This window comes from Diadema setosum, chromosome 2 (genome assembly GCF_964275005.1).
Source record: "Diadema setosum chromosome 2, eeDiaSeto1, whole genome shotgun sequence".
In the NCBI taxonomy this organism is placed as follows: Eukaryota; Metazoa; Echinodermata; class Echinoidea; order Diadematoida; family Diadematidae; genus Diadema; species Diadema setosum.
The window spans coordinates 34,551,287-34,623,375 of record NC_092686.1 but is presented as its reverse complement, the minus strand read 5'-3'; the positions used below and the strand labels follow the sequence as shown (position 1 = coordinate 34,623,375).

At 38.7% G+C, this 72,089-nt stretch overlaps 1 protein-coding gene across 1 annotated transcript; it reads right to left on the bottom strand.

Moving 5' to 3' along the window:
* Nucleotides 1–22,412: 22,412 nt before the first annotated feature.
* On the bottom strand, nt 22,413–42,967 carry LOC140242120 (uncharacterized). The gene is made up of 3 exons (XM_072321889.1): nt 42,885–42,967; nt 26,609–26,882; nt 22,413–24,080 (listed from the first exon to the last, which is right to left on the bottom strand). Exons 2-3 carry the CDS (start codon nt 26,759–26,761, stop codon nt 22,413–22,415), a joined length of 1,821 nt encoding a protein of 606 aa, XP_072177990.1. The 5' UTR covers nt 26,762–26,882; nt 42,885–42,967.
* Between the last annotated feature and the right edge of the window lie 29,122 nt (nt 42,968–72,089).

Here is a 72,089-nt window from a genome sequence, read left to right as displayed (position 1 = left end):
AGCGAAAAATATAGCTACAAACGGCAGTTTTTGGAGTGTAAAATGTCAAAATTTTAAAGCCCCCCCCCCCTTAATTTCCAAAGCGAAAAAATACAGCCACAAACGGCAGTCTTTGGACTGTAAAATGTCAAAAATTTTCAAGCTCCAGCTTCATAGCTACAAACGGCAGTTTTTGGAGTGTAAAATGTCAAAATTTTAAAGCCCCCCCCCCCTTAATTTCCAAAGCGAAAAAATACAGCCACAAACGGCAGTCTTTGGACTGTAAAATGTCAAAAATTTTCAAGCTCGCTCGCTCCGCTCGCTCGCATTTAACCGCTATGCCATTCTCCTGATGTTGCTGCCAGTGACTGACAGCAGTTGCGCCCGGTGCGCCCGGTGCGCCCCCCTTAATTGCCAAAGCGAAAAATATAGCTACAAACGGCAGTTTTGGGACTGTAAAATGTCAAAATTTTGAAGCTCTCTCGCTTCGCTCGCTCGCATTACTAATCATTATTCCATTCTCCTTGTGTTGCTGCCAGTAATTGCCAGCAGTTTTCGCCCGGTGCGCCCCCCCCCCCTTAATTTCCAAAGCGAAAAATATAACTACAAGCGGCTGTTTTGGGACTGCAAAATAGTCAAAATTTTGAAGCTCGATCGCTTCGCTCGCTCGCATTTAACCACTATGCCATCCTCCTAAAGCTGCTGCCAGTACAGTAATTGCCAGTAGTTTTCGCCCGGCGCGCCCCCTTAATTTCCAAAGCGAAAAAATACAGCCACAAACGACAGTTTTTTAGACTGTAAAATGTCAAAATTTTCAAGCTTACTCGCTTCGCTCCCTCACATCTAATCATTATGCCATTCTCATGATGTTGCTGCCAGTAATTGCCAGCAGTTTGCGCCCGGTGCCCCCCCTTAATTTCCAACCAAAAAAATACAGCCACAAAGGACAGTTTTTTAGACTGTAAAATATCAAAATTTTCAAGCTCACTCGCTTCGCTCGCTCGCATTTAATCGTTATGCCATTCTCCTGATGTTGCTGCCAGTACTTGCCAGGAGTTGCGCCCGGTGTGCCCCCCCCCCCCCTTGATCTCCAAAGCGAAAAAATACAGCCACAAACGGCAGTCTTTGGACTGTAAAATGTCAAAAATGTTCAAGCTCGCTCGCTCCGCTCGCTCGCATTTAACCACTATGTCATTCTCCTGATGTTGCTGCCAGTGATTGACAGCAGTTGCGCCCGGTGCGGCCCCCCTTAATTTCCAGAGCGAAAAATATAGCTACAAACGGCAGTTTTTAGACTGTAAAATGTCAAAAATTTCAAGCTCGCTCGCTCCGCTTGCTCGCATTTCATTGCTATGCCATTCTCCTGATGTTGCTGCCAGTGATTGACAGCAGTTGCGCCCGTTGCGGCCCTCCTTAGTTTCCAAAGCGAAAAATATAGCTACAAACGGCAGTTTGGGGACTGTAAAATGTCTAAATTATTAATGCAAAAAGATTTCATCGTGGGAGGGGAAACCTCCCTATACCATACCCTCCCCCCCCCCCCCTCGCTTGCTTCGCTCCCTCCGTGGCACATAACCGCTCCTCCTAAGATCAAATCCTGTCTACGCCGGTGATAGGCCCCATTATTTAGTAGGCCTTCACAGTGATGTCGCACAGGCGGAGCAAGAGTTGAAATACCACGATTTAGTCATTCAATAATATATTGTGAATATTTCATTTTCTCATTGTTTTTTAAAGAAAAGAAAACAAAATTTCACCAAAAGTGTGCACCAGATCGCTGAATTTCAGGTCTGAAAATGCAAAATCTTCCTCGTGTGGGAGAGGGATACACACCCTCCCCCCCCCCCCCGTTCGGTCGTTCCGCTCCCTCTCACAGATATTTCAAAAACAAAAAGAAAAATGTTTTCATACTTTTAAGGTCTCATTTTCCGCCGAAAGTCATCTGACAAGCAAAAAAAAAAAAGCAACAAGAACAAAACGTCTTCATATTTTTGCTGCCACTTTCCTCCCACTATAACTTATTCCATACATGCAAAAGAGTGGGACATTCGATCCCTGTAAAGTGTGTGTGTGTGTGGGGGGGGGGGGTTCACCAAGCTTCCCTCCCCCCCCCCCCCCCCCCCCCCCCAGGCTGCGCCGGTCCGGTTATGGGCTTGTAATCGTGGTGATGGCAGGGAGGTGGAATTATTCTTCCACCTCCCTGGTGATGGTGACCATCCCCCCCACTCCTCAGTACGGATTTACGCCGTTGCTACCCTGGGTAAATAAAACCTTATTATTATTGTTATTATCATTATCATTATTATAATTATTATTATTATCGTTATTGTAATTATTATTATTATTGTCATGTCAGGGTCAGATCTTGGATTTCAGATTTGTAGAACGTATGAGGAAGCTTCTGTGATTCTGTTTTGTTTTGCCTTTGTAACGCCAGCTCGTATACTTGGCATCCATATTTTCATTTGTCTTGTAAACTCGGAGATAAATGACATTTCCTTGATACGCCTAAAAGCAATCCCATTTCGGGCCACTTCTTGCCAGTCATTTTTTTTTTTACAAAATAACTGTCAAGTTCCTCGTCGCTGGAATCGTAAGTTTAAAGTTCATGAGTCTCAATAACGTAATGACGTGTTAGAATGGAATCACTCTTATAGGAAGTAAGGTTTCAGCGTGGCTTGGGAGTTTACAGCATATTAATGGTATATCGAGGCTCTTAATATTAAGAAAACCATCTGCTGGTTGTGATGCTATATTCTATCCATATGGAAACATATGTTGGACTTATCTAGAATGGCGAACGAAGATGATTGTCAGTATAAGTAGACAGAAAAAAACCCAACAATAACAAAAAATAAGAAGGAGAGAGGTTCATCCTATCAGGTTTGCAGGTGAATGTTGCTTTTGTCGTATGGAATGTGCGCGCCAAAAGATTAACCTAAATTGAACAGTTTATGCCCTCACTTTCATCTCGTTTTAATGGATCCAGGACCGCACTTTAAGGGCTCCTACATTCAGCCCGTATTGCGTTTGTGTGGTTTTTTTTTCTCTCTCTCTCTTTCTCTCTTTCTCTCTTTATCTCTCTTGGTCTCTCTCCCTCTCTTTTTTCCCATTTCCCTCTCTCTCTCTTTCTGTCTTTCTCTTCTCTCTTCATCCATCTTTCTCTCTATCCCTCACTCGCTTTAAGGCCCATTTAGGGAGGCCTGCGTTTTTGCAATGACTCGTTTCTCTGATCAATTTAGCGCGGAAATGCATCTGTTGATCCGTCGAGCACGCCTCCTCCGACCTATTTTAGAGAACGACTTTTGGTCGTCCATGTGGCAAGGATATTGGCACGAGTGAATTTTTGTTTTCTTGCTTTCCCGCTGGACAGAGTGTGACATGTCTATGGCTGCGGTAGATAACTCGCTCTCTTTCAAGGCGCGGCTTTTTATACCTCATGCTTTTGTGGTTGAATCCTGATATATTCGCTTTCATGGCCAAAGATGATATCGACGTAAGAAACAAAGAAATCGATTACTTTTTTTTTTGTAGATGTGTTTGACGGTATGGCGTCTTTGTGTACACTGCACTCAAGGTCTGAGCGAGAAAATGTTGGTGTATAAAAAAAAACAAAAAACAAGATGAAATATCCAGAATGTCACCCTTCAACTTCTTTTTTTTTTTAACAGCAGCAAATAAGCCATCGTAATGTTTGATGCTCAATACCCGCGCCTCCGCAATATACTAGTGTGAAATAGAAGGAGTAGAATGCCTGACTGACCCTTATAGTTTCTCCGACTTTTCTTATCAACATCAAGCAGGCGCAGCTAAAGCTCCAGCAGTTGCCATGACGACAAAGGAAATGACAATTAAGCCTCCCATGCAGGTTCTCGTCATATAGCGCAACGAGATCCTTCATCGATTCCCTCAGGAAACAACTCTAAATTAAAGTCAAAGACATCTCCGGCCTCTTCATTATATCGCCATTCCATTATCGTTCATTCCACGTCTCCCTGTTTCATTGGGTCATTTTCCCTTCTTTCTTTTAGGGCTCCTTTTCCATCTCTTCCCTCGTATTTTTCCTTTTCCCGTGCCCTTCATTTCCTCTTTGTCAACATTTCCTGTTTACAGTTAACTTATTCTCTTCTCGGTGTAATTGTAACTTGATGCTCAGCTTGTTGTCATGTTAGAGATGATACTACGATGAACATGAATCACCATGCATGGTTAAAAGATGTTAAGAGTCAATCTGTTTCGAATCTAATAGCCTTATTGCTGGTTTCGATTTTCGTCTCATCTCCCTGGTTTGTACAAACGTGGGTACCAATATGAATTGGGTTGTTGTGGAGCTGTTGATAGGGTTGTCGACTTACGTAATTGTTATTGTGTGGTTAGTGATTTAACTTGTGGTTGATGTGGTGGTGATAGTGGTTGAAGTTGATGTGACTGTGATTGTTTTTGTCGTTTAGAATAGACTTGGCCATGTAGGCCTAGTTACTTGTGGAAGAACATGCGTGGTCTTCACAGAGGTTATCAAATTACATCCACAAAGCAGAGTACGAGTATTAGTCTCCCGTTTGTGTTGACGAAAGGAAGGTGTGCATACTCCTACCGTATAATGCCATCCTGGCACCCGAAGTCTCATATGTCACTCCCCTGTGTCTTTTGTTTTTGTGCCTTAAAAAAGCTATGGATGCAGGGTTAATGCATCAAAGGCGTGTTTGTGCATTCGTTTGTGTCATTCGTTCGGTATTTGTGCGTGCTTTGTTCACTAACAGAAGTTGACAGTTACCCAAGGAAGGAAAGTACGTAAAACAATATACCACATAGCTTGTGTGTATATGCTCATGAATGCTTATGACAGCACACACACACACACACACGCACGCACACACACACACACACACACGCACACACACACACACACACACACACACACACACACACACAGACACACACAGACACACACGGAAAACTATCGGGACTCGGCAAGTTCCTCATCCTCGCAAATCGGTCGAAGTTATAATAAATCCGTTGTTCAACGCAGGAGAACAATGTCTTTCAGCTGCCCAAGGAAAATTTCTTCCTATGCGGCATGAGTTTCCTTCAAATTGTCTATTTCTGTCAAAATTAAATTTGTAAGATCGCAACTGCAGATCTACATTTTCAACAAACATGCCGGGAAAAAGAGGAACCAGCGGGACTCGAACCTTTTACCTGCTGCTTTCCGGGCAGCGACACTATGCCACAAAGCTATCCCTGGTTGCCGGCAGTGAAACGATGAACTTGGAACAAATATCCAATCTCCGAGATTCCGACATTCTTATGTAAAGTATTCCAAGGCAGACAAGGCATATGAAATAAAAGGAAGAGATTATAAAGCAGAGGGGCGAAGATAATATAATGTATGAGTTTTCTTCAATTTGTCTCCCTCTTTACAAATGAAATTTGTAAGATCGCAACTGCTGATCTACATTTTTTTTAATAACAGACGCGAAGGGAAAAAAAAAAACCGCTGATTCCTTTGTTCCGACATGTTTCTATAAACAAAAATGCAAATCAGCAGTTGCGATCTGACAAATTTCATTTGTACATTTTGAAGGAGACAAATTGAGGAAAACTCATATCCCATATCTTCACCCCCTCTGCTTAATAATATCTTGCTTTCAGTAACAATGTCTTTCTAGTTCTCTATTTCATCATTTGAAATAAACAGTTGTTTGAAGTACGAATATACTGTGACATGCCATGAAGCAATGGATCTATGAAAGCGAGTTCATTGTTTGCTTGTTATCGACATATTAGCAAGCAAAAAAAGAACAACAACAACATCATCGAATTCTTTGGAAAGAAAGTCACTCAAACATACTACAAACCGATACACTATCCTGGATGCAAACATCAGGTGTACATCAAAACAACTTCATTGATAAATAAATATGTACATAAATAATTATTTATCTGTGTGTGTGTGTGTGCGTGTGTGTGTGTGTGCAGGTGTGTGTGTGTGTGTGTGTGTGTGTGTGTGTGTTTGTGTGTTTGTGTGTGGGCCTCTGTGTGTGTGTGTGAGTGTGCGTGTGTGTGCCTGTGTGTGTGTGTATGTGTGTGCATTTGGGTGCATATGTTGCCTCTTGTGACATTGAGCTTTCACCATCCTTGTCTTCACCAGCCCGCCATCACGCCATTGGCTGTTTGTCTCATCCTGAAGAGAATGCGGCATGACGGGATGCGATGCAGACGCCCATGATCGGATGATAGATTTAACCACTTTCGAGCGACATTCGATCGGTTAGGTTTGCCGCTAAAAGGATTTGGGCTGATTTCGATCAAATCCAATTCTGAATAGATAGAAAAGAAAAGGACCAGAGCGACGGGGGCATAAAATGATGTGTTTATTCCCGTTCCGGTCTCTCCGGGCCCATTTCCGCCCTCTTCTTAACCTGTTTGCTCTGGTATTCGATTGCTGTGAAAAACCCCTCACCAAACTCATTTGTTTACAAATCCCCGCAGTCAAGTTACTTATCGTGTCTACATTTGAGATCTCTCTCTCTCTCTCTCTCTCTCTCTCTCTCTCTCTCTCTAAACATACAGTGTCATTGCATTCAGATATGGAAGGATATATACCTTTGTCTCTAAGCAAGTTGATCCTGATTAAGCTTGTGGATTTAAAAAAAAAAATGACACCTGGACATCCTCGGTAAAGTCCTTCAGGTATGTTTCCTATGACCAAGGGGGAGGGAGATACCGGTAGTGGCTAAGACTAGAAGATGCTAGTGATTTCTTAAAAAAAAAAAGAGAAGAGAGAATAAACAAGGACATAAAGGACAGATAAAATACAGAAACGACCTCAAAAAAAAAATCATTAATAAATCAGATAAAAATGGCAACGTCAGTCCACCTCTCTCCCACTTCTCTGATATCTACGTCACTGCATCCCTGCATAAAATATATCAAGGACGTCGTAAGAAAGGAAAAAGCACGCTCTTAAAAAAAAAAAGTCCCTCGGTACAGATGAGATCTATTCCTTCCCACGAATCATTGAGAAGACACCTTTTGATCTTCTATATCAAGAGAGAAAAAAGAGGAGATGAGATGTTTTGAGCGCGACAGGAACAAAATGGTAATTTTTCTCTTTTCAATTCAATTCAGACCGAATTTAATTTCCAATATCACTTTTTTTTTCGATACAATAACATAAACAAATCCATGCAATTCAAAATGTATAAACATTATATACTGTATATATATATATATATATATATATATATATCAGAGCTTGCTTCCAAAAGGCGCTAAATCCTTCATTTTCCAATGGATTTAGCACCTTCTGGACGCAAGCTTTTCATATATATATATATATATATATATATATATATGTATATAAGTCTTCGTTCAAAATCTTTGTATACATATTGCAAAAGAGAGATCAGTGTATAAGAACGCAAAATGCTAATTGACTAATTAGAATCGAAATGGTAACACAATAGTCAATAGCATTTATTCAGCTGTGAGCAATCCTAGGCAGCAAACAAAAGCGTTACTATTGTTTGCTTGTTTTAGTATACATGTTAATTTTCTTGTTACTATTAGCTCGGTACCTTTCTCAGTACTTTATCTATCATTGCTCTTACCTGTATATATTGTGAGAATGTCAATGTATGACACAAGATTGCACGATATGATAGCCCTCCGGTGTTAAGCTGTTTCTCTTAAAATAGTTGATTCATGTCACATGTATAACATGTATAAAGATGGAATGATTAAACACAACGTTCTGCGCCATCGGCTCCACCTATCTATTTTATGCAGAGCTAGTTGCTTGCGTCCAAACACAAAAACAAAAGCAGTAGTTCAAGTGGACAATAATATACTATCGAATTGCATACATGCAACTTTTGACTCTCCAATCTGAATGGTTGAGCAAGTCACGAGACTATCTCAAGTGGCCAGTTAATCGCCATATGATGTAGGGCCTGAATTAGCAGTGAATGGCGGAGGGATTTGCCTAGCTAATAAGACGAGTCAGCGTTCAAGAGTATCTCTACGGTTTTCCGATTGTAGTAACCCTCTCCCGCTCTCCTCCCGCACTCCGAAGCCAATGGCAGAGGCAGCTGAATATGCGTTATTCATCCGGCAAGCTATTACGATTCACGCTATACCGCCGCCTGATTTAATCACGACTAATCTGATTTTTTTTTTTTTAAACCGCTTTCCCCTCTTCCATTTCCAGTAGTTTCCTCTCGTGTAGCAAACTTAATCACTAAATTATACCCCAGCATTTGGGTCGCCTGACGGCAGCTACATACACGGCATCTAACACAAGGCATTCGCTCTTCGGTTCAAGCATTGCATAGCTGTTTGAAGGATTACCTCATCTGCAATAATGAAAGCGTGCAAATCATATTCGCGATGATGGAAGCGCACAACCTGCAGAGCGCTAACGGGCCGGGGTGGGGAAGGGATGGGGGAGGGGTGTGGGAGGGGTGGGGGTGAGTTCCAGTTCCAGTCACGCATGCCAGACCTATTGTAAAATTATGAGAACAGTTAACGTTCCATTTCAAGTTGGCTCTAAGGAATTTCATTTCATTTAATTTCATCCAATTTCATTCATTTATTAAGTTTCCACACAAATTACATTTACTAGTATAACATACATCTAGAAACCAGCCAATATTAACAAATATTGAAAATTCAGAATTTACAGACTTCAAATGATATATCATAACAGAATGAATTTAAATCAGTCCACAGCATGTCATATTCGTATTCATACTCATATGGGAAGTGGAAATTACTTTCCTGAATGTATGTTCCATCAGATTTTTTTTCACCACATTTTCTGGGTACACACGGTTCAGCGAATAAGTGTAGTGCCTCCAGGTTGTAACATTGTCAGCTCAATCTGTAAAAATCTATAAAAATAGTTACTGTATATAATGATGATGTCCTTGTTACCTGTACTTGAGCAGTACATGAATAGATTTGGGATAACATTTAGTAACATTTCATGCTTAGTTACGTTTTACAAGCGCTGCTTTTCAGTAGACCATTCTTTGCCATACTCATCCTGTCAACCTTGCAAGGTATGAATTGTTGCTCTTGATTATTCTACGCAATTACACATGACTTGCGATCCACACCGAATTATGTATTTCTCGCAAATTGGTGAAACAATATGATTGTGTTATATATGTTTTGTATTTTGTTTCACTCATTTGTTGGGAGGAAATAAATGACAATGAAATTGAATATGAAATGAAGTAAACAGATTTATAGACTTTACTCTTAATCGAGATATCAATATATAGCGATGTTAGTCGCAACAACAATATATTCATTTACATGAGGTAATGATGTCATTGTCTAAAATACTTATCATCGTCCTCTACACAAATCTCATCCACACCCTTTTCTTAGTATGAAATACAAAATAAGAGCATATCTCCTCCTCAACAAATCTTTATTTCGTTATGATTCCATACAAGTCTGAATGTAAGGAGAAAGGGTTTGATGTTACTTTATAGTTTCCATACATTTTGTGTGTGTGTGTGTGTGTGTGTGTGTGTACAAACAAACCAATTCGGAGTATGCGGTTGTGATCAATAATGGTCCGTGAAAACATGTTACACTCTGTCATCCCCTAATTTTCTTGTCCTGTATTCCAATTTTATGAAACACCTGTCATTTTCTTTGTTAAATTTTGCGCTATTTATCAAAATAAAGTTAAACATGGAGCAGAGAGACACTCAAAGCTGCAAAAAGGAAACGTCTCCACGTAAAAAAAAAAAAAAACCAAACCATTCTTACCTTCTGTTACAGAGTCATTACGATGCAGTCGCTAATTGCTCTTAAGTGGGAATAATGATATTACTTAATTGCCGGATAGTTTATGGCAACAACACAAGGTCTTTATGACTCTCACAGGAATTCTTACATTCTTATGCTTTCTGTTGAAGAGTCATAGGGATGCAGGTGTTAATTGCCATTAAGCAATGTTAAGTGGGAATAATTACATTACTTAGCTGCCAGATGATTTATAACAACAACACAAATTCCTAAAAAGTGCACCTCTTTCTATAATTTAAATCGTAATACCATGCACCATTTGAAAATTGCCATCGAAAATGGGACAAACTTTATCCTATGATAATGAAAGAATGTTGGCGGTGTGTATGATATGGTAATCATAATGGTACAGCATATATATATATATATATATATATATATATATATGAAAAACAATGATAATCACCGAGTAAGCAACGCTTACATGAGTAAAGAATTTCAAATCACACAAATATCAATAACACATAATACAGTCATAGTAATTTCATCTTTATATTTCAATAAATGAACAAGTAAGCAACTAAACTTTTTTTTTACCTGTATATGGAAAAGAGAAATCCACTAGAAAAGCATGACTTGAAAATTTTGTGAATTATTCTAGAAGAAAATGACATCTTAAGATCTGTCAAGGTCTCCATGAAAATCTTGATATCATGACGTCAGACGAAACAGACAGAAAGAAAAGACTATAACAAGGACAAGAACGAAAAGTAAGACGGAATCTGAAGTTAAAAGCACTGTTCACCATTTGCAGATGAAATAAAAACCCAGTTTCAGTGCTTCAAAATAGTTCTAGAATGTGAGTCAGAGATGAAAACAACAAATATCAAAATTTAAATTCGTATAATCAATGTTAAGTATTATTAAATCTATAAAATGTGAACAATAGTTATAATAGAATTGCTTTTAGACTAACCTTATACAGTTACAGTTTATTGAGAAAATTAGTGATATCTCCTTATATTTTATGATTTATTGCGAATTTTCTATATTATGGTATAAAAATAGGATGTTTTGTGATAGGACTGACTTACGCATATGCATCAATTGTGATAACTTGAACATTTTTAAAATCATTGCTCCCAATGGTAAAGAATACCTTTAATCATTTCAGTTTGCAACTAAAGGGGTGAGTCGTATGCAGAATTGGTCCTATGGCTCGACATGTCATTAGATGCTATACAGCATCATTTTTGTGTGGATTTTGTTTGGATTTATGTTTTTTAAACATGAACACTCCATAGGCTGGAAGTCCTATCCGAAAGCCTTGGCAACATAACCGCAGCTGCCAGAAGAGTCGAAGCAGGAACCTCCCGATTGAGCGTCTGTGATCTTATCCGCTGAGCCATGACGGTGTCATCCCACGAGACCGACAGCCACGAGTCATAAGGCCCACGAGTTCGACAGTGAAAAAAAAGAAAAGTCCATGAGTCATACAGTCCACAAGTAACATAGCCAATGAGTTCAGCACTATATGAGACAATGATAAGGCCCATGAGTTCGACTAAAAACAGGCCACGAGTTTAACATTACAACACGGGGCTAAATGTGTCGGTCTCGTGAGCCTTGTTTGCTTAGTGTCGAAATCATGGGTTGTATGACTCGTTGGTTGCATAACTCATGGGCTGTATGACTCATGGGCTGTCATTAGTGGGTGTCGAACTCGTGACGTGCACCCCTAAAAGTGACCTATAAACAGACCGAGAAGGATTCTATAAAACACTGAAACACTGTCATGACTGCGAGCGCCTTCTCAGTCCATTCTCATTGTTCAACACACAAACATTTTACCATGAACGGTTACTTTTCATTGAACAACATCTATTCGTTAGTTTCTAAACTTCCCGTAGTCCTCTTGTACCTTCCCCTTCACATTCACAAAATCAAGAATGTGACTTACTTTGCTTGTTTTTTTTTTCATTCTCACCTTAATCTATCATCCTTTCCTTTCAGTCGAATGTACTCAGTGCCCACAGTGATTGAGATTAGTTTTCCTAATCATTGTGATTAATTTTCATGTGATGCTCTGTCCAGTTCATTATAATCAGCTGGCCATCTCGTTTGGTTGATTAGTTTTCACAGACAAGACAGAGAGAGAGCAATTACCTTAATAACACTACTCTATCATACGCAGCTATCTGATGGATGATACTGTACGTGGCTTCATGACCATAATTACAACAGGTCTTTGCAGTAACAGTGTGTGATACTCATCGGCTTTCATTCATTAGTATTTGCACTTAAGAACGCTAGTCTAATCAAAGATGGTTGCACGTTTAAATATAAATAATGTAAACACTCGTGATATTTTGTTGGGTATTTTTGTATCAAAATCACAGCGGGTCGAGATTGAAAGAAAGTTTGCCAGAAGGCCTACACTGTATCTTTTTTTTTCTTAAAAAGGCAGAAAATAAATAACTTAAAAATTGCTTACTTTTTTTGAAATATTTTTTTAAATGCTTAATTACTTTTTTTTTTTCATTCATTTATCTATTTATTTCAGAAAGTGCATCAACCTATGGGACAGATAGCAACATGATTTTTCACGCTCATACATGTAAACCTTAGATAACCGTTGGACGGAAACATCAACACGACATACTGCGGTATTGTAGGAAGCTTTTTTAATGTACAATTGGGCATACTGTCAGCTGTCTTCACTTGTTTCCATATCATTACAGTCAAATTGTGTACCTTATGCATATAGCGTCGGTCTATTAGAAATCGGCGCCAAACACCGAGTCACATGCTAATCCCACTTTCCTTGAAAATGCACGGTTGCCATGGAAATTATTCATTTGAAAGGCTCTCGCAGCGTCGTGGTGCGAGCTAAGAAGACAAAACAAAACAAACAAACAAACAAAAATCATATGTCCAGTGTAGCTTAAGATTACCGCTCTGAGATTAGGGTGAAGAGGCATTAGCCGTAATTACATGCGAGTACTCGAGAGATTGTCGGCCTTTCATTGCAACAGTCATCATCGTAGGAAGACGTCTTGTGCTCTCAAAAGAAAGCAACCGCTCCAACTACCAAAAAAAAAAAGGTTCGATACAGCGAACGGTAAACCGTTGTGGTAGAATTAGTGTCGTGATATGCCATGAACATTGACATCCAAAACGTTTCTAATAACATTCCTTTTCACTCCTTTATTGATTCAAGTTCTATTTTACTTTTGTAATTAAGAAAGTCAAATTTGTTTGCGTCGATCATAAATGATTTCTCCACAATATGCAAGCACTGCGTTTAGTAGACTGCTCATTTTCTCTCTCTCACTCTCAGAGCATAGATAATGCAACAATTAATTTGGTTAAAAAATATTGTTTTCATCTATACCTGCTTTCAATTCAGTAATCATTGTTTACTTTTCACTTTGCAGTCAATCAATGTGTACTCAATATCATTATCGTTTACAATTCTCTCATATCATGTTTTGTGAAAAAAAAAAATAACGGAAAAAACTGAATTAAACTGAAATCAATTGACTTAACTCGAGGTGAACTGCATTGAACTGAGTTGAGCAGAACGAATGGTAAAGGTATAATTTCTACGCACTTAATTATACATTGATGACATTTCCAATATCTATCGTCCAGCGGCTATGCCACTGTGTGCCGCCATACAGAATGATCGCGTCTCATTGGATCTACCCTTTTTTTGTGATTAATTCTGATGGATAGTTTAACAGCCAATAACGAATCACAAATCATAAAATACTTGTATATAATAATTGTATCCTACTTCCTCACACTGCGGAACAGCACTAAAACAGAATCAATTTGAAACATTGCAACATTTGACCACTAGGTGGCGCTATGCCAGGAACTGTCTCTCTCCCACATTAACCGAGTGATCAGTGAGTCCTTCCTGAGCGATGGGATTATCATCCCAGCTACAATTTGAGCTGGCGTCGTGATGTCATGAAACATACAACTGTATGATACTTACTTCACGAGATCGCGAAGTCTTGCACTCATTTTAAGAGTACAGTACTGTTGTAAATTTTCGACACTGCATCTTCGACACTTTAAAGTGTTCATTTATTTGTTAATTCGTTCCTTCATTGATTTATTCATGACTGTGTTTACATGTTTATTTCTATTTATCTACGTATTTACTTTTTATTTATTCATCTATTCATACATTCACTCATTAATTCACTCATTCACACAAACATTCATTGTTCATTCATTTATTTACCTATTCATTCATTTGTTGAATATCATTTATTGCTTCCTTTATTCATTTCTCTTTTTTTTCATCAGGAGACCCAGGAGTAATCTATTCATTTGAATCTATTTAAATGCATTTATTTACCAGGCATAGGAAAACCAGTTTACATGCATCGGAAAACCAGTTTACATGCATCGTGCGGTTGTTGCTACGTTTACCAACTATCGGGCAAGCTCTCTGGTTATCGGTTACTAGAAATAACCTTTTTATAGGGGTATTATGTGAATGTTCACGTTATTAGTATGCGACGTAATAATCATTGCAGTATTATCGGGAATCTTTTCGGATAAAGAAAACGCGCTGGTCAAGTTTCATGTTGATACTTTCCAAAATACCCACGCATACAGAAGTCATAATATTCTTACCGTAAGACACCTAACTTTCTTTGATTTTGAAAAACAACAACAACACCACTACAATTATGATGAAAGGGGCAAAAATTTAAAGACAATTTCGTGGTACTTGAGGAATGACGGCGGCAGTTTGGGTAATCACAGTGGAGTACTGTAAAATACAACAGAGAACCGCTGTTATGTGATGGATTACATCGCAAAATGTATTTTTTGTGTGTATGTTATTATTATATCCGAATGTGTGTATGAGTGTGTGCGGGTGTATTTTGCACACGCCATGAATGTAGTGCTTTGCAGTGATATTACATGTAAGTCATGTTAGATTATAATATCACTGGCAGTAAAGGAAATAGGAAAAAGAAGCTACGTCTCCAGTGGAATACTATCTTACTTACGCCAATATGATATATATAGATAGATCTATATTCACATTCATTTGAATATATCCATCTATCTTGTCCTTGCCCTCTTCATTCTGGCCATCAATCTACCTGTCTGGCTATTATCATGAAGATCTATTTGTATATCAGTCTATAGTCAGGTTTTTACCTATGTACTCTCGAATTTCAGATTTACTAAAACACAGTCATCAATAACGTTCCACTTACCTTTCACAGTCATGTATACCCATCGCTTAGCGATAGCACATTGTAATGTGCATCAGGCGAACATGCAACGACCTATTTGCACTTTAGTAACTGATAGCAGTGAAACACTGTTACCGTCCATTGACCAACATTGCAGACAATATAAAGAAGACAGTTATTAAAAGTAATAGACCTGCATACGATATGAGTTACTGTGTCGTTGGCCATTCAGATCAAATGATATAATCGATACTAGTATTCGATTGGCAATAACGCAATATGATCACCGTATATGTGACAATCTATTATAAAGAAGACAGTTATCAAAAGTAATAGACCTGCATACGATATGAACTGTGTCGTTGGTCATTCAGATCAAGTGATATAATCGATATTCGATTGGCAATAACGCAATATGATCACCGTATAATTAAAACCATCACTATCTTAAAATACACATCAAAATTGTAAAACCATATGTACAGTGTAACCTGTATTAGTTTTTTCTATTTCTTTTTTCTTCTGTCGATTAGTTGGCGTGTTAAAAAAGTTTTCCTAAAATGTCCCACATCTAAAACAGTAGGAAAAACACTGCGTGGTGAGACTCCCCACAGCACTTTATGCCGTAACTATAGTTATCAGATATTTCAAACTTATATGCTTCACCTATCGCCTACATTGAAAAAAAAACATTGCGTTATGAGACCCTCCACACAATGTCAACATTAATCATGCTCTAACTAATTATCAAGACATTGCAAAGAAGGAAAATCTATCATTATCATGACACATGCTACACTAACATGGATGTCATCATTCGTCTTATGTCACTATCAGGGTACGTTCGTTTCCTTGTTATCGTTGCTACGAAACTGACTGCATTCGGTGTCACCATCCTTGGAAATAACTGGCTCATGATTATTAAAAAAAAAAAAAAAGTCCACTAATTTTCATGCTTTTATCAAAAAAGGAACGGTTCGTGCTTTGCACTTCGCCTATCGCCTACAGATCAGCCTATACTGTACAGGCCCTAACCGATGTGAATAATCGATGAATTAATAGACCACTTTTCTATCACATGTAAAAGTGTGTGTTGACGTGGGGGTGGCTTTTTTTTTTTTTTTTTTTTTTAACTTTTTTCCCCATTTCTAGAGGAGTGATACATTATTATGAACGCAGACCACAAGGATGTAATAATGATTTAGAGGATTTCGATTGTGTGCTGATTCTCAGTCAACGATAGACAGGAAATACGTTGTGTAGTATCAAGTTCTTGGGTTGCCTGACCGGTCGAAGTACACTGCGACCTACTTCCTGGATTCAAGAAAAATGAACAATCGAATTCAGTTTCAGTTTCAATTTGTTTTACTTCTCCACTCGTGAAAACAAAATCAATATGACAAAATCTACCATTTCACATCCAAATATATTGGCCTACGAGAGTACTAAAATGAAATGGATATATAATCCGTGTATAAATATAGGTCTATACGTTGGGAAGATGCAGGAGAGTTGAGCGATAGAAGGAGAGTTGAGCCACCCCTTACAACTTGTATTTAGACTTCACAGGCGCAAGCACCGAGTGCCCTCTGTCGGTTGTGCTTTTTAACACCACTGTCACGTTAGCACAAGCAAGCAGGTGGTACAGCACAACAACAGACAGCAAAAAGTAATGGGGTCAAGGGTCGCCGACCACACTCTCATATCTCATTATAGAATTTGCTGAATTCTAATAAAAATAAAAAAGTATCAAAATATGATCTACAAGTAATACTCACTTTTTTATTTTTTTTGGATCTAGATTTGAAATCCTGACAATTTTGAGTTTTTGTTTTTGTTTATTTTTCAATTGGAAAAAATTCTTGGGAAATCGAATTCAAACTCTAGGCATTAACACTGGTATGATGAGGGGGGGGGGGGATCTGGTCAGGATCAGATAACAGAGATCAAGGTCTCTTATTGAAATATTGCGTGAAGTTTTGGTAATAAGTTACCAGTTATCATACTCGCGAAAATGCATAAAATATTCAAATTTCATTTATAGAATGAGACCAAATTTCTACACGACAAACAAATTGTAAACTGAATCAGCTTGCCGGACTTTATCTGCGCTGTGGAGTATCCTGCAATTTTCTGAATATGGCAAAGACAGAGAAACAGATACACACACACACACACACACACACACCCACACCCACACCCACACACACACACACACACACAGCTTGCTCAAAGCTACACTCAGTATATACAAGTGACATCTAATTGTCCACCATCACACACATACCGACAGTCAAAATGTCTCAATAAATTACAAGCTCTCTGATTCTGCACCTTTCTGTTATTCATTTCCCCCATCCATTCTTATCTCTCATTCATCAAAAGTCACGCACTCTGGCACACCGAATACTTGTTGTCACTTCAGGAATTTAATACACAGTGGAGAACAAATCACTAGCCTTTTCAGCACCTCATACACGTGTACATATTTTATTTTTTCTGTGTAAGCATAAACAATAGAATATCAAAACGTGCTGTCATTGCCATTCATCGCCATGAAAACTGGTTCTAAACAACCACACCTGGCCTGGTCTGTGAACACTATTGTTATTAACAATGCTTGCACCTGGTTTCAGTCAAAGCTATAACAAAAGACTGTGACATCACCACTTCAGTATTCTACTTAACAAGAACCTCTCACATCAAACCAAGGAGGATTAAGAGATGGCGTTCCAACTGGCTGTAATTATTCAAACAGCTGTCATTTTTCTATCGATGCACAAAAGAATTCCACTGGTGCACTTGTGCCTTTGATGATCAGGGTTCCATGCCGCCGTCTTTTTGAGCAATCTGAAGATTCATTTCAAACTCTTAACATTATATCGTCTATATTCTGCTTGTTTATTTGTCAAATAGAATGAATGTTCTCTTAATGATAAAGCATATGAAACAAAAGTAAATCCCGTCCGAGATTATGTGCAAAAATGTAAACCTGAGTTGAATGTAGTGAAAATATTTGAAACTGTACTCTCACTACAAAGCCAGTTTTATCATCTTTACGATCTTCCCACAAATGAAACTGATATGGTATAATTTTCGAGTATAGTTCTTTATTCACTTGTATGTTAGATTAGTGTAAAGTCATGTAAAAACAAGTAATTTTGATTTTCATTTCATCAATTTTTGTACAATTTTTATGCGCACATCCCTGTGCCTGTACTATTGATGTTCTGCTTGTTTTCTAAGAAGGGACGGCAAAAAGCATCATAAAGACATATCTTCCTTTGAGAGTGACGAGTCATGATGCAATGCCACATGAATCAATTGTCTTCCTATCTGTGAGGCAGCTCCAGTTTAGCACATACTTCAAATATTTCTGAGTGGCGGCATAAAACATGGGATCAAAGGGAATGAGACTGTTGTTACTCCATTTCTCAAACCTCCTTGGTCAAACATGGTGTGTGACAGTGGAAATTAATGATGGCATAGCAATGAATCTCATTCAAAAGAAGCATCCACATTCAAGGTAGACTGGATGATGTAGATTAAAGTACAATTGTATGTTTAGCCAACCATACAGTCACTAGATATTTTACTACCCTGTACTTGTAGGAGCCTACTTTCAGATAATATAGGACAGGTCCTACTTTCAGATAATATAGGACAGCTCCTAAGACTGTTCCTAATATACTCTTAATTGCAAACCATGATTATTTCTCAAGAAAAAAAAAATGGGTCTCACAATACAACTATAGTACAGACTCTTTTTTGCACTCTATAAACAATGAACATAAATAAAGGAGGATGTTTGAGGGAATTTTGTGCTTTTTTTTTTGTGCAACACATCTAGCATGGCAAGTCTTGCATACCATTCAAACATCTGTGTTCTAATGATGGACAATTCTTCACAAAGATGCATGAAATTGCTGGTGGAAAACAGCATTTGGTTAGTTAGGAGGCAATTTGTTATCATATTTTTTTCTCATAACCTGAAACATTGCAGATTCACCCATCTGTTTGGTATAAGCATTTTTTTTTTAGTTGTGTACACAAACTTTTTTTGATCATACAAAAAAAGATGTATGTGCTTCACAAACCACTTTCCCACTTCAGCATATGTTCTGGATCAACATTTACATTAGCTAACAGTAGAACTTCATGAAATGGGCTATTTGGAAAAAATACACAGCAAGAAAGTGGTTACAGCTGGTGCACAGAAAACATGAATACATAAACCTCTGCAAGAATGGCAAGAACTCACATCAACATGCATACAAAGCTAAACATTCACAAACCTTACATCTACAATGTATCATGGGATTACTCTCAAAACACTCATTTTTTGTTAATGTATAATATATTCCACAGCTACATGCAAAAGAAATTTTTCACCTCTTTCTGTACCAATGACATGATCTTGATCAAAACAAATAATTATAGAGGCTCAATAGTTAATCATGTTAGCAGAAAGCCACTGACTTTAATTTACCTAGTACAATTTTTAACATCTTTGAACCTAAGTTTTGAGAGAGTTTATTTTACAGGATATAATCAATACACATGATTCAAAACAATGTCACACTTGTCCACTAATGATCACAGAGAGGAGCTAAAGGAGAACTTAAGACTAGATTTCATTTCAAAATTTTGGCTCAGATGAGCGTTTTACAGCTGCACAAGTCGTTATTCCACCACAATTAGTACACCAAATCAAAATAGAGAGGTGGCAAGTGATTTTGGTGCTTGAAACTATTGCAAACTAAGTGTTGGTTCACATAAACACAGAATACAAGTAAATGGCAATGTATTTGTGCAACTTAATTTTGGCATATTCCATGCTCACATTTACAAAAGTACAGCTAAACACAAAATCCCTCAACCTCACATAAGTCAACACACACGGCAATGCAGAAAATCTGTTGACTTTCTCAGAATTCGGCAAAATTTCAGCAACAGAAAAAAACTAACAGAAAATTTGTGACTTTTCCGTTACATCTACTTATGTGATTTGCCATTTCATGTAATATTCACGTACACAAAGTTTACAATATATACAATCCACACAATCTTATCTGACATAACTACAAGCAATTTGTGCAAGAAAAGTCAAAATATCAGAGTCCAGTTCCACTGTTAGTGAGCAGTATACAAATAAGTATGCAGTTATCACTGCCAAGGAAAACTCTTCTACCAAACTTGAGATGTTTACATGGGATATTTATGGGACATTGACTTCATAGACACATCCTCTGACTTTATCTCCGTGGAAATATTTCCAGACATGTACAGAGCACAAAAAAGCAATGTCAGTGTTGTTTTGTTTGTTTGTTGTTTTTCAAAATAAAGTATGATAATTTTTAGTCGGTTTACCATCTTATTCTTAATGAGAATGGGGAGGAGTGGTTAGCAACGGTGATGGTGGTAGGGTGTTTAGAAAAGACTTAAGACCATATTTAGTCAAGGTAAAAGTCTTGACATGAACTCATCGTGCAGATCCTGGTTCAAAGTCCTGGTGCAGATGTGACATATACAATATGGGTCCCATTTTATTAAAAGATAGAATCGATTGTAAATTCCCTTACCACACAGGCTGCCATAGACTTATGATAGAAATCAACTATATAATAAATTATAACTCTTCATAAAACAGGGTCATGGTCTTATTCCCCCTGGAAAACTTTAATTATTTATCTATTTGATTTGCAATTTTACTCCTCATATCAAATGCATTGGGAAATTTAACCTGAAAATGACACATGTTTAAAATACCATAAAGACAGAATATTTCACGAGGTTTATATTGTCACGAATTTTACGAGTCAGGTGCTTTCCAAGAATTTAAAGACATGCAAAAATGATGACTCTGATCCAGGCACGATTGTGATGTACTCATTTCTCCATCGAGTACTGTACTCCATGATCACGAATTTAACCACTCACAAAATTGATGGAAAGTCCCAATTTGTGAAAAATTAGACTTGCTAACTATATGCCGTATACAGTATGCTGTAACTGATACAAAATGTCATATTTTGGGTGAAGTTTCATTATAAAGTTTTGTAAACGTACATTAACAGTGGGCAGACACAGACAATAATGCTAGCAACAAAAAAATTAGTAAATTCACTAGCTTCACAATCACTGCCCTTTCTCTCTTAGAAAACGAACGGCTTTACTCTTTCAGTCACTATACAGGGCATGATAAAAACTGCTAATTCTATACCATTTCTGTAGCAGCATGCTATCAACATTAAAGCAAGTTTCCTTCTGGGATACAAAAATTCATAAGTAAAAAATACAGTACTGAGTATACATTGCAGAGAAGGCATCTCTGAAGTTAATATTCATAAAAGTTACCATGCTTATAAGAATGTGTCAGTATATACCACGTTCAAGTGCCAGTCAAAATATACATATCATTATCGAGTTGAGAAATATGAGATACAAATTTGTACGGTGGAACATCTAGACAAGCAGAGAAAAGATGGGAAAGAGAGATATGTGAGACAGAGACACTATTTTACAAATGCTTTAAATATTGACAGACATCAATTTTACACAGCTTAAAATATTTACCTACAACATCTATGTAGGAAAATTGTCTCAAAAAACTATTCTGATATGAGCATACAACTTCCGACTACATAACAACAAAGAAATGAATTAGACGAAATCTTGGCCAGAATATCTCTAATAACTTTGGATAAATCAATGAATAGTGGGGCTGCGGTAATTCCATGCATGAAATTTGGTGCATACAATTCCAAGATTTTAATCTGGATGACATCTCCTTTCAAAGGTGTGAAAGTAAAAAGAGCATACCCTTCTCAAGATACAAGATTGAAGGCATTCTCTATGAATTAATTTCTTTTTTTTTTTGATATTTTCCCCGTGCATTTCCACATTCTAGTCATATTTATCTGGAAATCATTTAATTTGGAAGTGGTATCCCCTACTCTAGCTGGTAATGTTTCCAGGTTAGCATGCCTGTACAGTGATGGGGCGATTAAACTGCACATTACTTGAATATGAGACCATTCTGAAGCAACAAATTTTCACACAACAATAGATATATAATGTACTCTTAAATGAATCCCACAAGGATTGGAACAATCATCCCCCAGCATTCCCACTGATTCCCACTGATCAGTTACTAGCCATCCCCTTTAATTGAATTGTTCCAAGTGGTGTGTTTAGATTATAGACCTTTTCACAGGTAAACATTTATAATTCACACAAGTACATTTCATTACGTACATTTCTTTTGTTTTCCTACTAATACTGCAACTTCCCCGTTTTCACAAGTGTCTGTGTATTCAATTTTATATATGGTAATGAAAAGGATTGGAACAATCATCCCCAGCATTCCCACTGATTCCCACTGATTCCCACTGATCAGTTACTAGCCATCCCCTTTAATAGTAGATTCCCATATCAAACAACACTATCCAAAGGAGTCTTCTCTGTTACCTCTATGCCACTGTTGCTGCCTTGCACCTCAAACAGAACATCAGAGGTATTGGCATTCTCTATCTTGTCCATCTTGGGGTGGTGCCTAGAGGCATCATCCAGGGCCCCTCCCTCGCCCATCTCACCATCCCCTGAAGATGGAAGGGGATCTGGCAGGCAGTTAGTGACCTTATCTCCCCTCTTGACTGAGGCCTGGAACTCATTCCTCACGATGTTGCCCTGACTGGGTGGAGCATCTGGAAAAGGTCTGGAGGAAACGCCACCGACTGGTGCTGTGTGTGGACTTGGCATCCTGTTGTTCATCTCAGATCCGAGTGGCTCGGAACTCTTTGTTCTTCTTACACCATTTTCACCGAGTTCCAATCTGAGGTCCTTATCCTGCACCTTTTGTTCAGTCATCTCCACATTAATATTGATGGATGCATTGTTGCCATTGGTGTTCCTGGAAGAGAGGTCAGACTCCAGGGTGCTGGCTGCCAATCCTTGGTAGAGGGCAGGCTTGTCTGGTAGACATGGCTCAAAGGCACTACTCCACACCTGGGAGTTCAGCTCCTCCTCCTCCTGCTTGTAGTCATCTGTCTTCCTGCATCCGCACGCATCGAGGAGAGTGCTCCAGCAGGGCAGACACGTGCAGCGCTTCTCCCTGCCATCCCTGGTGTACCGGAAGGGTTGCGTGGCAACGAAGCTCATTAGGGCACACATCAGGAACTCCAGGAGTCGAAAGACAAACTGATAGCTCCACCATGGCCAAGGATCTGGGATCTGCTTCTGTCCTCCCACTGGCCCATACACAACCAGCATTCCGTACAGCTGCAGCAACGCCACAGCGAGACCCAATAGTGCGGTTACCATGGTCACCTTAATAGCACTACCCCAGTTGTTCCTGGGTACTGTGACGATCGGCCTCCCTCTCTGGCCTGGCATCATGACTGACCCTGTCCTTATGCTGAGACGCTTGATCTCCCTGTATTTCCGCACTGTTGACCTGTACAGGCGGCGGAATATGACCAAATAGCTGATGGTGAGGATCAGGCCCCAGATGACAAATGCCGACTGACAAATAAGCAAAAGTACCGATGCTGTCACATACAGGCCAACGACGACATCCGCTATGAAGGCAAAGATAAAGTGAACCAAAATCACGAAGGCTAGGTATTTTGGTTTCTGGATCGAGGGAGGCACAACCTGTGTTTTGGTGGACTGAAGAAGGGCCATGAAGAGGATACTGAAGGCAGATGTCAAGCAGGGGAATCCCGTACCCAGGAGCAAATAGGCCAACACGTTGTGCCACTTCCCCTTGTAATTGTAGGCATCAACCAGCAGGTACACCGCCCGGATCGTTCCCATGAGGAGCATGAGGAGGTTGAGGGCGATGAAGTAGCCGTAGCTGAGGAGACGCCGCTGTCTCAGCCGGATGATGCTCCCTAGGGAGTAGATGGCCAGGATGGCAAAGAGAACCCCCATGAGGTATATGTGAAAGGGCCAGGCCCAGCCAAATTTGGGCAGGGCGATGTCCCATCTTGGCACAGGCTCAGCAAAGGGGGAGTCAGGAGGACCAGGAGTTGTTTCACCCTCAGGCTCTGGCTCCGGCTCCACACTCGGTTCAGGTTCTGGATCTGGTTCAGCCTCGACCTGGAGAATAAAGTAAATGAGGAAAGGATGCCAACAATAATGATGAGGTCATATTCTTCCAGCATGCCATCCACCCCCCCCCCCCCCCCACTCTTGCCTCTTAATTAGTCTTACTATCAGGAAGCATATTGCAATATTGCAAGCTTATTTGATTGCAATAATGAGCCTGAATCTCACCTATTCATAGTGCTCACAACAGATATTTTTCCTTGAGAAGATTTAGGTCAATAATCTAATTTGTTCCCAGGTGAACTGGTGATGAAAGGAAGGTGCATGTAAGGTGTGTGTCATTTGAGGAAAAGAAGAACATAAGTATCCTTAAATGTCGCAACTATTTTAAGAAAGCCTTCCTAGTCCCATGTCAATCATCACAGGTCTGCAAAAGCCAACAAACAATAAATGTTCAATCCAAATGCTTCTCAGTTTCACAATGACAGATTTAAAATCTTCTTTTGGGGAAAAACATATCTCTCTTCCCCCCCCCCCACCCGTATCTTAGCCTCAACATGTTTTACCCACATGGTTGAAAGATAGACAGGTACAACATTAGGGTTATGGTTTATTGCAAATCAAATATATGTCGCGTGATGCTGAATCTTTAAAAAAACAACAACAATTAATTGGAATGCAACATTTAATGTATAATTCCCAAAGTATTTTTATGTGTGTCATTGCTAATTTTGAGGATGAATATGTAAAACAATATATATCTATTTCCTTGCTTCCTGTAGCTACATTATTTTAGACCCACATATTCATTTACACTTATACTAGAACATGCACTATCATGTCATGTCTTCAACTCAAATGTAATATGATGTAAATAGTTGTAGATGTGTTCATAATTCACATATTTTCAAACTAAAGCTATAGTTATGCTGTACTTACTACCTCTTTAGAACCTTTGTGTAGACAGGTATCATACTTGATTAGCATTCATGCTATTTTCTGGTCCTTTTATCCTGTATTCATGCGTGTCTTTTCTTATGTAAAATGCCATGTAAACATGTGAATACGGATAATAAACTTCAAATTCATGTTCTATTTCAATCATATAAGTATTAATCATATCTCAATTTAGCATATTGTTTGTGTCTTGTGTGAATATGAACATGTGACTGAAAAAATGAATGCATGAATGAATGACTTGATGGATAAATGACTGGACAGATGGATCAATGAATGAATACATAAGTAAATAAATAAACAAACAAATGAACGAATGACTGAATGAATAAATGGATGGCAGGATCAATGAATGGTTGAACAAATACAGAAATGAACGAATGAATGAAAAAATGGATGGATAGTTAAATGAATGAATGAATGAAAAAATGGATGGATAGTTAAATGAATGAATGAATGGATATGAAACCACAGAGCATTCACCTCTGGTGACAGCTCTAGCGAGCTCTCTGGCTCATAGATGGGTGAATGAATGAATGAATGAATGGATAAATGGATTCACAGATAAATACATTCATAAATTGATCAATGAATGAATAAATAAACTAGAAATGTCGCTATGGTGACTGGTATGCCTCCGCCATAATGCATGGTTCTCCTAGGTCTATAGTACAATGTCTTGACAATGTGAGATGACAGTTTCACATAATTAACAAAATATTAAAATGACAGGTTTGTCACAAATTTGTTGCATGTTCACTTTCCATGAACTAGGTTGAATTGGATGAAAGGCTATATTGTCTAAGAGTGCAGGTATTTGGGATTTGAGGATTTTTACTTGACCTTTGACCCTTTTATGAGTTTAAGGAAGAAGTGCAATTTAGCACTTTCACTTGACATTTGACCTTTGACCTTTGACCTTCTGGCAAGAAACTTCCAAGAGAATATCTATTGGGTAATACATGCATACACTAAGTTTCAAGAAGAATCCTGCAGGCATTGCATAGATAAGAGGGAAAAAGTGAAATTTTGAGAGTTGACTCTGACCTTTGACCCCGTGACCTTTGACCCATGACCCCTAAATTCCCTAGATAATCACTGCCGGTAAGTTCATGCATAAGTACTAAGTTCCATGAAGATACCTTGAACCCTTTGTGAGATATGGAGAAAAAAGTGTAATTTTAACATTTTCACTTGACCTTTGACCTTTGACCTAACGACCCAAAACTCTCTCTGGAGAATCTTTATTTAGTAGTTCATGTATACACTAAGTTTCAAGAAAATACCTTCAGGCATTGCATAGATATGGGGGAAATAGTGAAATTTTGAGCATTTGACCTTGACCTTTTGACCTTTGACCTTGAGCATATGCACCCAGAAGTTGCTAGGCACAACTTCGCCCACTCATACATATACATGCCGAGTTTCATTACCATACCTCTAACAGTTTTTTAGATACGCTGTCCACAAAATTGATTACGGACGGACGGACGGACAGCCCAAAAACATAGCGCCTCCGGCGACACTTCGTGGCGGAGGCATACCAAATGAATGAATGAATGAAAAAATGGATGGATAGTTAAATGAATAAATGAATAGTTATGAAACCACAGTGCATTCACCTCTGGTGATGGCTCTACTGAGCTCGCTGGCTCATAGGTTGGTTCGCTCGAGGGTCCCCTCTCTGGCAGCGGCTCTGGGCTGGTCAGTGCTGCACTAAGACCCAGCGCTAGGACCAGCAGGAGTCCAAGAACTGTAATCCACCTAGCTGCCATACTTCTTTGCAGAGGTCTTTCCCACTAGATGACAGTGTAGAGAGGTGGTGATGAAACAGATCTGTCCATCTACTGAGGACTAGCAGTTGTTGCAGGGGTTACGTGCCATTGGGTAAAACACCTGTTTAAAGGACACACACAGAACCATACATGAATGGAAGAGAAGTAATATGCACCATAGTTACATGTGTAGGGATAAAATTTCTTTCAAAGCCATTTGCATATTAAAGAAAATCAAACTGCAAAAATATATGATGCACAAAATGTAAGTTGAAAGTTACAGTGGCACAAGGAAAAACATGAGGTAAACCATCAGGATAGTTTCTGCTTCAAATCAATCTGCATAAAGCTACCAAGCATTCAAACATTATCACATAAATCATCTGTTTTCATAAATTTTCAGTGACCACAAATAATCATGTCATCATTAATTCATGCTGTGAAATCTCCTTCTCAATTGAACCTCAATTCACAAGATTACATCACAAATAATCTAATATGACAAAAAGTATTGATATTCTGATTACCGCTAGTTTGTGCATTGAAATCAGTCAGGCTACTGTCTTACATGTTCAAGGAAATCAGTGGAATTTTCCTAATGCATGGGACCAAAACTGCAGCACAAATTTCATAAATCAAGTCAGAAGTATACTTATGATTGATTTTGAGGCAAGATTATACTCGAGATAACATTTGTCTCAAATAAACAACTTCATATCTATATCCATACTTCTGAGGTATTCATCAATTTTTGTTCAGAAAAGATTAGATGAACACACACAAGTAATGTGCTACTTCTCCTGAATTCCAGGCAAGCTTTTACCCACCCCATCATCATCTTTTTTTTTTTTCTCAACTTTGCCCATTATACTGCAGCATGATTAGTCTCCCACATATAGTTTCAGCATTTGCAATTCATTGTGGCTTCACCAATGCTATATATATATGTCAGTGGTACCAAATATGTAGCAGTTAGTCCAAAGTTGGTTTCCAGACATCAAAAAGGACCATGCAATGTCATTGTCTATCATATTGGAAGATGAAAGTTAAAGGTACTAGGAACTAGTACTAATTACAGCCAAAAATGTAATTTTTTTTGCAATGTCGTAATTTTGGCACATTTTGCACAACCAGAAACTAGTGCGAAAATAAAAGCAAGAGAATATTTTTACATGCCATATTTTCAGCAGTTGATGTCTCGATTTGGCGGAATTAAAAACAAGAGAAACTAATTTTACCATGCATACTGAGTGCAAAAAATTAATCACGCAAAAATATCCTCTTTTAGCACAATAATTTACTAATACACAAAGCTGCACATTGTATAGTATGAAATTACCTTTGTTTGTTACCATCAATTGTGCATGGATATTGAGTGGAGAAGAGGAAACTTGCAAATCCTGCATGATCAAGGCACTAGCTCTCTAAAAAAACAAACAAACAAACAAACAACACACAACCCCCCCCCCCCCCACACACACACACACACACACAAATCCATTTACAGCAACTTGTTTTTGCAATGGAACACATTTATCACTGGGCAACTGATGAAGTGAATGGCAATGAGACATAGTCATCATCGCATAATTACTGGTACTTACTCGTCGTATGCCATACAGTGTATATCCAATCACCCATCCACAGGTGTAGCCATTGTACTATGCATTTAATGATGGAAATAGAAACTCTCTCTATCAAATATATACCATTACCCATGGCATGTTTGCAGAACAGGAGGATATCACCATACCAGTTCCAGGGTGTCAGCAAATTATTCTGCACTGTGATGCACAAACACAACCTACCAGAGCAATTTACTCTCCTACAAGCAGATTGTCTTTCTTTCAATCTCTCTCACTATGCTGTGTGCTGTATGTGTGTGTGTGTGTGTGTGTGTGTGTATGTGTGTGTGCTGAATGCACAAGAACTGAATACATCCTTACTGTGAGCCTGGTAGAATGCATGCATATAATTATTACTCAATCAGTGGGGCTTGGTTACATAACCTCAACTGGGAAATGGAAACCAAAACACATCCTCTCATGTGTCTTTTCTGCATTTCTAATCTTTCTTTCAGGATGTGGACGGCATGACTCATTCATTTTCTTTACTTCACTAAAAACATAACGACAGAGTCCAATTCATAATACGTAACAAACACCACCAGAGTGATCTACGCACTACAGTACAATCTAAGTATATTCTGTGTGTATGATTGCTTACAGTCCCCTTTGTAAGTGACAATTTAACACAAAGGACTCATTTATCACACTCACTGAGAAGAATATCACAGTCAGATGAAGTATTGATTAACTGCATGTTGACCTTTCAACTCAAGAGTAGCTAACTGGCCTAAATACCTTTACTGTAGCTAAATAATGCACTCATGTTATAATTATGTGGACCATCAAGTCCTTGCCATATATATCTTAAACAAAATCAATTCTGCAGATATCTCTTATGAACATTCCATCATGTGCATATGTGTGGTACTTGGTTAATACAGGTAGGCCTACATGTTATAGTTTTTCCCTATTTTATTGGCTTGTGCTACACAGCTTCTCAACACAAAAACATGCACTGTGTAACATGTTCATTTCAACCCTCATCCTCTCTTCTCCAAAATCCATCTAAATTCAGTGCAGTTTAATAGTTTACATACCGGTATTCTATCCACAGAAAAGGAGAAGAAACATCATTCTATTTTTTTTTAATATGACAATTATTGACAGATTTATGTGATGATATCATAGAATAGTAATATTACCAATACAAAAGTATGTGGGAGAAGCATCTCCCATTGTATATTTTTCATTTCATAAACAATGACATAGCAATATTTGCACTTGAGCTACTACAGGCTTTCAATGAATTCCTTCATTATTTGATGACCCGATTATCAGATGCAACTTGCTGTTCTGCTAAAAAAAGAAGTTCACATCATCTTTTCAATCCTGTTCCAAATAGAGCTCTGTTACATACCAATCATGTTCTTTTCTCAAGAGCTAGAATCTTACCATTGTCAGTGTTCTAAAATGTAACAAATGATCACCTTGTATGATTTTTATGAGGCTGTTTGTTTGTTTTTTTGTTGTTGGCTTTTTTTTTTTGCACTGCATGACAAGTGACATATAATGTGAAAGGGTAAAGCAAATATCCCCCTGAAACAAATTATACTCGCCAAGGTTACTTACAAAAGCATGATGACAATATCCTCTGTACTGGTGTGGGTGGAATGGAGGCTGAGTAAACAATGGGAATTAAATCAACTGTTTAATTTAAAGGGCAAAATAACAAGTCAGAGTTACAGGCCTACATCATTACATGTACAGTACTTTGTCATCATGGGTCAAGAGCACCATACTACAAATAGAGGTGTTTCCAACTGGACTGAAATGCAGGAATTCAGACAGATCACAACTGGTAGTGGGATGTCAATACAGAATGTACACTACATAATCTAAAAGAAAACCACAAATCATGTTTGCCCATTAATTGCTACATGTATGCAGTCTATAATGAATGAGCTTGCATCTGGAGGTCTGCCTATAAATGATTGGAAATCTATGATAGTAGGCACTTATTTGTTAACTGTACACTACATTTTAAGAAAAATGTACTGAATATTAAAAAAAAAATCTTTTCACAATCACCTATTTCAGCAGAGATACACTGTATAAGTGTAGATCTTAGAGAAGTAGTTGCATGACGAAAATTGTGGAAATATTACAGAAAAATAATCTTAATTGCACATCAAAATACATGTAATGTACAACTTTCAGTACCAATGTGATTCATTGTTTCACAACAAGATATATCTATTCTAGCAATTAACAACACAGGTTTGGCTTTTAAAAGATTCAGCATAGTGCAAACACAAGCACTGACAGAAAATACACTAATGGCACAGGAAGAAACTTAGGGGCCTTAGCCCCACCGTTGGTACTGGACTTTCCTTAGCCCACTTTCTGTTTACACTTGTTTTTGCCAAAGTGGGCTAGCCCCACCGATAATCCCGTACTATCTGGCCCTGCAAAAAAGCAGGATTAGCACCGCAATTTAACCCCGCAATTGCGGTGCCAAGCAAGCAAGTGTAAACAGAACGACGAAATAATCCGTGGCTAAGCGACGGAGACAAAGTCCCACCCCCACTGACCGATCAGAAACAAGGTAATCAAGTGCTGCCAGTGCGTGTGTGTACTTGTACAGTGCACAGCGTAATCATGAATATTCATGTGGTTTGGAAAGTATGGGACTAAGAAATATGAGTGTAAAAAGGTCAGTTTTCTCTTTAGCCCAGGACAAGAGCTTTATAGGCGAGTGTAAAAAGCTGTAAAAATTGGTACGGGATTAACGATAGTCCTGGGTCAGAGAAAGTACGGGGTTAAGAAACACGAGTGTAAAAAGGGCTTAATTTGCTCTACATGAGTCATCATAATTAAGTGAGATCTGCCCTCGCTGTATTGCGGCAGTAAAACTCCACATATCTTTGGCAACATGCATATCAGCAACTAAATGCTTGGGAAATGGTTTTATCTTTTATCATAAATCTACTATTGATCATGAGTGTTTCCACAAGACAAAGTAAAAAGCAACAACAACAACAACAACATAAAGTCAACCAACCATACAAACAAACAAACAAACGAATCTCTCAAGCAAGCCTTGCATCATTCACACAGAATTGTGTGTTTGGTTGCACAATTTCAAAAAGCTTCACAATCTGAAATGTCTATAAATGATTCTCAAATTGACAACACATTACAGGAGATAAGAGTACTTAAAGGGATCGTATAGTTTTGGTTGAGACCTAATTTCAGGTTTCTAACATTTTTTGGTGAGATAATGAGAAACCTCTTATGAAATTCGAAAGAGCATGTAATTCTATGCGGAATTCAATGTTTATTTGATGAAAATTGGTTTTGAAATGGCCGAGATATAAAAAAAAGAGCAATTCTAATACAGTATGATTGCTTTGTTTTACTTTGTTTTTGGATGTTTCAGTCATTCCAAACCCGATTTTCATCAAATAAACTTTAAATTCGTCTTAAAATGGTATGATCTATACTATATCATACAAGTGTAAGTGTTTTCTTGGTATCTCGCAAAAAGTTAAAAGCCCAATTGTCATCTCCACCAATACTGTACCATCTCTTTAAATTCTAAAATTGGCAAATTTTGTTAATTTCTTGCTGATTTTCATTTCTTTAGATTCAATAAATTCAAGTAATTCCATCCTCCTGATCTTTTTTCCATAATGCAATTAAATTTAGAGTTGCCAATTTAACAACTAAACAATAATCTTGGCAGTGATTTCCCACAGGATCTGACATGTTAATCATTTCTTTTACATTCTCTCTTTAAATGTGCCCTGTCCATTCCATGTAATTCTTGTCTAATAGTCTCATTTGGAATTCATCTTACAAAAGTCTACAGGCCTATGTTGATTTCACAGCTTTCTGTTGTATTTTTTGTGAGAACATTTTTATTGTCTTTTTTTGTAATCATCTTGTTTTTATGGTTTGCTTTGTATCTTTTTTTTTTTTTACAGATTGTGAAAATGAATGAGAGAAAAAAAAATACTAACATTTATGCTGTGAATACACACAAATGCACACACATTAGTTTGACACTGAGGTCTCTGTGCAACTTTTGTGGTTTCAACTATTCCAAGGGAAGTAAAACAGGATATATTCCATGTAAGTACTTCCTCGGATCCTCTGCAATTATAGATTATGCACTTCTTTTTCATTCTGTACAACTCTTTTAGAGAGGAGATTAGACTAGCCATTATTCTATCAAGTCACAATGGTTGCTAGGGTGGGGTGGGAAATAATTTGACCTAGTAATTCCACTTCTGACTTCCTACACAATTCAGCAAATGCACGAGTCCCATTTTAGATCGAAATGCATAAAAAAAATGACAATGCAGTCACTTTACTCCAAATGAAAAGAAACTATGCAATGCTTTAGAAATATCACAAAATACCTGGGTTCAAGGATTTTGAAATGATCTTTGGGGATCCACCTTAATTTGAAAAGAAGAAAAATAATAAGTGAGGTTCCTCTTAAAGAGTATGGGCATTCTGTTCTGGCAAACATTCAATGTTTCCATTGAATCTGGAAAAAAAAAAACCCAGAAAAAGTGAGATAACTACAACAAAAGAATTCATTTATAAAATCTCAATAATGAGATACTAGGTATGACATAAAATAAAAATGCTACAAATAGGGCAGCTACGTGCTATAAAGGTTTGTTACTGTTTGTTTGTTTTTGCTGTTAAAGCTCTTCTTTCATTTTTTTTTCCTTCCCTTTCTAATGTACTTGCTGACACCATCAAGACAGGAGTTTGTGAAAAGAGGTTTGAGATCATACAGTAGCACATAAATTTGTCTTCAAGGTCTTAAAGGTGATTATATGCTACTATCTTAAACTTATTTGAAAGTGAAAGTGACTTATAGTGCATTACACTCTCACGTGATGGGTCTGTAGGAGACTGTCTGCCTTCTCTGTTAATTGAAGGCAGCTTGGTCTTCCAAGCACTACATCATAATGACTCCTTTCAGGTGAACAGAGGGGAATGAGAGGCGCGGCTTTGATGACTCTTCGCTTCGCTTTCATGTCGCTTTGCTCGACTTCCCTTGGCATTTCCCTTTTCCGTCTGATCAAGGCAGATGACAGTGCTCAATGTGCCAAAGAGGTGGATTTTGATCTCTCTTCAAAGTTCCATGCTCGATATACAGTGTAAATGGGGGTATACAGTAAGTGTGATTCTTCTCATACACACAATCCTACAACACTTAAAGAATAATTAAGCTAAGTACCTTTACCCGGATCCTGCTTTGAAATGCTCAGCTATTACTTATGTACCCGCGCTCACACCCAAGTGTCCTTTTTGATGGCAATTTGTATCGCATGTTTTGTGCAAAGGTTGATCTAGCTACCATCCTAAATACCACCCACAGGTAATATACTACTTTATAATATTTCACCATAAGTGTGGACAGGAGGCCATCTATAGATGACCTTCTATGCAGTTACCACAGTGCCATGCAGAGTACAACTTGTAGTTCTCATGTGTCACGCATGATACTCTAAACCTGTACTTTCCATTACCAGTGACCTTCTTTCTTTCACACAAAGTGAAATGATGAAATTTTGATATATGAAATGAAGAAGGGTACAATGTAGTAAGTAAAAGTTATTGAGTGAGGTACAGTTCCCTGCCTGACACATGAGATGTGCTCTGTGGAACTGTGATGAGTGGAAGGTTATCACATTGACTGTTATATCATTTTGAATGATGGGTCACGTACATTTCATATCTCTGGGCAATACCTGGTAAGTTCTCCAAAGACTCGAAATTGATTAAGTTGCTCTGTTGTAACATAAGAAATTTACTGTAATATTTGATCCATGTGGAATGATAATGGCAAGGCCATTGTACATTGCTATCAACAACACAAAAAGCTACCCTGGCTAAATAAGACCATATATCCTGAATATATCCTTCTGAGCAGTACTTACTAAGGTACTTACATTGTAAATGTACAAAATGGAGACATGCAGGTTTACACATGAAGAATGCTGGTGTTATTATTAACCACTGACTCAATGGCAATACTGTTCACTATTGGTTCTTTCCATCGCTCAGTTCACACAGAGAATCACGAAATACCAAGCATCCACATTTTGCAGGAACAGTTCATATTGTGAGAAAGTCAGGTCACTGTACTTTATGTTGACTGAATCCCTTCTCTTAGCCATATTCTAGACAACAGAGTATTTAAGTGTTTACAACAATGAAGAATGAAAACTAATGAGAATGAAAACGAAACAAACAATATTAAGAGACAATCCAAATAGTGTGGTACGTACCATTTACAAGTGGTGAAGTCCAAATGTGCTCTTATCGATGCAATAATGTCAGTTAAATTTACAACATTCACCAAGTACTGATAATTAACAATATAAAGACCAGTGATGTCCAGTAATGCCACATATTCTACAGTGGTTCCATGACATTTACTCCTGTGAAAATTGCTCCCATGAAATGTCTGCACCCTAAGCCAAACAAAAATATAACCACAACCCTAATCCTAATCTTCACATCAAAAAAAAAAAAACAAACAAACAAACTTAAAACCCTACTACAACCCAAACAATACGTCCTTTGAGACGTTAAAACTGGAGTAATTGTCGCCAGACCAAATGTCGTGTCACCTCTACAGTAACTGCAATGCCTGCTTTTGTATGGACCATGAAATAACTCATGCAATATGCTGGTGGTATATCACATGTCTATCATAAGGACAATATGAATAGCTAATTGTCGGAGCGAATCAAATGGAAATAAATATCATGGCGAATTTTCTTCCTTATAATTGAAATTTAGCAGATAAATGAAAGCCACAAGAATTATAACCAATTGTTACATCTTACAGCATACAAATTATCTAAAATCTTCATTGGTATGCTTATTGATCCACAGGGTATTGCTTTTGGCCATAGAACTTTAATGTATCTAGTAATAGTTGCACATAATACCGTACACACTATAAAGATCTGCAGTACTGTGAAAATCATGTCATAAAAAAGAATATTTCTTTCTTCCTTCCCTATCTCTTCAATCCCGGAATTAGGAAACTATTAATTCAAATAATGGCTGGCCATTATAGGGTGGGGTAGCATGTGAAGGGCTTCAAACATCACAGTAGGGCTTTTTACACTTGTAAATTTTTGCTTAGCCCCGGACCAACGGTGGGGCTAAGGGGGGGGCCTTAGCCCCACCGTTGGTACGGGACTATCCTTAGCCCACTTTCTGTTTACACTCGTTTTTGCCAAAAGTGGGCTAGCCCCACCGATAGTACGGTACTATCTGGCCCTGCAAAATAGCAGGGGTTAGCACCGCAATTGCGGTGCCAAGCAAGTGAGTGTAAACAGAACGAAAAAATAATCCTGGGCTAAGCGACGGAGACGAAGTCCGACCCTCACTGACCAATCAGAGACGAGGTAATCAAGTGCTGCCGGTGCGTGCGTGTACGTGTACAGTACACAGCGTAATTATGAATATTCATGTGGTTTGGAAAGTCCGGGGCTAAGAAATACGAGTGTAAAAAGGTCAGTTTTCTCCTTAGCCCCGGACAAGAGATAGTACGGGACTAATTGGCAAGTGTAAAAAGCTGAAAAAATTGGTACGGGACTAACGATAGTCCTGGGTCAGAGAAAGTCCGGGGTTAAGAACACAAGTGTAAAAAGCCCTTATGTGTTCTAAAGTGAAAGTTCTTGCTATCTACATAGAGCACACCAATCAGTTCAATCATTGTCCATAAATGATTTGTAGCACAATATATGCAGTATTGCATACCGGGACATTTACCATGCTTGACATGATGTATCAAAAGTTGGGTTATAATTAAAGCATTCCTGCAAAAATGCTTACTAATGATACCCAACCACCATAAATTGTGTAGTACACTGATCAATTTAGGTAGTTCATTGCATTTGGCCTATCCACAAGTCTACATGCAGTGCTACAAATGATAACTGACATGACAGAAAAAAAAAAGAAGTCATATAATGTGTGTGTGCATGTGTGTGTGTGTGTGCATGCATGTGTGATTCATCAATCAAGCTAAACAATTCATCAATAACAAAAATCAATCAAGGCTCTTTGTACTATGCCACTGATGTGCACAAAAGAATTGTTTCAAACAGGTGATAAAATTTGCAAGTAATTGACAAGTCATCCCCTTGCTCTATCTGCATTTTTATTGGATGACTCGTCAGCTTGGACGCTTACTCATCAGCAATTACAAAAGGTTTAAGGTTGAAGATATCACATGTAAAATAGAGGCTAACAAAGGGTGGAGAGCATTCTAGCTGCTTTTTAACTCACTCATAAAGTTAACTTGTGTATTTGCATCATATTGTCATTTTCAGGTGGTCATACATGTATCACAGCCAACATACACCATAATATACTGCTGTCCATAAGCTACATACTATTATCCATACATACACACACCCTGGGTGCTTTAAACTCACAATTTGGCACATAGGCACAACTGCCTGATTTCTTTTTATTTTAACATCCTACTGTACCAGTATACTTTGGATGCTTGCCAAGATGTGGAAAAGTCTAGTTTAATACCAGTAACTGAAAAATGTATATTTTTTCCTCTGAGCACCATGTAACAACCATTCCATTCATACAGGCAATATTCAATAAATTCTGATATTTGTAATCAAATATGACTGCTTTAGTCATTATAACATTGGGCGGGCTTTGTGTAACCCTTTTGTCCAAATGAACTGGTCTATTGATGTTACTGCACCATTATGGCACTGGAAATATTTTCCACAAGCCTACCCCTGTCCTAGATTTTTGTTTTTATTGTACTTTATAGTTGTCCAGAATGCCCTTTCAAATACAGATCCAATTTTGAAAATCCTCATAAAAAGGAACATAATACTCTGACTTTTCTATAAAAAAAAAAAAAAAAAATCAACTTTCCCATTTTTCCTGAACTTGGTTATCAAAGATTATTTGAGTTATGAAGGGCTCAACAGCAATGCTTTCTCTGTGTGCAGATACATGTACCCTGTATTTGTTGCAAAAAAACAAAAACAAACCAGAGAAGCACTCTTAGAGCGTAGACCTCCACCAAGCATGCAGCTCATTTCCACCACTGATCTTGTTCTCATAGAGATATCAGTGATTTCCACCCATATACTTCTAGCATTGTGCACTGAAAGTCGCCCGATTTCCCAATGTAGAAACCTTTAGTGCACGCATGCAAACCTCAAATACGCGCAGCCTGAACTCCCAAGTTCATTGACCCTACCTGCCAAAATATTAAAAAATCCTTCGTAAATTCCCCAAAACTCTCGCATCACTACCAAAATTTAATCATCTATTATTTGTGTCATTCTCAACCTTTCCTGCAAGTTTCATCCAAATCCGTGCACAACTTTTTGAGTTATTCTGCATACGGGCAAACAAACAAACAAACCAACGGTAACAAAAACATAACCTCCTCCCTTGGCGGAGGTAACAATGATTCACATTGTGAACCTCCAGCTTAACATCAGTTTTGGTTAGTGATCTTCAAGATCACTGATTTATATCCAAAAGTCAGATGGAAAAAAAAAAATGATGCAGGGTGATGACTGGTTTTCAAGTGCTAAATTTCCAGAAATGCCTGTTGCCCGGGGCAACCAATTTCATTACCATGCATAAAATTGAATACACAGACACTTGTGAAAACGGGGAAGTTGCAGTATTAGTAGGAAAACAAAAGAAATGTACGTAATGAAATGTACTTGTGTGAATTATAAATGTTTACCTGTGAAAAGGTTTATAATCTAAACACACCACTTGGAACAATTCAATTAAAGGGGATGGCTAGTAACTGATCAGTGGGAATCAGTGGGAATGCTGGGGGATGATTGTTCCAATCCTTGTGGGATTCATTTAAGAGTGCATTATATGTCTATTGTTGCGTGAAAATTATTTGCTGCAAAATGGTCTCATATTCAGGTAATGTGCAGTTCAATGTTTCCAGGTTAGCATATGCCATGCCTGTACAGTGTCGGAGCGATCGTTAACGGGCCAGTAACAATCGCCCCGTCACTGTGCATCCTTTGGAAAATTTATATAGAGTTGTATTGTATGTACAAGTATGCTGTAAGATATGAATTATGCTAAGGTATATAATGTTGCTCTTCCAATTGAGTTCAAGAACAAAATCCAGAGAGGTAGAAATAACCAGGGAGGTGGGAAGAGACCTCCCTAAAATAACAGAGATACGTCAATCATTACACAATTATTTGCAAAGATGGAACCATTTGTGTTACACACTATTACAGCAGTTATAAAATATCTCTCTACATAAAAATTCTACGACATAATCACACTTACGTTGAGCAGAATATAGAGAGTGCCATTATAATGCTGATTAGCTATATTAATCATCTCTGATGATACAATGTGAAGGTCAAACCATTGGGTATAAATGAGAAAAACTTGGGTAATGGCTTCTGTAGAAAGATGTCATCCCTTAATCTTTGCTTCCATCATGGAAAATCACTCCACAAAGGTCTCACAAGAGCTTTTGAGAAAGATAACTTTCAAAAGCGCCTGTCTTCCTTTCAGTTCCCCAAGTCTTTCCACAGCCTTGGTGGCATTTCCCACACGAAAATCTTGACATTTTCATCCAGACAAGAAATCACTGATTTAAAGCAAAGTTCCCATTCTAACTGAGCAACAGGCTCCTCCATTTTATGGTCATACAATGGTGTATCATGCATCAAAAACTGTCAAACTTTATAGCTCAAACTGCAGGTCACAGAGAATTAAACTTGAGCCCAAAAAAAAAGCCAAAAAAAAAAAAAAAAAAAGAGAGGAAAAATACCTTAGATAAGGGGCCTTGAGCTTGATGGAATGTCAAATTTGCAATTAGCCAGACAGTACAGAGCATTTAACATTCCAATCATAACATGAACTCAAGCATTTGATACACTGAACCCCCCCCCCCCCCCAAAAAAAAAAAAAAAAAAAAATCAGCAAAATTACGGCAATGGACTGTAACTTTGCTTATTTACAATGCAGACCTCTAAAAGTCTGTGTAAAATGAGACATTTTTGTTCTTGTTTGAGGGAGCCCTTCTCTCCTCATGCAGGCTGAAGAAAACAAAGAGACTTAAAAAGTTAAATTTAAGTTCAGTTATTAAATTTCCCAATAAACACAGAACCACAGCCTTTGAGGGATAACACATTTGTTTTCTATATTTGAAGAGTTTGTTTGCAAAAACCGATAAGTCCATTTTTGAAGATTTTGAAGTACGGTCTCTGTCATAAAGTACAAAATAATACCTTTTAAATGATATGTTGGTCACTACATATAAAGGTACATTTTTGAAGTTATGGTCAAAAGAAGCAAATATTTTCTTATTATTCTCTTTATTTTTCTTGACCTTCAATCGCAAATATCTCCATTTGGCAAATATGGACTTATCGGTTTTTGCAAACAAACTCTTCATTTGTTCTACTGTATCTCCCAGCATCTATTGCTGCCATACCTATCCCTGCTCATCCTCTACAGTATTTCATGCTCGCCCACAGATGGTGACCATTTTCAAACTTTTAGTAAGGGCAGGGGTTGTATTATGTAACAACACCAAAAGCACCTGGTGACATGAAAGTGTGTGCATGGAACACACTGTTCCAAACACCCACATCTGGACTATTTTCTCTATCCTTTTTTTTTTTCTTTTTTTTTTTTTTGGGGGGGGGGGGGACGTTTGTTTGTTAATGGCGTTCCACCATTCGCTTGCAAATACAATGTATCTTCACATGCAGTTGAGCATGACATGGAAATTCAATGACAGTTACTAAACGTAAACACATTTATGACTCTTCTCGTCTTATAGAAAACAAAACAAACAGCACACATACACACACACACAAATGGTCTGTTCAGATTACTTTTCCATACAGCAAAGCACCCACTTCCTGATTGTGTGATTTTATCTAACATTTTTTTCCTGAATTTGGGTGTGAACAAACTGCAGTGGAAGAAAGGGTTAACAGATCCAATTTGTATCCCTGAAAACAGACTTGACACTTACAACGTGTAATTAATTCTGCTTATTTTTACACCCACACCTTTGGAGTGCAGCCCCCACCCCTTTCTTTTTCTCACCTCCACCCCCCCCTCTTTTTTTTTTTTTAACTTGCTTGCTTACACAGTTGTACACTATCAGACCTACAAACTGTTGTATGTTTATGCCCCAGTCACATATAAACACGGATGCTCAAGGATCTACACGGTGATCCGGGGACGTCCTGGGATATCCGGGGAGATCCGGGATTTTGGTATGACTGTACACACGGTATCAACACGGCAGCTACACGGATAAGGCCGGAAGAGCGCGGCGTCTACACGGACAAACACGGCATCTACACGGATCAACACGGCAGCTACATGGCAGCCACACGGACCACCCCGGATTGCTCTGTCAACACGGCAATCCCCGGATGATGCCGGATGTTTTTGACCTCCAAAAGTTGCCGTGTTGGCCTCCCAGCGTCAACACGGATCTCTCCCCGGATCAGATCCGGGGTGGTCCTGGGTGATCCGGGATGCAGATGTGACTGGGGCATTAGCTCCATAATGCCTACACAGGGCAGTTATGCGAAATGAATTTTATGTCTGAAGTTCTATGGTCCATTGATCATTGGTCCAGGTTGACACCGGAGGTCCCTTTCCCTGTGACAGTATACTGGACAGCTTCAGGTTTGGAGCACCCTTCTGCTTTGAGACCCTTTAAATATTTGTATAAAAATTTGATAATCCTAAATTACATGTGCCACTTAGTCCCATGCTGTACAGAGGTGAGTCACCTCCCTGCTTTCAGGTAACACTTGAAGTGTAGGTAGCCTACAACTAGGCTCCTTGGCATCAGTTGTTCCAGACCAAATTCATGAGAAAACAAAAACTCTGCTTCAGTTCCCAGACATTCATGCTTACTGTAAGCAGGTGGTAATGTATTAGTGTTCAAGGAACAGAACTCTACCAGTAGGCCTATACTTCTGACAAAGTATTAATCACAATTTTCACTTTCTTGTTTTTCTGTTTGTCTGCTCTCCTCGTTTTCCCTCTGATGTTTCTCTTGAAATGTCTTAACCAAATTGCTTGAAAAAAAAAAACCCAAAATGTCTAGACATGAGCATCTATAGATTATAGTATGCATACAGGTACACTGTATGTATTTAAATGTCAGGTCTCAACATTAGCGGTGGCCCAGTGGTCAGGAGCCACTTGAAATTGATGTCAGGGCACCAAATTTTCAAAAAGGCTATCTTTTGGCGGCCCAACTGTGCCAATAGATTTCAAATACAAAATGAATTTCTATATTCTCTATAATTTTGCACCACCAAAATTTCTTATTTTAAAGTTTTAGGACCCTTAGCCACCACAGAAAAATGTTAGTGTTGAGCCCTGTAGTATGTACACGTACACTTTGGTCGCATTATCAGTTCATTGACCACCTGAAAAACTGAATTGGCATTTTGCGTGTAATTTGTAAGACAAAGCTCTAGAGGAAAACAATTAAAACTGAGAGGCTATATCAGTTACACTATGCTGGCAGGGATGTGGTTACAGTGATAAAAGAGAAACGATTACTCATGGAGAGAAGGGAAAGAGATGAAACTGAGGAAATAACTTTCCATAGAGGAAATGGATAACGAAAGACAATTACAGTTAGGAACTAATGCGCACTGCAATGAATGGTGGGCCTATTGAATGGCTTTTCAAGGCAATATTTGCAAGAACTGGTAGAAAAACAAGTACAATGTTTATCCATAAATATCACATTATGACAAATATATGTTTAAATCTCCAAAATTCAGGAGGCTTTTAGCTAATTCTACATGACGACAAACTATAGGCCTAATAAGTCACACTTCCATTGTAGACCTACATGTAGATGTATACGTGACAGAACTACCTCTACTCTGGACTTGCACATTAACTGATACTGCTGTGGCAGGAATAAGTCAGATTTATGCAAAAGGAGAACATAATAATTATGAAGTAAATACTGTGTAAAGTAAAACCATTCTGCCTCAAGACAAAGTAAATATATAGTCTAGTCCACAAGGTAGGGATTCAGTGTACAAAAATGGTCATGCGATGAAGAAACAGGCAAACTTACCTGTCTCCCACCTGCATGAAAACTGTGCTATCACTTCTGGTATATTGTAAAGGGTCCCTTTGGGGGAAAAGGTGTTTTTGACTATAGCATTAACCTCTTGGTCTAATCCTCCAAAAACATGATTAAAGTGAGTTGTGCCTGCCGTATTGCCTACACTCAGCATATACCTTCACACATGGTGGATTCAAGCAACTTACCATACAAAATAACATGCAGGCAGACTCCCCCTTCCTTTCTTCAGTTATAACTTGCCTTCAGCATAAAAAAAAAAAAACCTTCACACAATTAAACCTCCACACAGATGAATGCACCTTTTCAAAAGAATCTGCATGTAGGCTGATGTAGGCTGACGTGTAGCCCGAAGCTCTTTTGCAACGGCAAAGGGATAAATACTCACCCGCATCCTTTGTTGGCATCACGTTGTATACTTCCAGTCAATTTTAAAGCAATGATTAAGAACACACAAGCAGAGAATCCGGGATATAATCGTCCTAAATCTGTCTGAAACATCTACACAGTGATGAGATGATAAAGACAGGAGCATGAGACTATTTATTCCCTCAGTGGTATCATCCTCCTACTATTGTTCTCTTCCATAACTGTGAGAAAACCAGTAGTGTTTACTTGATGCAGTTATTGTCAGTGAGTGACGTAGCCAGTTGAATTCAAGGATTGAGTCATACTGGTCAGTGGGAGTGGGCTGGTGATGGTACATGTACAGTGAAAGCAATAGTGGTGGTCGTGTGTGTGTGTATGTAATTCATCCACTTCAACCATTCACGTTCAGTGAAGCCAAGAGTCATTCATGAATATTCATGACACTCAGATAAACAACACTGTGCAGATGCACTAGCTGGATCAATAATTATTCATGAATGCATACACACACAGAGACACACACAGGTTTATCATGGTAGTCTACACTCCCATGCTTATGAATAGTCAGTAAAGCATAAGAGTTGTAAAGGGCTATGAAAGGATAAGAAAAAAAAAAAAAGAATGTGGGTATATGTCAACAAGGTTGCAAGTTTTAAATTTTGGTAAACCAACTTGTTTCACATCAGTCCTGGTCCCTGGACTTTGCAGGGTTCCCACCTCAAATGCTGTGTCGTTATTGGGAGCAGTGATCTAAAATATGTTTCAGCAGGGAGGTGGAAAGAGATTCCACCTCCCTGGTTTGAGTTATCACAGTTGATACATAGATGTGTAGGTTAGTTCTATCACAAAATATCCTACCATATAAAAATTTTCCAAAAAAGCCTAAAAGGAGCCTGAAGGAGTTATCATTTTTTCTCAATAAACCATAACTGTAGATGGTATGTTCTAGAAAAGTTTCTGATTATACATTGTAGTTGTTGTTCACATTTTGTAAGGAGCAATACTTACAATTGATTATACTGATTGACACTTTTACTTTACTGTCATTAGTTGATTTCAATCCCTAACTCACATTTCAGAATTATTTTGAAGCACTACAGCTGAGTTTTTGTTTCATCTGCAAATGGTAAATAATGCCTTTTAAAATGAAGTCTGCAATGAAGTCTGCAGTTCTACTGCACTATATAATACTGCAAAATTGCATGCATTTTAAAATCTTTCATAATAAAGTTATAACATAATTTTATCACTGGTCAAAATAAGTATTTACATGCATATCTAATGGGTTATGAAGTCTCAAATTCTTTTACACACAACATAGAGTCTAATTTCATGATAACCTCAATAGGAAGATATTATACCCAAGATTACCAACGTAGTCATAACAAGTGAACAATATTAACTTTCAATGGGGATTTAGTCGCTGAATTAATCAAAGACTTTTTAATTATTCTCTATGCATAACACATGGTTGTAAGGAAATTCTCCATTTCTGATAATACTTGAATACAAAAAGTTTCTCTTACAGAAATAATGTTGATAATTAATTTATTATTAATAATATTAATGATGTTATTAATGATATTAAGCAACTAGAAATGAAGTTGAGAAAGGATTCACAAGCCATCCTTTTCTTATTTTGTATAGTATTCTTCCCTTAAGAATATTTGGCTAAAATTCAGAAAATTTACAAAACACAATTATTCAGGGATCTGCTTCTTTACTTTGTTTGCGCTTCATACAGAAAACAAACGAACAAACAAACAAACAAACAAACTTGAGTCTTCAGGAGTACCAAAGTCCAAACATATCATAACTATGCAGTGGAGGAACTGAGAGGATTGGAGTGAAAATAGAAATGTGGGCATGCATATACCCCTTTCATATTGATGGCTGTAATGTTGCATCATACACTATAAAAAAGAGACTATTTTTGAAATCCTAGTTTCCACTTGAGCTGCTGCAGACATGATGGAAGAACCACATCTTCTGTGTAGAAGTTGATCATGAGTGCATTCACACATGCAGTCTGTTTATGTCATTTCTATTCATGTTGTTGTGTTTTGATTTGCTGGTCCCTAAATGTATCCAAAACAGCAGAGGAGACACTTCTATACATTGCACAAGACCAGGGGAACTACCTGATTCTATTTCATCTTCTATTATCAGGAGCGGATCCATGCAGGAGTCCCGTAAAGGCAGGGTGCAAAGAATATTTTTGGTGCTACTTCCGGGTTTCATCTAATTTTTTGGTTTGTTTGTTTCTTATGTTAAAAAAAAATAATGAGGGGGTGCGCACCCAGTGTGCCCCCTCTGGATCTGCCACTGATTATGCAGAAAATATCAAATAGATTAGTCTGTTCATTTAAGACCCAGGTACCAATAATGAAAAGGAAAATGTGAATCAAAACATGGAGAAGTGCTTAAAAATCCTACTTTCACAGTCCATGCTCTTGGAAAGGCAAGAATATCTAAAAGTGACTCCCATGGGTGTCATAGCCACATGACTGTAAAGTCACTACAGGTGAACTTTGAATTGAACTTTGATGAACTCATTTCAAAAGATCTTGAAAGATGTATACTCTGCATGACAATAACAGAAACACAGAAATTATCTTAGAATTCAAACAGCTTGCCACATTGTTGTGAATCATCTTGTACATGATTTCATGGATTTTATATTTGCTTCTTGAAAATTTTTATTTTTCTGTAATAAAGAATTCCCTTTACTTTTCAACAAGAACAATTCATAAATTAATATACAAAATTACAATGTAATGCCATATACCGTGGTACTGAAAGTTGTGACTGTAATTTTTTTTTGCAAAAAGAAGCCATTGGAAGGTAAGTAGATAGCAGATTAGGAGTCGTAGTAAAAGTGATAATAAAAGTAGTTGTATTAGTAGCATTGATAGTGATTATGATGCTGCTGATTATAATAATAAAATGATAATCATAGATAATGATGACAATATTATGAAAATAATGATTATAAAGATATATATGCATCACCATTATTATCAGGAATTTGTTAATCACTGTAATTTTTACCTTTGTTCCATAGAAGTTACCAAAGCAAGTCACAGGACATGAGTTTGAATAAATGTGCATTTTAGCATTTAAACCTGGACATTTTCTGCTATACAGCTTCTTACTGTTCTGACCCAATCATACACATACATACACACACACACACACACACAAACACAAACAAAGTTACCAAAGCAAGTCACAGGACATGAGTTTGAATAAATGTGCATTTTAGCATTTAAACCTGGACATTTTCTGCTATACAGCTTCTTACTGTTCTGACCCAATCATACACACACACAAAAAAAAAACAAAAAAAAAAAAAACACAAACACAAACACAAACAGACAAGAAAAACAATCTATCCGCAAGCAAATTACCTTTGCCCTGAACAAACAAACAACTCTGGCCCAGTACATTTCAACCATAGAAATGCATACATTTGTAGCTAATATTTCTCTTGTGTGGCACTGATCACCCACGCCAGAGCTAGCAGACATAAATAGCTACTTTCTTAAGTCAGGGTGAAGGCAAAGTTACTACATGCATGATAGGCACATTTAGAAATATGTCACAAATTACATATTAAACCAATGAATACCAACTTATAATTAGCCAATGCATAAAATCCTCATTCAAGGGTATCCCATTGATACTAAGCCAAACCATCTGGTAACCTAGGCAACAGCCCACTCAAGCACTTAAAGGTGTTCTTTTTCCATTCAGGATGAACTGGTACTGGGGCACTTTTTTTAGTTTTCCCCATCCAAAAAGTTCCCTTTGGTTGAACACTGTCATCCTATAGGATCATTCATCCAATTAACCTCCTACTGCTCACATTTGTGCATCCTGTCACTGGTTATTTCACTTCCATACCAATGACGGCCACTACCAAATGTCCCCCACCCCCTCCCTCCATCATATCATCCCCCAGGAGGCCAAGAACACAGGACGGAATTCCACCTACAAGTCAGGTGTTGCATCCTCTGATCTCTAGCTCAGCATCAGGTAAAGGCAAAGGGTTAGATTTTCCACTCCACTTCCAGGCAGCCATTAGCATCATCCCATTTGTGAGGTACTGAGATGAGCTAATAGCTTCACACTAAGCTTGTCACCATGGGATTTAAAGACCAACTGTTTACCAATGGGAGAAGTGATTTAAGATGTTCAAGTTATCACATTTGATCCATATGTGTAGGTTTAGTTGTATCACAAAACATCCTACCATATAAAAATTTTGCAATAAAGCCCAAATTATAGGGAGATATCACTATTTTTCTCACTAAACCATAACTGTAGATGGTTTAGTCCAAAAGCAATTTTGTTATGATTGGTGTTCACATTTGGTGTATTTATTTATTAACCTTTTCACAGTGGTTGTTTCTATCTCTAACTCACAATGAACAACTATTTAGAAGCACTAAAGCTGGGGGTTTTTTTTAATCTGCAAATGGTGAATAATGCCTTTAAAGAGCACCATATAGGCTACTAAGCGACACAATCATGCATGAAACACCCACTCTGCCTTGTGTATGGCGTATGGATCACAGAGAATGTATTTTGTCATATGTCTGTTCTGTTTGTAAAACATACATTTTCTCTTTAACCTTGTTAGGTGTACTATGGGATGAAGATGGACCTATGCTGTGCTAGGTCAGGTTTTCAATGTAGGCTACACATGTATTCCTCATGATGCTACTTTTTATGTTTCACTTTGGTAAACCATGGCATCAAGGGTAGATAGCAGTGTAATATTCATCTATAGGAAAAACAAACAAACAAACAAACAAACAAGATCATTTGTAGTCTGTCAGAATTTAAACTTCGTGAAAAAGGTCAAGACTTTTAGATGTAAGTTTTTCTGCACTGGAGTTTAGTTTTAAATACTATAATGACATGTTTATGACAAAGATCATCATTTAAATCTTTCTCCCACAAATGCTGGCTACAGATACTATCACATTTCAATAGACTCTGAAACCAAACATTTAAAAAGAAGTTACCCCCCCCCCCAAAAAAAAAAAAAAAAAAAAAAGAAAGAAAGAAATGACCCACGGGAAGTACAACATATAAAGTGAATTTCCTTCTGCATTCTTTCCTGAAAATGGATATTCCAGAATGTCACTAGGCTTATCAGAACAAAATTACTGAAATGAGTAAGAGCACTACAGCGTGTGTGATAGGAGAGTCACAAACTTGTAAGATGCCAGCCAGTCCTAACACATTGACCTTGATTGATAAAGAAGTAACTTTGCTCTATTTGGATCTCAATCCCACACTCATTTTGACCCTCATAAAAAAAGCAAATAAAAAAGTTCAACAACAAACAAAACAGAGAGGTCTTCATATTGAATTAGATGTACATTAACATAAAAAAGCAATGTCTGTTCCAATCACAAATATGCAAATTAATGAAGCCTTACAAGTCTATTCTTTTTACATTGGTTGTTTCTATCCCTAACTCACATTTTGGAACTACACTGTACATGTATTTTATTTAAAGCACTCAAAAGTTGGGTTTTTTGTTTCATCTGCAAAGGGTAAATAATGCCTTTAAAGTGTGCTGTACTTTGAATCAATGATTTATCACCTGGGACTGTTTTGACTGGTACTGAGTAAACCCAACATGCCAACTCTAGCTAGTAGCTACTGTCAGATGAAATCAAAGTCAACATAAATGACAGAGCTGATGGCAAAATCTGCTCTTTGAGCAGAACAACATATACCCCCATATTAAATATCATATATTGCTTCGGAATATAACTGACCTCGCCATATAAATACATGCAGGCCCATAACTAGGATTTTTTTGTGAGGATTCAGAATTAGAAAAAGTGGATCACTTGGAACGGGTTAGTCAAAAAAAAAAAAAGGCTGTCCCACGTATCTTCTTTTTTTGTCTGTTTCTCATGTCACTTCTGGGTTTCATCTGCTGACAAGTGAACACAAAAAGAAGAAAAGTTTCAGCACCTTCTGGTGCCACTTCAATGTACCCTTTCTTTTCTTTTTTTTTTCTTCTTTTTTTTTCAAATTGGGGGGGGGGGGGGGTTCGCAGAGCCCCCCTAGTTATGGGACTGACACCGTAAGAGCACAACCTCACTCAAAGGCATCCTATTTTGGTGGTTTAGGCCCATGTACCATTACAGAGGTTCTAAACTTCTAATGCAGTTTGCAAACAGAATGGATATAATTTATATAATATGCATTCCAGCCACATCATAAACATGTACAACAATGAAGACAAAACATATCCCAAGTCTTTGTTCATTGTTTGCATTTACATTAATTGTTGTTGGTTACGGTTTGGAAATACACATACTGTACTGTTTGCATACACACACACACACACAAAGAAAAATCATTCAATTGTGTTTCCTAGTGGTAGTAGTGCTTTTATTTGATGGGGGGAACATGCTTCCAGCCCCACTAGTAGCATACCAGTCAAAATTTATTAGAATTTAGACCAAAGTGAAGTTGGCTCCTTATTCAGCTTCTTGTTCAGGAACTTCACCCACTTGAGAAGAGAGTTTACATTATTCTACTTTATGATCACTGTCATATTTTATTATTAGTACAGAGAGGCAACATTCAGTTCTACCCTACTTTTGTTGTTGTTGTTGTTGTTTTTTGCACATGCAACTTACATGACCATGTCATCCTATTAAATCTAAAAAAGAAAAGAAAAGAAAAGATACATGCAATAAGAACAACGATCGAACGTATCGCAAGGTATTAATTCGAGTAATCTTTACCTGCATCTCGATGGGCACAGTGTCCACCTCAACCAAGGGCTTCTACGCCGCTCCACTTTGGTTACACATCATCGCATCGTCACTACCTCCTCGAAAATGATTACAAAGTCAAAGGCGAGTTTACCTCCCAGATAAAAGAAGGCTAACTACTAGTATAAATACGTAGGGCGGCCACTATATCTATGCACTGACTTGCACTGTTACTCTCTAGTGTAAAGCAGAGCTGGAGACTAAGGCGTGTCGATGATTCCAGAAGTTACTGCTCCCACCACACAATTTGTCATGGATAGTGCAACTGATGCAAGGATTCTACACAGGATCTTTGGTGCAAACCTTGCCGAGCTGGTATTGGGTCTTTCTTGAGTATAGATAAAAGAGTGCAAGCAGTGCGCTTTACTACGCTCTTTGGTCTTCACACTCGCTACAAGTCTGATTCCCACGCACGATGGTACGATGGCTAAACGTAAACTCCTGCTGGTTGCATCGTCCTGTTCTAGTGTTCAGGAAAAAAATAGAGAAAGGAAAAAAAAAAAAAAAGGTCGGTCAAGGTTTTTTCGCGAGTTTTTTTTTTTTTTTTTCGAAGATTGAATGTTTAGGCCTATGATTTTTCATTGGTCATGATGCTGCAGAACCTATCACAGTGAGAGCCCTGTCATTTAGACCATCATTTCCAAGCCATGACAATCAAACCAGGAGATACCAAATACAAGTGTATAGGTCTCGGTTTCCACACCCCCATACTCTTTGTGGAAAGGACCATGATTATATTGTTCTTACAGCACCAACCAGCTAAAACGATAACTGACAAGAAAAAGTGTGGAGCTGATACATTATTTTTCCTGCAGAAACGAAGCTTGTTTGCTGAGCTATGATAGAAGTAGAACTAAATCAGAAGTGGCTGAAAATTGCAGAACTTTTATAGACAAATTTGGTATATGATTACGAATTCTAGTTTATGGGAAACTGATGTCTCTGTGCGAGATATGTGAAATATATTTCATCAATTAATATCTATAGGGATCGTGTTTTTATGAGATTCTCCAATATCTCAATATTATTTCCTTCTACATGGAGATTCACGGGATAAAATATTCATGACACAGTGTTTTTACTATTTTAAAAAAATATATAAAAAAAATATTTAAAAAAAATCTTCCCTCAGTTGCTGTATCTACCATTGGCGGATCCAGAGGGGGGGGGGGGGGGCGCACCGGGCGCACGCCCCCTCTTGATGCATTTATTTATTTTAATTCATTGGTTTTAAAGAACAGAAGAAATACAAAGGAAAAATGTGGGGGGCAGGTGCACCCCCTTTAATTTTGTAAACGCCTCCCCTTCACGGAATTCCTGGATCCGCCCCTGCTATACCCCTCCCATACGTTTCCCCCTCCTCAAACAATGATTGAAGCATCATATGTCTTGTGGTAGGAGTATTTCGTATAAATCTGACTGATTAGCAACTAAACGTAGGAACAATATCTTTGTGTTCAAGGCAGAGCTACCAAGTCTCACGCATTGTGAGTGAGACTCAAGCATTTAGGGTCTGTTTCACGATCTCACGCATGACACCCATTTTTCTCACGCATTGGGAGCATAGCTTAAAGGATTAAAGTGAGAATTGCAATGGAAGGCATATTTCCCTTTTGTCTTTCAAAATATAAAAAAATAGTCACTTAAGTATGCACCAGCTTACACCATTAAGAGCTAAAAATTGAAAAAGCTCCCAAATGTGGAAGGGCGGACACCCCCTCCCCTCGCTCAGTCGCTTCGCTCCCTCGCTCACGCACATATGCGCGCGCCGAGATGCCGAGTCATGAAAATCTCACTCGTAAAAAATTTTTGAACTTGGCATCTATGTCAAGGTGGCGCCAGAAAATCTAATACAGAGATTCTTAACTCTTTGTAAAAGTTGAAGTAAACACTTACACAGACTGGTTGACGAACATCTTCAAATTATTATAATGCATATAGAATTTTGATTGATGATTTGATTTACATAACAAACTTAACTACCGACAACAATAGAATTTGCCCATGATCTGCCAATCTGTGTCTAGGCCAGCTGTGTTACATTTGGGAATTTTCAACTTCTATAGCAGATGCAACAGACCAAATTCATTGAGTAATCATGTATAACCTTGCCAGCCCAAGGCGGGAAAAATAACACCAACGACGGTCACACCATTTGGTACTGATCCACTGCATTGCCTTGCGTTTCCCGGACAAGTCACAAAAATAAAATTATACAGTCATCCCTCCGCTATATTACTTTGCTTTGATTCTTTGGAACTTGCATGAGGTAAGTTATTTTTTCTAGTTTAAATCCGGTTTAATTTCCTGTATATTATTTCCTTTTTTCCAACCATTTCATGACCAGAAAGAAAGCCAAGGGAAACTGCTTGATGAAAACCCCGTAACATTGTATCCTTTGTCTAAAGTCCCTGCATATATGGCAGAGAATGGCTTAAAAAGTTTGGTCACACACTAGTTTTGCTTGCTGAATAAGGTCCTCTCTTAAAAGTGTTTTGTTGTGTCAGGTCATTTCATTTCCAAATGATTGATAATTCCGACGTAGCTCATTATCTTTACCTCGTGAATAGTTTGAATCCTGCTTTCATGAAAAGAAAACATTCAGCTATTATGAGTTTTTCCTAACAATGTCATGAACAACATTTATAACTTCTGAACAAATTTTTATTGCAACAATATAGCATATAGTTTCGATATGACGCACCAAGATAGTGTAAACAACTCAAAATTAAACCCTTTCCCCCTTGATTTATTGATATGGAAAGAATATTTTCTCGAAGAGAAGAAATTGGAGATTAGATAGTGCAAGAAAAAATGCTGGTATTCCAATCATGGCATCTGACTATTCATATTGTTTGCATATTTTTGAGAGTATAATCGATCTGCTGCTTTCAGTGGAAAAAAAAAAATGATTTTCACTCCGTGGAGAACCACACCTGGGTGCACAAGATCTGTTTTGCTTATCCTTGCATGGTTGATTCTCATCACTCAGACCAGTGTTAAAAAGATTGATAAAATTATGGGACATCAAATAATAATAATAATACATTTATATAGCGCATTTTCCATAGACATACATGTTCAAATGCGCTTTACCAGTGGATTATTGATATTAACGGAACAAGTGGGTTTTTAGATGTTTTTTGAAGGTGACGAGAGATTGCTGGCTGCGGAGAGTTTTGGGAAGTTGATTCCACAGTTTGGGAGCAGCAGATGAAAATGCTTTATCACCAAGTGTGGCCAGCATCTTGGAAGTTGGGTGATTCAGTGTGATACCTTGTGAGGAGCGGAGGGTGTACCGGGATGGGTGACGGATGGTTATGAGATCAGATAAGTAAGGAGGGGCAAGACCATGGATACATTTGAAAGTGAGCAGAAGTATCTTGTAGTGGATCCTGGACCTGATGGGAAGCCAGTTCAGTTGACGGAGGACAGGTTGCATGTGGGAAAATTTGGATGTGCCTGTGGCAAGTCTGGCAGCTGCATTCTGAACCCGCTGTAATTTCTCAATCTGGGTAGCAGTGGCACCGTAGAGCCATGGGCGTAAATCCCGGGGGGGATGGGGGGGATATATCCCCCCCTGAAATGGAGGAGGGGGGGATGGCCTGTACAATCATCCCCCCCTGAATTTTGAGGGGAAAGAATGGAGGAAGCAGAAATGTGATTGTATCAATTTTGGCATATTGCATGACGTTTGTACGCCGGCCTTCAGACAGGTAACAGAGCTGAACAGTATTCTATCTTGTAGGAAAATATATAATTTTCTCAAGCGCTCGCTCGCTTCGCTCGCTCGCGAAGAAAGTAACATCGACATACACTGTAAGGTATGGCTCAGGCGTTGACAACGTCAAATAGTATAGGTCTACATGTAAACATCCTATGACGCGAGTAACTGGGGACCATCAGCAAAATATGTACGAAAACATACAAACAAACAATAACAACAACTTTATCGCCATAATTGAATGCCCTCCATTTCCTGAATCATTCTTGAGAAACGACAGTGACTGATGACTCAGTCAGGATACATCTATGGGCATACCAAGGAAAGATCAGGGACGTCGAATCTATGGGGGGCAAAGGGGCATTTGCCCCGCCCCAAGAAGTGTTTAGACAGACAAATCATTTATCCCCCAAGCAATTCCCGAGATGAGGACAAATCTCGAACTTTCTTAATGAAAAATTGTCCAAATATCGCCAGAACTATGCACCAGATCGTTGTATTGCAATCATGAACATGCAAAAGGTCCGCTATACAGGATATGGGATAAACTTTGTACACTTTTCACATAGACGTATATTCCCTAATTTATCAAAGAGTGTGCAGCAGATCTTTCACTTAACAAAAGCAACCTAATATGTATAGAGGCGTCGATGGGGGGGGGGGGGGGGATGGTTCTCAAATAAAAGTGGGACAAACAAAAGCGAAAATATAGCTACAAACGGCAGTTTTTGGAGTGTAAAATTTTAAAATTTCAAAGCTCGCTCGCTCCGCTCGCTCGCATTTAACCGCTATGCCATTCTCCTGATGTTGCTGCCAGTGATTGACAGCAGGTACACCCGGTGCGCCCCCCTTAATTTCCAAAGCGAAAATATAGCTACAAACGACAGTTTTTAGGACTGGAAAATGTCAAAATTTTCAAGCTCACTCGCTTCGCTCGCTAGCATTTAATCAGTATGCCATTCTCCTGATGTTGCTGCCAGTAATTGCCGACAGTTGCGCCCGGTGTGCCCCCTTAATTTCCAAAGCGAAAAAATACAGCCACACACGGCAGTCTTTGGACTGTAAAATGTCAAAATTTTCAAGCTCGCTCGCTCCGCTCGCTCGCATTTAACCGCTATGCCATTCTCCTGATGTTGCTGCCAGTAATTGCCGGCATTTGCACTCGGTGTGCCCCCTAAATTTCCAAAGCGAAAAAGTATAGCTACAAACGGCAGTTTTTAGACTGTAAAATGTCAAAATTTTCAAGCTCGCTCGCTCCGCTCGCTCGCAGTTAATCGCTATGCCATTCTCCTGATGTTGCTGCCAGTGATTGACAGCAGATACACCCGGTGCGCCCCCTTAATTTCCAAAGCGAAAATATAGCTACAAACGACAGTTTTTAGGACTGGAAAATGTCAAACTTTTTCAAGCTCACTCGCTTCGCTCGCTAGCATTTAATCAGTATGCCATTCTCCTGATGTTGCTGCCAGTAATTGCCGACAGTTGCGCCCGGTGTGCCCCCTTAATTTCCAAAGCGAAAAAATACAGCCACACACGGCAGTCTTTGAACTGTCAAAATTTTCATGCTCGCTCGCATTTAACCGATATGCCATTCTCCTAATGTTGCTGCCAGTAATTGCCGGCATATGCACTCGGTGTGCCCCCTAAATTTCCAAAGCGAAAAAGTATAGCTACAAACGGCAGTTTTTAGACTGTAAAATGTCAAAATTTTCAAGCTCGCTCGCTCCGCTCGCTCGCATTTAATCGCTATGCCATTCTCTTGATGTTGCTGCCAGTGATTGACAGCAGGTGCGCCCCCCTTAATTTCCAAAGCGAAAAATATAGCTACAAACGGCAGTTTTTGGACTGTCAAATGTCAAAATTTTGAAGCTCGCTCGCTTCGCTCGCTCGCAGTTAATCATTATGCCATTCTCCTGATGTTGCTGCCAGTAATTGCCAACAGTTTTTGCCCGGTGAGCCCCCTTAATTTCCAATGCGAAAAAATACAGCCACAAACGACAGTTTTTGAGACTGGAAAATGTCAAAATTTTCAAGCTCATTTGCTTCGCTCGCTCGCATTTAATCATTATGCCATTCTCCTGATGTTGCTACCAGTAATTGCCAGCAGTTTTCGCCCGGTGCGCCCCCCCCCCCTTAATTTCCAAAGCGAAAAAATACTAGTACAGCCACAAAGGACATGTGGGACTGTAAAATATCAAAATTTTCAAGCTCACTCGCTTCGCTCGCTCGCATTTAATCGTTATGCCATTCTGATGTTGCTGCCCGATTGCTGGCAGTTGCGCCCGGTGTGCCCCCATAATTTCCAAAGCGAAAAAATACAGCCACAAACGGCAGTCTTTGGACTGTAAAGTGTCAACATTTTCAAGCTCGCTCGCCCCGCTCGCTCGCATTTAGCTGCTATGCCATTCTCCTGATGTTGCTGCCAGTGCTTGACAGCAGTTGCGCCTGGTGTGCCCCCCCCCCTTAATTTCCAAAGCGAAGAATATAGCTACAAACGGCAGTTTTTGGACTGAAAAATGTCAAAATTTTAAACGCAAAGAGATTTCACCGTAGGAGGGGAAACCCCCCTACCATACCCTCCCCCCTCGCTTGATTCGTTCCCTCACCCTCCTAAGATCATATCCTGTCTACGCCGATTATAGGCCCCATTATTTAGTAGGCCTTCACAGTGATGTCGCACAGCAAAAGCTGAAATACCACGATTTTGTCATTCAGTAATATATTGTGAATGTTTCATTTTCTTTTTGTTTTTTTAAAGAAAGGAAAACAAAATTTTCACCACAAGTGAGCACCAGATCGCTGAATTTCAGGTCTGAAAATGCAAAATCTTCCTCGTGTGGGAGAGGGATACCCCCCCCCCCCCCATACACACCCTTCTCCCGTTCGGTCGTTCCGGTCCCTCTCACAGATATTCCCCCCCCCCCCCCCAAAAAAAAAAAAAAAAAAAAAAAAAAAATGTTTTCATACTTTTAAGGTCTGATTTTCCGCCGAAAGTCGTCTGACAAGCAAAAAAAAAAAAAGCAACAAGAACAAAAAGTCTTTATGTTGTTGCTGCCACTTTTCTCCCACTTTATATTTCATGCAAAAGAGTGGGGCATCCGATCCCTGTAAAGTGTGTGTGTGTGGGGGGGGGGGGGAGGGGGTCACAAAGCTTCTCCCCCCCCCCCCCCCCAAAAAAAAAAAAAGGCTGTGCAGGTCCGGTTATGGGCTTGTAATCGTGGTGATGGTGACCATCCCCCCCCCCCCCCACTCCTCAGTATGGATTTACGCCATTGCGTAGAGCAGGCCATTACAGTAGTCGAGGCGGCTGGTGATGAAGGCATGAATGATGGTGAGTAATGATCTCTGGTCCAGATATTTGTGAATTCGACGGATGTTGTGCAGATGGTAAAAGGCTGCCTTACATGTCATTAGGACATGCTGATCCATGTTCAAGGTTGAATCGAAGATGCAACCCAAATTCTTGACATAAAATGCAGGAACAATATTAGCGTTGCCAATCGTGATGTTGGGAATGTTGATCTTTTGGAGTTGTCGCCGTGTGCCAATGATGACGAACTCGGTCTTATCATCGTTGATTAACAATCTGTTTGTTGCCATCCAAGTTCGAATATCCCTGAGACAGCACTCCATCACTTCTACAGCTTCTCTTTCACTAACATTGCCATCAGGCCTGAATGAAAAGTAAACTTGAGTATCATCAGCGTAGCAGTGGGCGCGCGGGAGATGTTTTTCTAGGACATCAAACAGGTCAGATGTATAGATGGAGAACAAGAGGGGACCCAAACAGGATCCTTGTGGGACACCACAGTGCAGATCAAACCTCTCAGACTGAGAGCCACAGATGGTTACTCGTTGACTCCTACCAAGCAGGTATGACTGAAACCATTCCAGTGTATGTCTGGAAAGCCCTATCTTGGTGTGCAAACGTCTGAGAAGAGTTTTGTGGTCGACGGTGTCAAAAGCGGAGCTCAGGTCCAACAACACAAGTAGAGTGACTTGTTGCGAGTTCATGTTGAGGAGAATGTCATTCTTGATTTTCAACAAAGCAGTTTCAGTGCTATGATTTTTTCTGTACGCAGACTGGAAGAGAGGAAACAGAGAATGCTTGCCCATGTGATGCTGAAGCTGGTCACAAACAGCACTCTCGACCAGTTTGGACAGGAAGCTCAGATTGCTAATCGGACGGTAGTTCTTGAAGTCACACTCCAATCCATGTCTCTTTAACAGGGGTGTAATGAAGGCCTCTTTCCAGTCTTCAGTGAATGTTCCAGACTGTAGGGATAAGTTAATGACATCTCTCAAGACTGGAAGAAGTGGGTCCAGACAACTCACAACAAGTTGAGAAGGCATTGGATCACACTGGCAAGACTTTTTTCCGCACCTCACAACAAGGGCCTTGACATCTGTGACCGATAAGGTGGAGAAGTGGTCAAGCACAATGTCATCAGGAGGACATGAGGACACAGAGCTGGACATGGAGGGAGGTGTAGTGGGACATCCATCTGGAGTGAGTTCATCAATTTTCAGGCGAATTGATTCAATTTTCTGCATGAAGAAACTCCCAAAGTCGTTTGCTAGAGCTACAGTGTCAGGATTGGGAGGAAGAGGAACATCTTGTTTACGTCCAAGTAGCTTATTTGTGCACTGGAACAGTTCACGTGGGTTGGACTTGTGCTTGTCAATGAATGATGTGTAGAAGTCGTGCCGTGCAGCGCTCATCACATTATTCGCGCATGTTCTCTTCTCCTTATATTCAGCAAGATCAGTGTCAGAACGTGTGCGCCTCCATTTACGCTCAGCTCGTCTCTTGAGCCTTTTAGCTGTCTTCACATCATTGTTGTACCAAGGAACAAGACTGTGTGACAAGGTTGCGTTATAGCAGTCAACAAGTTCATGTAGATCCTTCGGAGTGTCAGTGCAAAGTCTGGATGAACGTAGGTCATCTTTCAATGAATCCAGGTCTATAGACTTTAATTTCCGATATGAAATCTCCTTCACAGGCACAGCAGGCTTCTCAGCATTCAGATGACAAATCACAGAAGAATGATCTGAGAGAAAGTGATGTGGCATTGGCTGGCAAGAGACAATGTTTTCTGCTTGACGAGAAATAACAAGATCCAAGATATGGCCTGATTCATGTGTGGACTCGACGACATGCTGCTGTAAGCCTAAAGACTCTAAAAGATCAACAAACTGGGAAGATGATGGATCATTTGGTAAGTCAACATGAATGTTAAAGTCACCAGTAAGCAGAAGCGGATCTGTAGACAAGACAAGAGACTCGAGGTATTCACCAAATTCTCTGACGAAAGTGTTTATTGAGACTGGATGGTTAGCTGAATATGGTGGCCTATAAATGACTGCCAAACACAAGCGGAAAGATTTATACTTGATGTTCCATTCTGAATATTCAAAGGATTGGTAAGGTTTCAGTTCACGCTTCATCACTTGTATTCCATCTCTAGCCAAGAGGGCTATGCCACCACCAGGTCGGGATAGCCGAGGATGATCGAGAAGCTTATAGCCTGGTGGGGTCACTTCAGCCCTGTGGGCATCATCAATATCTTTCAACCATGTCTCGGTTATAACAAAAAGATCGAATTTCTCGTTCGTGACATAGTCAACGAGGGAGCAGGTTTTGTTCCGAACTGACCTTGCATTGACCATGCCAAATTTCACATTTGACTTCTCTCCATCTTGGCATTGACATATAAAATGTCCCCTTTGAGCACTGGGATTTGAAACAGGATTCCTAATGAAGCGCTTATTCTGGCCACTGCGACAACCTCTCTGAGTACTGGGAATAACATTCACTCCACAGCTGCGGATTCTACACATAACACTTGGGTCAATGATTGGAAAGACAGGGCAGCCACTCCCGATTGTCAATAGTTCTTCTCTGCTGTAGGTAATCATAGTCCTGCGGTAATCAGGCCTATTGTTGCATGAGATAGCGAACAAAGGACTGTCTGACAGAGGTGTGCAAGCCACCAGGCATACCATCCAAGCTTGAATGAGGATTAGTCCAGAGAACAAAGAGGCAACACTTCCTTTCAGGCGAGGTCTTCTTGCTCCAAAGAACATTGTGAGAGGTTCATGTGTTGCCAGCAGCAAGTCCCAAAGCTAAATTCACCTCAGCAAACGTTGTGTATGGGACTGATGACTTCAGTCAGTACACATCAGGTAACTGGAAGCTGATTTCCCAAGTACAAGAAACAAGAAAATGACATCACATCAAAGATCCTTTCGGTGTTTGAGTGGTTCTGTACTCCTCAGGGTACCACACAGGACAGAAAATATCATCCAATACCTTCCAGTGAAGATGACTGGAGTAATGAAAGTGGAGGGTGATGCTGATGCATGCTGCCACACGGGCGCCATTTTAATCATTTCAATATGGGGCATAGTTTTAACAAACAATACATTATAGATGCATATTGAAACATCAGCCTAAAGCATTTTATTTTGTCAACTTCGGTTCATGGACGCATTTTAGGGCTTTTATTTAAAGAGAAAACTAAAGTTTGTTCAAATGTATTTCACAGAGCTGTTTCTAATATTGTCCACAACTTCAACAAAACATTATGTTGTGCTATTCTCGTCCATACAACATTGTATTGAGTCGCGATGATATTGACGGAGATTTCAGGATTCAAACTAAAAGTCGGGGAATTATATTTCACTTAATTGCTTTTAATTCACACAGTGACAGCTTTACATTGGTAAAGTCTCTAGACTGTAAGATGCTACACACATATCGTCAAAATGCTGACAATTTAAAATCGTCTTTAAATCGTTGATTGCTGTTCTCTCCACAAGAAAACCTGTATTTACGTTTATCTTTGCTGTATTATTATCATTGTTATCATTATTATTACAGTATTACAGTATTGCAATACACACTTAGTATAATATTTGAGGCATGAGAACGACACACCGGTCCTTACGGTTGTTGTTGAATACACTTCTGAATGATAATAGTATAGCCCCCTCTCTCGTCCGTCCGTTCGTCCCAGATCTCCTTGAAAGACTTTCTTGGTATAGGGCATAACTGGATCAGGTTTGCTGTAATCATATTGACATGTTTTTTGTGTTGTTTTTGTTTGTTTTTTTGTTTTTTTAAGGGAGAGAGAAAAAATAAATCTGTCCATCGGAGATTTAAAGATATCGGTCATAATAAACAATAGTGTCAAGAATAACTGTGACATCATTAACTAAATACCGAATGGAGCAATATCTGAAATATGAAATTTCTACTTTGTAAACGCGGTCTCTGCTGTGGAGACCGTAAGAACACTTATCAAATTTATATATATATATATATATATATATATATATATATATATATGGGCTGGAGCTATTGAGGGAAGTCAGAATGCGCCAAAAATAACCAATGTCATCAGTGAGCGCTTCTGAAACTTTGTAGCATTTTTATTTTCTTTATAAGAATAAACCCCCTGGACAATACTCCATTGCAAAGTCGCGAAATCCTTTTAAAGGGAGTTAACTGTTATCTGAAGCATAATAGTTTGTACTTATTCACAAATATGAACGCACTAGAAAAAGTGTGATAAAGCAAGATAATCATAAAAATGCATCGGTGCAATTTTCATTGCTATTGATTTCTACTGTCGGTTTATAACAGCATACTCCCAACTGCCATAGCTTCACATTGATACCAAGTTTAGCGGCAACATTAAATTCCTCTCGAAGTTGACGTGCTCCGTGATTACACATTAGAAAAGAAAAAACAGTTTATTCATGTGTCTCAGAACCCGGTGAGGATTCGAAAAGTAAGCACTGTGCCGTAGAGGGCGATATCTTATTTTGGCTTGCTGTGAACATGGACCTACATAGGTCCATGCTGTGAACCATAGCGCTTGCACTGTCCTGCCGCCGTGGATTTGAATGGAAAAACGAAAGAAGAAGAAAAAAAAATAAATGGAAAAGGAAATCCTTTTGGAAGTTTCCTGCAGGTATGTACATCTCTTTATAATGTACGTGAATAGATATATCCAGTATCAAAGGGATGTTACAGTATTGGTGGAAATGGAAATTGGACTTTAACTTTTTTTGCGAGATACCAAAAAAAAAAAAAAATACAAAAAAACACTTATAAAGTAGTACAAAGCATACCATTTTAAGAGGAATTCAAAGTTTATTTAATAAAAATCGGGTTTGGAATAGCTGAAACATCCAAAAACAAAGTAAAACAAAACGATCGTAATAAATTGTGGGTCCCACACTTTATTAGGATCGCTTTGTTTTGGATATCTTGGCCAAATAAACATTGAATCTCTTTTGGAATTACATGTTCTTTCATAATTATTTCAGAAAAGGTTTCTCACCATTTCACCCAAAAAAAAAAAAAAAAAAAAGATAAAAACCTGAAGTTAGGACTTAACCAAAACTATACAATCCCTTTCATGCAAACACGCAAAAATAAGTACCTAAACCCCTCCCGCCACAAAAACACATTTAACACACAAACACACACACTTTTTAAAGCAGTATTAGATTTTGTTTAATGCACCATAAAACTTCTAACATTATGATTTGCTTGCATTTCATTGTCTTTCAATATTCTTACGACATTGCAACTTTCATCTGTGTCTTAATAAATCTTGCATTCCCACATTTGAAGAAAAAAAAATAAATATGCGAATTTTGTTTAATGTACGATTGTGCTTGTCATTTGACGGAATAAATGTAAAAGAATTACAACTGATATCGAAACACACACACGCACACACACACACACACACATACAAATAACATTCCATAAACGATGTCTATACACATTGTCATCTTGAAAGTACAGTAATTATGCTCTTAAATCATCAATTTATAAGTCATTACTTATAGGTCATTTATAGTACCGTACATCGTTATTTACTAACTTGTCTGATTCCTTCGTAAGCAGCAGTCGATGCAATGAGGTTTCGCAATTACGAAAACAAGCGGAATTTACTTCTGGACATGAAAAGTACAACAATGGATTCTGTATCATGAAATTTAATGTTAAGCGAAGCATAATGTATTTTCTTCTGTCAATTAAGCTTTAACTGATGGCGAGTGATATAATGAGAGCTATAAATAACACACTTCCTTCAGATTTCACCCATACTCTTGTGAAAGCTGCGATACCATATATACGCTAATGCTTTTGCTACGCTTTGCAAATTAACTTGTGAGACAAGATTGAAGAAATGCTATGAGCTTTCACTAAAATCCTTTCTTTCAACGTTAAAGTATAATAGTAATTGTGGTTTTTTTTTTCTGGTAAAGCTTTGTCGACATCTAATCTGTTTACATTTTCGACGAATACACAATTAGTGTAGGAAAACATTCTAATAAAGTATATACTTTCCCAAATTAAAAGTGACAATATTTCAACTGACATGGGTGATAAGAGAGCTAAAGAGCTAATAGATATAAACATACTATCAAACATAATATTCTACTTTACACCGGTGTCTTCCACAACTATTTCGCGATTCTGTTTTTGTTTTTTGTTTTTTGTTTTTCTGACATTTTGTCACACTAGCCTGAATATGAATTTGTAAAACACTTTGTTCAACAACGCATTTTTCAAAGCTGCTATTTCACCACGATATCCCCCCCCCCCCCCCCCCCCATTTTGGTTGCACTTCCATGATAGAGTTTCTCGGATCATTATTATCTTATAAAGTATGATAAGGCATTCCCATTAAAGCATGAGAGTTACATCTTTCAGGCAAATGCTTCTGATTTAATCTATATACAGTAAGACATCATCTAACAAACTAGATTTTTAAACGAATGAGCTTTATGATAAAATAAGATAATAACTATTATTTGGAAAAAAACAGTGCAGAAATCAACCTACGTGCAAAATAACAAAGATATAGAGAAATGGAAACATGCAAATCTTTCATTGACATTAAAAGTACAAGAATGACTATACCTGCATGACCATGAAATATCCACGTTCTGCAAAGATTTGGGTTGTTTGCTTGTTGGGTCGTTTCTCTCACCATAACAACATGACATGTTAAATGAGAACACCCCTTCAGTCAGTCAGATATGAAGGTCCTATGGTATGCCACTGTGATATTTTTGAATACATTTCGTCACATTACCAAAAAAAAAAAGAAGAAGAAGAAACATTTATGATGGACTTCACATCAATCTCAATTCTAAACAGTCAAAAACATAAAGGAAAGGGCAAGGCAACATTTTTGTCTAGAAACGAACGAAACTGTGACTACATTAAAGACCCAATGATGGCTTCTTAACCGTAAATTTTCTATGTGAGCTCTGAGTTTCGTCATACTAGCCCCTATAGTGGTATCTCTATAGGGCCTCCGAAATGGCGCGTAAAAGCATTGATTGATAGTGTTGCTGTATGTTATTACCTAGGTAAAGGTTTACATTGAATCCTCTTGGGATCCTTCTACGAATCAAATTCTAAAAATTCGATCAGAACCTGAACGATTCCATTTTAAGATTACTTAAACGAAGATTGCATTCTTTCTTTCTTTTTTCTGATACACAGAGACGTACATCAGAGCAGTAATCAAACAAAATAATGTTTTAAGACAAAAATGTATACAGGAATACAAACTCAGTAATCGATGTCTGTTTACATTAGCTATGCTATATCCATGCTATTCGAAAAGTGTTTTTTTTTATGTCATTATATTCGTAAATGATCCGTTAACACACATTCAGCCAGATTTCCATAATACATGTAGAACACTCCTATTGTTTGCTGTAATTCCTCGGGCCATTACCACGTATAAGTGTAAAAAAAAAAATACTTGTGGGAAATGGTTTATGACCGAATCAAAATGCACAACATAAACAGTGACAAAGGGGAATTAAACACCAAAATACATGTGGATTCAGTGAATGCAGCAATATTAGTAGAACGCATCATTGAAAGTTTTAGGAAAATCTGACATTCCGTTCAAAAGTTATGACTTTTTGAGATTTGGTGACGAGAGCGCTGAATAAGAAGACTACTACAGATCACAATACATTTGGGGTTAAGGTGTACATGTACAAGCGATAAAAATCACTTATTTAGATAATTAAACCAATGATATTCAGTTCTTTTCCACGCATTGTTGTGAGGTTGTTTGTCGTTTGCTGTTGTTGTAGTTTTCAGTATTTTTCTTCCTGTTTTTCTTCTCTTGCTAACCGGTGAAGTCAAAGCTATATACAAAATTGGAACGACTAATTCAATACTGTATGCTACTATACACAATACATTTTTGTATGTGTGTCTATTATTGAAACTCCGCTGCATCTCGCTTTCAAGATTTTTAGGTCAAGTTTTCTTATATACATTTCCACAGCTTCGTGATGATGAACAGGAAATATTTGGTGAAATCCCTATTGACCGAAGGTCCGTTAGACCGAAGATTTCATTGAATTCCATAGTAAAATATTCCACTCAATTTGTGGCAAACACACACGGAAAGCATCCCTATGACACACAGTCAAAAGCTTCATGAAAGAATCTATACAGTGCATGTCATTTAGTTAGTATAATAGTTTTCCTTCAAGCTTATACAAACATAGATTAATACACATATACACATACACACACATGCATCCCAATTTATACTCCCACCACACATGCTTACACACACACACACACACACACACACACACAAACACACAGAAATACGCTCACACAAACATACACACGCACACACATTCACATGCATGGTATAGTATTTCAAAAAAGAACTGGGGCATTTTACATAATCTAGTGCACGTCGGTCTATGGGACCTTCCAGGTCTATATAAGGCTGCAACCAAATATTACCCTTTTAATTGTGAAATAGAATATTATCATTTTTAAATTGTAGGAAGCCACTAGTGCTATACCTCTATCAACAACATCGCAACGATTTGACGCTGAGAATAATCATGTTTTCTTTTTTCTTCCAGTCAATGGGAAACTTGTGAGAGCATAATGGATCTACCTAGTCTGATTTACAAATGCGACTGACCAACATCAATGCTTGGATATTATAGATTGAAAGCTATATTCACAGTCTTTTCGATTCTAATGACCTTGTCACTGTTTGGACTACATATTTCCCTCAGTATACATCCGAGTCCGCTTGAACAAAGCAATTTGCATATTTACGTACCTGCAACAAGACAACGGAAACAAAGAATTCAAGAACATATTGTGGAAAACGCTTAGACAAAATTTTGAAGGCTAAGCGAGTTCTTCCTCTTCATATAAAAGGCATGGGTAAATCTTAAAGATCCTTCATCTTCTGTTAACAACTGGTATTTGATGCATGACCGCATTGTTACATGTTTGATAAAAATGAACCCAGGCAGTCAAGACAAACTGAAGGTACCAGATTTGCTCATGTTGAGACGGGTTAATGAACTTCCAGCAATAACCACGTCCTCTATGTACCTAAGTAACGATGACGACATCTCATTTTACACTACATTTTCCTTTCGTCGAGTAACCATGACGACATATAAATGCTCTGAAGAATGCTTCTCTTCCTGCGTATAAACCACTGGCGATACGTATAGGCCTTCCTACCAGTCATTTCTGTATTGTATGCATTTTCCGTATAGCTACCATGACAATACTAGTCAAATTTCTCGATTTCTCGACTGCACCTCCCCCCCCCCCCTTGAGAGATCACGAAGATATCAGTTAGTTTTCAAGTCCATCACTTTTTTCGTCAGTAACCATGACGACATCAGTCTTACCAACGATGGCTGCTACTGTCCCGTCTGATGCCACCGCGACAGCATTGCGAACGAGTTCTTGCGACTCCCCAGTGATGTCTCTGAAAAGCGTGGCCATAAACACTCCATCCAGGCTGAAGACGTCCAAAGTGTATTCTGTGCCCTCACGGTGCAGGACGAAAATCTTGTCATCCTCGCTACAAGCTACCCGTATGTCCTGTGAGCTGATGCCCCGAACTCCACTGCGGCTATGACAGATTTCAATCGTACGGAGCACTTTACCCTCGACATCGATAACAGAGACCGAGGATGGCTCGTGGACGATGACGAGTCTTTCGGGAGAGCCCGGACAGACAGCGATTCCAGTCGGACATATTTCACCTGTTGAAATTGATCTAATATTGCTTCTCCCCGGTGAAAACACAGCAATCGCACTGACCTCAGAATTCATGAAATATATGTTCATGGATGCCCTGTCGACTGCCATGTCAGTACAATGTCCAAGACGAATATTGTTTTGCCTTGTGATAGCACGATCGAAAGAAATAGGTCTTTGAGGGGGACAGTACAATAGCTCGATGAAGCTGACTGTTTGTCTATTATTATCATAAACTACCATCGTATTATTGGGCAAAATTGCAAACAGGTATAGTGTTGCACTTGCTTCGGTGTTCACATTATGTTCCTGCGCCGCCTTACCAAGGTGTGACTTCGCCGGCTGATGACCAAAGAAGCTATCAGAGCCCATCGGCTGACCTAAATTAAACCCCGTGTTCGGTTGTGGATTAACAATTGATTGAAACCCACTTTTCCGAAAAAGCCGGATAGGATTACCGCAAGTCCATTGCTCTCCTGATAACCCAAGTGTGTGCTCTACTGGTGACAACCGAACGAGATTTGCAACACTGACGCTTCTGTTCATCTCGAACACTGCTGACACTTTTTCGGGTTGGTGGGAGCACACACCAAGCAGAGTTGGTACCTGTAGGGACGAACGAAGGACGCGTAATCTCGAAAGTACAAGGCGTATAGAAGGACACAATCGTTTGTCGTCGTTCACGAGCTCCATCCTGAAACTCTTCATCCTCTCCTCGATGCTACAAAGATCTTTTTCAGTGGAATCATTTGACTTCATGCTGGCCACGGCATTCTGGAGTGATGCATACATTGCTGTCAATTCAATGTCATCGTCCGTGGTAGCCACTTGGTCAACAACCTTGCGGATGTTCCTTGTAGCTTTCAGAGCCAACTCATTGTTCTCTCGAATGCCCTGTATTTGTTGGAGATTCTTGTTTTTCACAGTCTCGACGTGATTGACTAATGTCTGCCTGATGGTCTCAATTTCAGCTTCTATCTTCTTGGTGATGTCAGCACATTTGGATTCCACGAGGTTTCTAACTCTACCAATTGTCAGTGAGTGTGTTTCAAGATCCTTCTGATTGGATTCAGTCTTTTTCTTTAATTCCAAGACATCTTTCCGCAGTTCTGGCATAATTTCCTTTAGGTACATAAACTCGTGGCCATCTGCTTTGCTGTGATCGAGAATCGTGCAATCAGAGCAGATTGGAGTACTGCAAGATTTGCAGAAAAATTTCAGCATTTCTTTATGTTGCTGGCAAACTGCCTCATGTTTCCTGGTAGCCAACTTGCTCTTTCCACTCGTTACTTCATGCAAAGGGAACACATCGTGATTTCGACAAACAGGCATCTTTCCATGGAAATCTAAACATACTTTACACATGACATGATCGCAATCCTGACAGTAGGACAAAGTGTCCTTTGATTGGCAAAGCGAACACTCTTGTCCCACTGAGCTGAGTTTTGCTCTTCTCTTTTCCTCCTCCTCCAGCGCATTCAGAAGTTTGTTAGCACGAAAATCCGCCCTCAGTCCAGCCACACCCGAGCTTGGTAGAACCGTGGGCTCTCGACAGGTCGGGCAATGGAGACACTGATCTGATGTCAAGTTGCTGTTCACGCATTTCTGCAAACAGTGGAGGCAGAAACTATGAAGACATGTCAGAATCCGCGGGAAGGTAAGTTTTTCCAAACACACGCCGCATTCTAGCTCTTCCCGAATGGCGTCATCAAACCCTGAATTCTTCGATTGCGCCATTTTTTGATCGTTGCAGAAGGCTTCCGTTGCATCAAGATGGGAGTAAAACAAAGATGAAAACGTGCAGCACAAATTGGTGAACGCGTATGTAAGAGGAAATACATTACGTCCCGACGCTTTCCCGATACAAACTCAGATAAACAAGCAGCTTATCAAGTTCCAATGTTCATTCTTGTCTCGAGAGCTGCCTTTTTGTGAGAGCCCCATTTGGCAGATGAGCAGTAAAGTCAATAAGTGGAGTTGTAACGTAGACCGTATACAATCGTGCAGGAAATTTGTCCTGGATTCTATTACAACGGTCGTTTACACAAGGTGAAGACGACTTTTTTTAAAGAGAGTAAAATAAAACAGCTAGGAATCGTGTTCACATAAAAAGTAATGGATATTCATTAGTTTGGGATGCAAATAAAGTTATGCAAGCTTGCATGCAAGCGCATTGCGTAGATATTCATATCATTTCTGTTGAGGGTTAATATGGTCAATTATTAACTCATTAATGTGACCGTTAAAACATTAAAGGGGATGGCTAGTAACTGATCAGTGGAAATCAGTGGGAATGCTGGGGGATGATTGTTCCAATCCTTGTGGGATTCATTTAAGAGTACATTATATATCTATTGTTGTGTGAAAATTATTTGCTTCAGAATGGTCTCGGATTCAAGTACGTGTAATGTACAAAATATGAGGCGATGACACCTAGTTTATCTTTTTTACATGATGTGATCTTGACCAAAATCATTATTTCCTGAAGAAAAAAAAAACCGCGGTACTTTATATCTTAAAAACTTTTATTTTTCTGACTTGAATGAAAGTTTTACTACATTCATTTTTGTGACTTTTTCGCAACAGTCAACTGGGAAATGGAGCGGAGTTCATTTGTATGGACAAATTAAATCTCTGTATGCAAGGAGGCATGGTAACGGGCGTTAATCGTTAGAGTAACAATGATGACGATGTCAGTCCTGTCAATAATGGCTGCTATCATCCCATCTCGATACTACCGCGACGTCAATTACGAACGAGCTTCTGTGACTCAATAGCGTCCATATACTAGTATGCATCTCATAATGTCTCTTCTTTATGTCTCCCTTATCCAGGGAAGCCTCTTCAGTGTTGTCACTGCTCTACCAGAGGGCTCTGCCACTAGTATTACCCTAGCGTTGCCAGGTACCCATTTATACACACCTGCGTCGAGAGGGATGTAGTGGGTAAAAACATCTTGTCCAAGGACGTAAGGGTGGGCGGGAATCGAACTCGGGTCCTCCGATTAGAAGTCGAGAGTCTTATCCACTTTGCCACAGCAGCCCCACATCTCATCCGGTCTGAAAACGTCTATCTACACTTTCAGCATTTCGAATGTGAAAAGGGAGTTCGTTCCAAGAGATGGAGCAACGACAGGAAATACCTTTTCCCAACGGCTACAGGTGTGGGGACCATGTGATCATAATGTAGAGTGGAGGAAGAACGGAGAGATCGGGTAGAAGTGGGGGAGCGGAGGGGGGAAAAAAATCAAGTCTTTGAGATAAGATAGGGCAACTCTGTTACATAATTATTATCTTATAAACAAACAATAACAAGGATAGATGGATGAAAGGGGAGCCATTGAAGTACATTTTAATGCGGCCAGATCTTTTTGTTAAGGTCACAAGCCCAGCAGCTGTACTGCTGAAATGCATTTTTGTTAAGTGATCTTTGACGGACACTTTCCATTCTGAACCTCCTCATCCTTCTCTGGATGCCGCATGGATCATGTTGACTTCATATGGTACACGGCGTTCTGAAAGGATGCATACACTGCTGTCAGTTCAAAGTCAACGTCCGTAGCCACCTGATCAACCACCCTGCTTGTTTCCGAGATTTCCGCCTCTCGCTATACGTAGTCGTTGTACGTGGCTTTGACATCTGCCAGATGTTATGAAGCTTCCATCAGCTTGGAGATTGTCAGCGTATTTCCACCTACTATAATGATAATAATACAGTGCTTGCGTTTCCAGATTCCTCTGCTTACGATACAAGGAAACCATGAGTAGACCTCCCGTAATGCAGTTCAAATCTGTCATTTTCACAAACGCTGGAATATCTTTAAAAGTATTTTTGTACGTGACTTTGCTTGAATGTATTGTCTAAGAACAACCCACTGAAGTTGGAAGGCATAAAGAAATCTTAGTACAAAAAACGAACAACACGGAAATACACTGTACTTCAAAGTTTCATTAAATATAGCCATTAACGACGATGTAAATTACATGAAAGAGCCTCTTATGAGCATGACTACATGACCATCTAACAACGAACAAGAATGTTACGGTAAATCTTTATGCAAATTTAATGCTACTGAAAGAAAACACAGACACACAAAATTTCCATGCAATTTCCTAGCTTTCTTATTATTGAGGAAGCAGGCAACCTTGAATGTAACACTTGAGACAACGCCAGAGTTCCAAAGTTCAGTCTGATGCAGTAGACAAGATAATGAGACATGACTGTTTTCGCCAATTCATTGGGACTGCCATAGGCCATACATATACACACCGTGCGTACATACAGCTGGTATACACAGAGTTAGTCTGGATTTTATTGCGATTGCATGATAGAAGAATTACAAAAAATAAAAACAACTTAATTTTATAAAACCATATCTTACATCTCACATTGCCTCGTATGCAGTGAGCTAAATCCACAAGGGAGTTGATATCTCTCCATGCAAGGTACTAGATAAACATATCATTTTTTTTTTTTTTTTTTCGGCCTGTACAATATACTCCACTTCGGAACAAATTTTTCAATTTGCCACTACATCTGACTTTTACAAATCTTATGATCGATTCACAAGAATTGCACTTTAGTGAAAATTAAGAAATCCATGTAGCTGAAACGATCACACATGCACACACGAACATACAACAGGACATCACTACTTCATGTGCATGCTCATTGACTATGGATAAGAGTTGTGTCAATTTTTTTTTTTTTTATTGTCAGTTTTCAACTACAGTGTATTCTATTATAGCTACAGTGTATTATATCACAAACTATGCTGGAAGGATTGTTGTTTGTCTTATTTATTCCCTGCCCATTTAACCAGTTGAATATGAGCACTTCCAATTTTGCCTTGCATGTAATTATGCTACCATAATTGAGTTGCTGCAAGTATATACCATGCTCCCTCTCCAATGCAGAAAGTGTTAAAAAAAAAAACAAAAACAAAAACAGGAAATGGAGATCCACTCTCAACATGCATCCACTACTGATACCAATGAGTACATAACAGAAACCATTCATTTCAAATCATACTATGCACATACATTGTACAATAACTATTCTGTTGACTTTGACTTAATACAGAACATGTACAAAATTTCACCTAGCTATGTAGTAGAATGACCCTGATAAAACCACATACTAGTAATATCAAATTGCAACACGAATTGCATAGAATGGAGAATCTCGTTACATCAAACATACATAATTTTCGTCAGATTTCTGCACTTTCAGAAGCACAATTCATCAACATGAATATTGCAAAAATTGCACATAATGAGCTATAAAGTATCACACAGTAGCTAGTACAATATTCCCTACAGCAGTGGAGAGATCACTTCCTCTTCATATGAAAGCTCATTGGTTCAAATCTTGGAATGAAGGCAGCATCAAAAGTTTGTTATTATTACTATTATTATTATTATCATTATCATTATTACTGTAAAACATGATATATTCGCGGCATGAATTTTTTCACGAATTGGAACCGGCAGCCTTTTTCGTGGCATGAAATTTTCGCAAAGTGCCATTGACGTTCAATGCATAATAGTGTAAACAAGGACTTTCGCGTGCATTTTAATGTCGCGAATCTTG

Coding starts and splice junctions, on each gene's coding strand:
- LOC140242120 (XM_072321889.1), bottom strand. CDS start 26,761: ATGGCAGCTAGGTGGATTACAGTTCTTGGACTCCTGCTGGTCCTAGCG. Junction 24,081..26,608: donor CAGTAGAGCCATCACCAGAG/GTGAATGCACTG, acceptor TTTATTCTCCAG/GTCGAGGCTGAACCAGATCC.